The following is a 60,948-nucleotide window of genomic DNA, read 5'->3' on the forward strand; positions in this document are numbered from 1 at the left end:
TCTCTGAATGTCCTGGTGTGACAGCCTCCCCATGGGTTACTGCAGATAGTGTTGCCAGCACTGCCACTACCTGGGTGGGGGCACCCCACCGGAATCCCCACCGGCTAGGTACAAGGTCGTAAAGGTTCTCATTATCAGCTTTGAGAATTTCCTTGTATATTATGCTCTCCCATCAAGGGGCTTTGGCTTTGTAGTTCCAACTCTGCCAGACAGGCTCAGAATCTTGAGGGGGCGGTGTTGCTTTAGTAGGTCTCTGACCACATTCATCTTTCTGATTTGGCTGTGAATAGGGTACTTACAGCAGGCCCATAAAACAGATAAGAACTTTTCCTTAGTGTATGGGTTGCTCATTCCATCAGGATTGAAGAATAAATAAATAAACAATATTATAATTTATTTTCAAATGTATATCTCATATATGCACAAAATGGAAAGCTCTCTGGCACAACCTCTGCTCACAAACACACATGGGCTCTGGGATTTACAACCTTTATCCTTTTTCACTCAATTAACACTTTTCCAAACACGAAAATACACACCCCACCTTCCATCACAATACATCTGCACATACCCACATACTGTGCCTTCTATGTCCTCTGTTAGCTGTGTTTTATCTCTACCATGTTGATTGAGTACTTTTGTGTTCCAGTTTCTTATATTTAAAAATGCATTATTTCGCTGGTTATCCTTTCTTTTAATGCTGTCTTATCAATTTATGAACTACTATAAACAGAGTCTAATACTAATTATTTTCCAACATTCCCCCTATCTAGAATGGTGTAGCGTAGTTTATTATTAGCCATGGAGTAGTCTTTGTGTCTCGGAACATTTGGTTAACAATATACAGTTTATCGACTACGGGAGCTACATGATCTGAAGCGCTGTAAGGAGGAACTCCCTCACTACACCCTCAGGAGTTTCTCCTTCTTTCTCTTGGATACCAGTAAGTACCAGATTTTCTCTCATAGTTCTAGTCTGTATGTCAAGTAAGGCTTCTCCCTGAAAGATGTTCTCCTTTTTAATTTCATTAACGTCCATTTCAATCTTATTGACTGTCCCTTTTAGCTTGTTTCTTTCTTTCTCCATTGTCACAGCTTTTTCGTCACTCATCTCGAGGCTCGCCTTCAACTCATTTATATCATTACTGGGTAGTTCAATTATGCCCACTTTGTCATTTATCGATTTTAACCTGTTGAGGACCCCTTCGAGATAGGATGCCGTTAACGGGATTGATTTTGACAACAGCCAGTGAAAAATCAGAGCGCCAAATTCAAAGCAACAAAAATGTCATAATTCTAATTTCTCACACATACAAGTATTATACACCATTTTTAAGATAAGATTTTCCTTAATCTAACCATATTGTCCGATTTCAAAAAGACTTTTCGGCGAAAACAAAACATTAGATTATGTTAGGACACCACCTAAACAAGAAAAGCCACACAGCCATTTTCCCAGCAAGGAGAGACGTCACAAAAAACAGAAGTACAGCTAAAATTAAGCACTAACCTTTGATGATCTTCATCATATGGCACTCACAGGACTTCATGTTACAGAATACATGTATGTTTTGCTCGATAAAGTTAATATTTATATCCAAAACCTCAATTTTACATTGGTGCGTAATGTTCAGAAATGTTTTCCCTCTAACCCTCCCGGTGAATGGGCACAATGAGCACACATATTACAGAAATACTCATCATAAACTTTGATCAATATACAAATGTTATGCAGAGAATTATAGATAACCTTCTCCTAAATGCAACCGCTTTGTCAGATTTAAAAAAAGGTTCACAGTGAAAGCACAATTTGCAATAATCTGAGTACAGCCCAGAAGACACCAACAACAACCAAACAGAAACCCGCCATCTTGGAGTCAATAAAACTATGAAATTACATTATAAATATTCACTTACCTTTGATTATCTTCATCAGAATGCACTCACAGGAATCCCAGCGCCACAATAAATGTTCGATAAAGTTTATCTTTGTGTCCAAATACATCCATTTTGTTCGCGCGTTAGGTTCACTATCCAAATCCACAACGTGCGTGCTTACTTAGTCCAGATGAAAAGTCAAAAAGTTATACTACAGTTTGTAGAAACATATCAATCGATGTATAGAATCAATCTTTAGGTTGTTTTTAACATATATCTTCAATAAAATTCCAACCGGACCTATCCGTTCTCTTTAGGAATGAATATGAACTCAGCTCGCTCCCAAAGGCGACGCGCGTGAATGAACCCATGCCTTATAATGGGACACCTACTTCCTTGGGCTGTTATTCCCTTCAAATTCACCATAGAATCCTCAAAGAATGTTCTAAAGACTGTTGACATCTAGTGGAAGCTTTAGGAAGTGCAAAATGAACCCTAAGTTACTGTACACTGTAAAGGCAATCACTTCAAAAAACTACAACCTCATAGTTCCCACTTCCTAGTTGGATTCTTCTCAGGTTTTTGCCTGCCATATGAGTTCTGTTATACTCACAGACATCATTCAAACAGTTTTAGAAACTTCAGAGTGTTTTCTATCCAAATCTACTAATAATATGCATATCCTACCTCCTGGGCCCGAGTAGCAGGCAGTTTAATTTGATTCTGTTTTTCATCCGGCCGCAAAAATACTGCCCCCTATCCCTCAGTTTCCACCCTTACCATTCCCGGGGTGAAAAGCTTAAATTGTCTGTGTTCATCGAGGAGTGGCCTTTTCTTTTGATATTGGTTCTCCTTGTTTACCCTCCGTCATGTTTGGGTGTTGCTTTTTTTCCTAATATTTGTAGATACATTTTTCTAGCCTTGTGATTTGTTTTGTGTTGTTATCTAGATTGAAGGTTATTACCCACCAGTATGTGAAGGGCTAATATTGAGTCTAACTTACAGATACTGTATATTAAGTTTTTATCTTGAGGTGATTAGCAGTGCTGTGTTCAGTCCGCCATCTTGCCGCCTAGCAGTCATGTCTTTAGTAATATCCATCTTATATGTAATCTATTACATGCTGGTTTATTCATTGTAAGAAAGTCCCCCTCCTTGAATCCCCCATAGAGGTTACAGTAAAACCTGTCCACCCACTCAAATCTGGCCCAGTCCAGGCAGTGAAACTGAAACTAGACTGGTAGCTGTGGGAGTGAAACAGATTTGCATAGACTGGGCTTGGTGGTTATGCGTGTCCCAGAATAGAGCAGCACTGTCACCAGATGTTCGCCCTGTCCCCAGGGGCTTGGAGGTAGAGAAGACTATAACTCTACTCTCTATCTTGAAGTAGTGGCACTTGTAATATTAGTCATTTTTATAATGTATTTAGCTTCAAATCACAGACTATAACACACGTCCAAGATACCGGAAGACTTTGTGATAGTTCTTATTTTATTGCTGTAAAGTCTGTCAAGTTAAACAGGTCTGACACAGACTCAGTATCCTGATGAATACAGACAGTCATCAACTACTTCCATGGCAGAACCTCTTCTATTATATCATAGTATATTGTGATAGTTTTAAATACTGGTCAGTGATGATGTTCAGTGAGAATGAGGTTTAGGACTGAAAGTTTTCAAAGACACCATGAATCAGCCTTCTTGAATGCATTTATTATTCCAAATATATCTATGATCCAGTTAATTAATAGAAACAACACAAATATGCATTGCAAAAATACATCTTTATTTGAATCCATTATTACACAACTGAAGCGTCAAAGCAAACATGACAGTGAATAAAACAGATCACATCAAATCTAAAACTAACAAAATCTCAGTCTACAGAATGGATTGACACATGAACTCAAGTCAAGACCCCTGTTAGTCTATATGAGAGTGATCACTAAATCAGAGAACGAAGCAAGTCAAAGCAGAGGAACCAGCAATCTCTCTCCACGGGGGTGTGTGGCTGGTGGGTCCTACCCAGAACAGTCAGCCTTCCTTAGGGTCTTGGTGACTGGAGTCTGGGATTTCTGCTGGGCTTCACAGGTCACCTCTCCTGCCTTGGTCCACTCCTGGGCAGTGAGAGTCAGGGTGCTGCTCCAGCTGTACAGACCGTCCTTCTCCAGGACCCCGGGATTGGCCTCCTGCCCCTTTCTGGTCCCATCCACTTTCCAGCTCATAGTCCAGTCTGAGGGGAAGCCCTTGTTGGCCAGACATGTCAGTGTGGCTGTTGCTGTACTGGACAGCTCCTCACTAGAGGGGGGCAGGACGGTGAGGGTGGGGGCACTGTTACCTGGAACAAACAGAAGACATCAACTTATTAACTACATCAAGTACAACTACAGTAAGAGCTCATTTTCAGCAAAGTACATGTCAAAGTAAAGTGAATTGGAAATGCCTTCTAATTTTGAATGTAAAAGTTAGATTGTTTAGTGAGATTGTTTAGTAATATGATAAAGCAGATTTATGAACTGAACAAGTATTAAATAAGTAGAGTTACAAGTTATTCGACGTCAGTTATACATGTCATACAGATATTATTTAGGAATGGATCTGATGAGAATGGCCTAGTCATATTCATAGTATTTGCAGAATTTGAGCCTAAATTATTTTTAATCACATATCAACCATGTTAGTTCATGAAGTTGGTTACAAACATAACTGAGACCTTTTGTCTTCACACTAACAGTGAACGATACCATGAACTCAGTGCAACAATAATGACTACTATATCCAATACTATTGAAAATTGTCATACCAGAACTAAGAGTTATATTCTGCAATATACAAATCAGACATAAATAACCCTACAATTTAACATTTTGATTCAACAAAATGAAAGAAGGCCCAGTCAAAAGCAATGAAAACATTTTGAAAATCTAAAATCGCAATATTTTCATATAGACAGAGTGTAAGAGTAATATACTTAGTGTAAACAGAAAGAAATATCAAGAGATCTTGTTACTTACTTCCAACATCTAGTCTGGTGCTGCTACCAAAAGTGTACCACAGTGATACAATCCCTATTACTGCTTGTACAAAAACCTCCTGACCATTGGACAAGCTGAATTTCTTTAGACTGTGGTTCAAATCATTGACTCTAATATGGTATGAATACTTGCCAAAGATGATTTTATCTTGTTCATTTGAAATAAAGTGTTTTTTTGTTTTGTTTTCCTAAAGACGTTGCTGAAACTACTGTTTATTGAACATTTCCTACAAGGTGCAGTATGTTTATTCATACAACTAATCTAGAATGTAGGCTAATCACTTTCATAGTTTAAAGACAGGTCAAATTTGATTAGACGTAATAACATTCATATTCTAACTGGCTATATTATGTGTATTTTGTTTCCCAAAATCATGTTAAAAAAAGTTAGTTAAAAAATCCTCAATATTGAGGCAAAATTTATAGAAATATTGAAACACGACATCAAAAGGTGAATAAAACAGTTAATTTAGTTGTTTACTTACTTCCAACATCTAGTCTGGTGCCGCTACCAAAAGTCCACCACAGTGATACAATCCCTACTACTGTTGGTACAAAAACCTCTCTGTGTTATGATGCTGCAGCTGTTACAGTGAAGATCAGTCATACAGAATCATAATCAACACTAATACACCTGACCATCTTCCAGGTAGAACAAACTGTTTCTAGATAATACAAATTAATTTAATCTTAAATCCAGATATGACTATTTTTTCCTTCTTCTGTGTATCAGGTCCTCCTAGTTTGTAGGTACAGTCCAGCATTAGATCCAGTTGCTAGTATTCCTCCATACTGTCCATATGAAAGACAACAGCTGCAGTAGTGATAGTGATCCATGTTGTATATTCCTTTATTAAACATGTTGATCTCAGATTTAACAGTGGTGGTAAAGTCACAGAGGACAGACAACACTACCAGAGGAATCCCACCAGCTTTAGTTTAGAGAAGTGTTCACTAACTGATTAGAGGAACTTACATGAGAGACCAAGCATGAGTGAACAGACAGTTCATTATATCTGATCATCATCAGAATAAAAATATAATGGTGATGTGCCTAAAAAACATCATACATTAGTGATGTGATTAAAAAGTTGCTGTTTGATGTTATAAAAATTAGCACATGCAGGATAAAATACATTCTAAAGATGTGAGCCTTCCTGGAAACGGAAATACATTTGAAACCTCCATTTGCATAATGCATCTGCCCCGCTGCTCTAAGAGCATTTATATCCCTGTGAGTTTAACACTTCATGACTGAGAGCTGTCCTTCATGACAACAGAACCCACAATAACCATGACTTTTATCACCATCTTCCTCTGGACACTTGCTTGCTGCTTTCAAGGTGAACCTTTTCTGTGGATCTGGGAGTGACTTCACTCTGACCATCAGTGGAGTCCAGGCTGAAGATGCAGGAGATTACTACTGTCAGAGTTACCACAATCCCAATGTGTTTACACAGTGATAAAGAGCTGTACAAAAACCTCCCTCAGTCAGATTGCAGTGTCTGAGAGGGAAGAGACAGTGACATGGAACACTGGTCACCAGATGAGGTCAACTGTTACATGTTACAATATGGTTAGAAAGCAGTCATTCAGATCACATGACCATCATCATCATCATGGTTATGACTTATAGTATTTGTCATGGTCTTTAAGTGTATATATAAAAATCATTTGAAGTTTTGAAACACATTATCTGTCCATATATAAAGCAAGATCTACAGAAGTTAAACAAAAGGTGTTATGACCTCAACATTACTTCAAAGTTACAATCACTTTAGCCCCCCAAAACAAGTCCTCATATGGACCTCACAACCAAATGGCCGATTAAATTGATGCAATATTCTAGCATTATATTAACTATTTTCATGAGCAGATAACTGACCGTTAGATCTGTGAGTGAGACTGTGAATGATGCTGGACTCAAACATGAGACACATGTACTGTACACTACATACACTATCTACATATTAAACTATCTACACTGCATACACTATCTACACCTACACTACATACACTATCTACATACACTATCTACACTACATACAGTGGGGGAAAAAAGTATTTCATCCCCTGCTGATTTTGTACGTTTGCCCACTGACAAAGAAATGATCAGTCTATAATTTTAATAGTAGGTTAATTTGAACAGTGACAAACAATAACAAAAAAGTCCAGAAAAACGCATGTCAAAAATGTTATACAATTATTTGCATTTTAATGAGGGAAATAAGTATTTGACCCCTCTGCAAAACATGACTTAGTACTTGGTGGCAAAACCCTTGTTGGCAATCACAGAGGTCAGACGTTTCTTGTAGTTGGCCACCAGGTTTGCACACATCTCAGGAGGGATGTTGTCCCACTCCTCTTTGCAGATTTTCTCCAAGTCATTAAGGTTTCGAGGCTGACGTTTGGAAACTCGAACCTTCAGCTCCCTCCACAGATTTTCTATGGGATTAAGGTCTGGAGACTGGCTAGGCCACTCCAGGACCTTCATGTGCTTCTTCTTGAGCCACTCCTTTGTTGCCTTGGCAGTGTGTTTTGGGTCATTGTCATGCTGGAATACCCATCCACGACCCATTTTCAATGCCCTGGCTGAGGGAAGGAGGTTCTCACCCAACATTTGACGGTACATGGCCCCGTCCATCGTCCCTTTGATACGGTGAAGTTGTCCTGTCCCCTTAGCAGAAAAACACCCCCAAAGCATAATATTTCCACCTCCATGTTTGACGGTGGAGATGGTGTTCTTGGGGTCATAGGCAGCATTCCTCCTCCTCCAAACACGGCGAGTTGAGTTGATGTCAAAGAGCTCCATCTTGGTCTCATCTGACCACAACACTTTCACCAGTTGTCCTCTGAGTCGTTCAGATGTTCATTGGCAAACTTCAGACGGGCATGTATATGTATTCTTCAGCAGGGGGACCATGCGGGCGCTGCAGGATTCCAGTCCTTCAGGGCGTAATGTGTTACCAACTGTTTTCTTGGTGACTATGGTCCCAGCTGCCTTGAGATCATTGACAAGATCCTCCCGTGTAGTTCTGGACTGATTCCTCACCGTTCTCATGATCATTGCAACTCCACGAGGTGAGATCTTGCATGGAGCCCCAGGCCGAGGGATATTGACAGTTCTTTTGTGTTTCTTCCATTTGCAAATAATCGCACCAAATGTTGTCACCTTCTCACCAAGCTGCTTGGCAATGGTCTTGTAGCCCATTCCAGCCTTGTGTAGGTCTACAATCTTGTCCCTGACATCCTTGGAGAGCTCTTTGGTCTTGGCCATGGTGGAGAGTTTGGAATCTGATTGATTGATTGCTTCTGTGGACAGGTGTCTTTTTTACAGGTAACAAGCTGCGGTTAGGAGCACTCCCTTTAAGAGTGTGCTCCTAATCTCAGCTCGTTACCTGTATAAAAGACACCTGGGAGCCAGAAATCTTTCTGATTGAGAGGGGGTCAAATACTTATTTCCCTCATTAAAATGCAAATCAATTTATAACATTTCTGACATGCGTTTTTCGGGATACTTTTGTTGTTATTCTGTCTCTCACTGTTCAAATAAACCTACCATTAAAATTATAGACTAACCCTTTCTTTGTCAGTGGGCAAACGTACAAAATCCGCAGGGGATCAAATACTTCCCCCCCCACTGTACACTATCTACATACCCTATCTACACTACATACACTATCTACATACACTATCTACATACACTATCTACATAATTTACACTACATACACTATCTACACTACACTACCTACACTAAATACACTATCTACATACACTATCTACACTACATACACTATCAATGCTACACTACACAATCTACACTACACTATATACACAAAGTGTCTAGGTGTTCACACAGTGATATAGAGCCATACAAAAACCTCCCTCAGTCAGACTGCACAGTGACTGTACTGCTACAGCTGGGACCTACTGCAGGTGCTGAGGGAATCAAGTATAGTAACTGTATCTGACCACTAGAGGGGAGTTAAAAAGCAGCCATAACTTATGCTTGAAATCAGTTAGTCCTAACCCACTGGGTACACACTGGTAGAATCAAAGTTGTTTCCACGTCATTGCAATAAAATTTAATTGAACCAACGTGGAATAGATGTTGAATTGACGTCTGTGCCCAGTGAGAAGGCTTCATGATGCGTGTGATAGTGCAGCATGAGAGGAGATGGCAGATAATCCTGATTTCCTGCTGTCTGGGGATTGAGGATCAAACGGTTTTTGATTCATATGGATCCGTCTCTGTCAGTTAGCATGGAACTGGTATTTCCTTCAGCCTACGGCTCATTTCCTTTGTGGCGAGAACAAGCCCCTCTTATGGCCCTCACTGAGATCATCCAGAGCAGGGTAGCTTACTCTCTCTCTCACACACACACACACACACACACACACACACACACACACACACACACACACACACACACACACACACACACACACACACACACACACACACACACACACACACACACACACACACACACACACACACACACACAGCAGGCAGTTAAACTGTCATACTGTAGTCACACACACACTGATGATGTGACTCAAAGAGGGGGTGAGACAGCACACACTGTGGCCACACAGCAGCAATAGATCTTTAGGCCACAACAAAGTTCAGTCTCAGTAGAGAATGTCTCTGATATGTTGTCATGTCAAAATCTCTGATTAGACAGACATAGACAAGGTAGGAACCTGTGATACATGGTGTTGTATCAAAATATATGACAGTCCAAATGATATAGTTTTAGTAAGCGGTTGATTAATGTCTTATCACCGTTGTCCCTTGTTTAAGTGAGACCCCTATATCAGCCCATATATTTTAGAGATATCAGCTCCGATATGTCAAAGATACCAAATAAGAGATGTCAGCTCTGTTCTCTCAGGGATATCACCCAAGAAGAATCAGTGATACCAGTTCAGAGTGTCACCAGTTCAGAGTGACACCAGTTCAGAGTGTCACCAGTTCAGAGTGACACCAGTCCAGAGTGACACCAGTCCAGAGTGACACCAGTCCAGAGTGACACCAGTCCAGAGGGGGAGCTTTCTGCTCTCTATGCAGTTCTTGATGTTGGCTTCATTTGCTCCCTCAGTGGTGATCAGGCTTCACCCATTATTGGTGTCTCAGTTGTACTGGTGACTGGTGGAATAGGGATGGTTATGGTCCGTTCCACATTAGTGGACAGCCTTCTATGGCCTCTCTCAAGGTTACTCTCTGGGGAGCCTCCTCTTCTAGATTTAATCTGTGGAACAGAGTATCATGTTGAAGAATCCAAAACCATACACCAGTGCTCTTCAGTCTTAGTCCTGGAGAGCCAGTGTGCAGGCTTTTGTTCTAGCCATGTATCAAATCAAATCGTATTAGTCACATGCGCCAAATACAACAGGTGTAGACCTTACAGTGAAATGCTTACTTACGAGTCCATACCCAACAATGCAGTTAAAAAAATATGGATAAGAATAAGAAATAAAGTAACAAGTAATTAAAGAGCAGCAGTAAAATAACAATAGCGAGACTATATACAGGGGGGTACCGGTACAGAGTCAATGTGCGGGGGCACCGGTTAGTTGAGGTAATATGTACATGTAGGTAGAGTTATTAAAGTGATTATGCATAGATGATAACAACAGCGAGCAGCAGCGGTGTAAAATGGGGGGGGGGGAATGCAAATAGTCTGGGTTGGCATTTGATTAGGTGTTCAGAAGTCTTATGGCTTGGGGGTAGAAGCTGTTTAGAAGCCTCTTGGACCTAGACTTGGCGCTCCGGTACCGCTTGCCGTGCGGTAGCAGAGAGAACAGTCTGTGACTAGGGTGGCTGGAGTCTTTGACAAATTTTAGGGGCTTCCTCTGTCACCGCCTGATATAGAGGTCCTGGATGGCAGGAAGCTTGGCCCCAGTGATGTACTGGGCCGTACGCACTACTCTCTGTAGTGCCTTGCGGTCGGAGGCCGAGCAGTTGCCATACCAGGCACTGATGCAACCAGTCAGGATGCTCTTGATGGTGCAGCTGTAGAACCTTTTGAGCATCTGAGGACCCATGCTAAATCTTTTTAGTTTCCTGAGGGGGAATAGGTTTTGACGTGCCCTCTTCACGCCTGTCTTGGTGTGCTTGGACCATGTTAGTTTGTTGGTGAGTACTAACACATTTGATGATTAGTTGAAGTGTTGATTTAGGTGCGTAGTAGTAGTGCTGGGCTGGAACAAGAGTCTGCATACCCTGTAGGTCTTCTGGACCAGACACTGTCATACAGCCTGAGCAAGCCATCCACATTGTTAACTTACCACCCACACAATGAGGAACACGCAGGCTGTGACTGGGATCGGAAGCAGGGACAGCAGACTCCCCCTTGACCGAGTCTGTTCATGGTCCTGTGCTTCACTTCCTGAGAGCGACAACAACACGCTCTGTGAGGAAGAGACTTGTGAATGCTGTATGTGGGGGCTGAATGGATACTGTGTGTTGGGGCGTGTTTCTTACCTGGTGTAGTAGGGGCAGGGCAGGGTGGAGGCACACAGCGGAATCCTCCTTCTTGGTGAGTTGCAGAATTCAAAATGTCTCTGATATAGTCAAAATACAGCCCAGATGGCCATTTGACCGCCCTATAGTGGCATTTAAAGACTTGCATTGTTGCCTCCTGGAAGTGCAGACAAACAAAGTAAACATCAGGATGGTTGCACCCCTTAATACAGTCAATAAACTGGGTCTACTGTAACTGGGTCTACAGTAACTGGGTCTACAGTAACTGGGTTTACAGTAACTGGGTCTACAGTAACTGGGTCTACAGTAACTGGGTTTACAGTAACTGGGTCTACAGTAACTGGGTTTAAAGTATCTGGATCTACATTTGGGAGAACTGACAGGCATTACCAGCTCCTCATGATCAAATTGGAAACGTAGATTTTGCAGCATGGTGATGAAGATCATAATATTATCTTTGTTGGAAGAAATGGCACCAAACACCCGGGCCAGTTCCCTAAGGCTTTGTTCCAGTGGATAGATATTCAGTAGAACCCAGCACACACCACTCTGGAGAAAGAAAAAGGAAGAAAACCGACTAGGTTACATATAATTCCATTCCACAGATTCCAGATAAAACAAAAATGTTCATCAACAACAATGCTGCCAAAGTTTAAGACCACCCAGCACAACTTCTCTCCTTCTAATAGTTTCTGCATGATGTTTTGTTTTTGAGAAATTCTACTCACCCTCTCTTTGGGAAGATAATGTATAGAAATGTTATAACCCTTCGGAATATTGTGTTTCTGTAAAAATAAATTAGGATTATTTGGTCATTTATTTTTTGCCCAGTTTGACCCATTTTCTGTATCAAAAGAAGAGATTTAATGTAGTTTTAATGATTAAATAAACTCTAAATAATCACCAGACTAGTTTTGCATAGTACAGTTCAGGTTAGAGTATGTAGAAGTTCTTACCAATAACATCAGCCTGCTCACATCATCTGTTACAGGATTCCCAAATCCTCCGGAGCATACTCCAAGACTTGTGAATAGAAATAGGAGGACACACGTGGTCGTCCGAATCTGACAGAGGAAGCACATCAGAAAGGGAAGACTTTCCTTTCCCAACCCCTCCGTACATTGCTTTCTTTTCTGAATCTGTATATGGCTTCACTTTCTCATCAACCCTCAAGTTAATTCTAGAAACGTTCAAAAAAAAAAATCACAAAAGGAAAATCTGATAATATCATACATAAAAATATGGATTTTTACTCACTTTGCTCTTCATATGGAACTTGAGAAGTTAAGAAGGAAGACTTGAAATCCAATGTTTCTTCCTTCAGGCAGAGGACTTGTCATGATGACATGTAAATACTATAGACGAGAGTCCGGCGGACTAATGTCGCAAGGGCCGCCTGTGAGCACTACTGTCTGTCACTGCCATTCATACACTTACCCGCACGCACACATTTTAAAAACTCTTACTTGTTTGATATTTGTGTTCTATCTAAATGGGGACATAACTTTTTTTTTAAAGAGTTGTTGTCCCCTACCCATTCATAACCTGCCCTGAGCCTCTTCAAGCCCCATGCCGTCATCTCACAAAAACGTCTCTGTGCTGTTTCGTTAACATTTCCAGCTAAATATTTATCATAAATGTTATCAAATGGATTGTGAATCAATATCCAGTGTAGTATCCAAGAATATGAGGAGGATATTTGGCAGTGATGTGGATTAGAAGTGCGTCTGAGAGCCTGAGAGGAGAGACAGCTGTCTGTGATTCATATGCTTTGATTCATCTGACCTTTTGTGTACGGCACAAGGACAGTATTGTGTACCAGTCCACTGTCACCCAGTCACATAGTGTGTGTGTGTGCACGTGTGTCTGTGTGTGTGTGTGTGTGTGTGTGTGTGTGTGTGTGTGTGTGTGTGCAAGCGAGAGAGAGAGAGAGAGTGAGAGCGTGACAACAAAAGCTGCTCGATGAGAGTGGTTGGTAGCAAATACGAGTCAGACAACATGGAGGAGGATGAACGTACAACTCGTGACAAGTCACTCACTTGTTACTCTCTGTAAGGTTTTGATCAGGCACACACAAGGTGACTTAACAAAGTACATTTTGTCTGTGTAGGATGTTAGGAGCCAATAGGGGACAGATATATTTACAAGGGGAGGGAAATACTGTAACTCTAAAGTGAACAAAAATATATCTAGACAATGTTTTTATATTAGTGTCTGTCTTACAATATTGGACAGTATTGATATTGGTTTTTTTTATGAATAAATAAACCACACAAAAATTCTGATAATCTCACTGATGATTTGTCAAGAGCATTCATATCACAGGTGTCATGTATCATCAGACTGTTTGCTCATTTGCATATGAAGACAATTTGCATTGACAGCACATGCTTCAGTGGGCTTAAAGTGTTTATAGCCCTGTGAGTTAAACGTGTCCTTTATAGAAGCAACACAACATAAGACAAAAAATGGCTTTTATCTCCGTAACTATCATGGTCCTTGCATTTTACACAAATGGTAAGTTTGGAATTACTTCAGTAATTAACCTTAAAGCTATCGATTTTAATATCATTATCCTATTTTAAACAACAATTATTTATTCTAATATCCATATTTGAACTGAAAAAGGTTTAATCTAAATCAAAGACTGCAAATTCATATTGTTTTATCTCTTCCAGGCTATGCAGGTGACATTTTATTGACCCAGACTCCTGCAGTTGTCATGGCACAGTCTGGAGAGTCTGCCACGATCAGCTGTAAAGCTAGCGGTGCCATTGACAATGATTTAGCCTGGTACCATCAGAGACCTGGAGAAGCTCCTAAATTCATCATCAACTTTGACAGAGGTTTAACATCTGGTTGATATCATGGCACTGGATATGATATTGATTTCACTCTGACCATCAGTGGAGTTCAAGCTGAAGATGCAGGAGATTACTACTGTCAGCAGCATGAAGCTACTCCGTTCACACAGTGATACAGAGCTGTACACAAACCTCCCTCAGCTGTAGAGGAAGTGATCTAAATCTGCCTACTGGGGACTTTCACAAATGTGTTGAAATATAATATTAACATTTATCATGACAAGGATTATCATGACAAACACAGGTAAGGTCAAGGCCCAATTTGAATATAATATCAGTTAATGCGCCTGTTTGTTGGTGTGTTTATGCCTATTTAGGTATGGTTGGTCCAGACAGAACGCAGACAATTAGCACTGACAGTGTGCAAAGTGTACAAACCATCCAGACATTTGTGTAGGCCTAAAAAGTATATGTGTATTCAAGAGTAGGCCTACCCTGCGCTATAGGATTTTCAATGTTTTTTGTAGTCTACGCGTCAAATTCCTCCAGCATGCTAGGTGGCGGTAATGCTGCCAACTTCTATGCTGCCCGAAAAAAACTTCTGGTTGGATGTTTCGAATATTTTCTGATTCACGGCAGCAACACTACCTGGATCACTGAGGTTTAATAAGAACTGGGGACAACGTCCAAGATGTCCAACCGTTGTTTTCAAGGTAATCTACTCACGTTCACATACACCGCTTCATGGACTGTCTGTACGGGTTGCATCCAGTTTATATGGACCAACCACAGGAGTTTTGTGGCACCTTAATTGGGGAGGATGAACTCGTGGTAATGGCTCGAGCGGAATTAGTGAAATGGTTTCCATGTGTCTGATGTCATTCCAAAAACTCTGTTCTAGCCATTATTATGAGCCACCCCTCAGCAGAATCCACTGGGTCACCAACATCATATTCATGAGCAGCGACGACATCATCACGTCATCCAAAAATATAGCAAACATTGGATGAATATAAAATGTTAATGGTCTTGCTTGAGTGGTAAGGATTCTGAAGCAAGCGACTGCAGACGAAAGTCGAGGATGTGTTACGATTGTGTGGAGAGACGGACCAAGGCGCAGCATGCTCTGAGTTCCACATCTTTATTTTTGTGAAACTTACAAAACAAAAAAGGAAATAATGTCACAGGTGTCGTAGGGTAGAGACCAAGACGCAGCAGGAAAATGTACACTCATCTTTTTATTTGGTGAAGAAGGAAAACACATGAAACGTATACAAAACGAACTGGACAGTCTCGTCAGGCAAACAGCTAAACAAGAACAATCTCCCACAAAATCCCATGAAAAACAAACTCCTAATTATAGGACCCTCAATCAGAGGCAACAATAACCAGCTGCCTCCAATTGAAGGTCCAACCCCAATTAACTAAACATAGAACTACAAAAGACTAGATAGAACATAGAAATATACTAACATAGAACAATGACTAACAAACCCCGGACTAATAAATCAAATACCCCCTCTACCTAAACACATACACAAAACACACCCTGAACCACATAAAATAAACACCCCCTGCCACGTCCTGACCAAACTACGATAACAAATAACCCCTATACTGGTCAGGACGTGACAAATAAACAACGAACCGTAACATAAGAGGTGCAGCATGCACTAACTCAAAATAAGATCCCACCAGTGGGGAAATGGCTGCCTAAATATGATCCCCAATCAGAGACAACAATAAACAGCTGCCTCTAATTGGGAACCATACCAGGTCAACATAGACATAAAACAACCTAGATAACCCACCCTAGTCACACCCTGACCTAACCAACATAGAGAATAAAAAGGCTCTCTATGGTCAGGGCGTGACAGGATGGCGCCGGATTGCGATTGTATCATTGCGCCGGAGAAGATGGCTGAAGTTTTACATGCTCCTAAACAAATGTGTTTTTTTGTTCATTTTTTTGCGTTGTTTGTAACTTATTTTTTTACTTATTCTGTACATAATGTTGCTGGTACCATCTCTGATGACAGAAAATAACTTCTGGACATCAGAACAATAATTACTCACCACAAACTGGAAAAAGCTTTTTTTTCCTTTAACAAGTCCGACGAGCCCGACATGAAGGACATACTGATTTCCCGGGAACAGGCCCAAATCCCTGTCATTTGCGTGAAGAGAAGACGGAGAAAAAGAGGACAGAGGTCGGCTGCCTTCTGAGAATTCGTTGGCAATCGAACAAACCCCCACTGCCTCTGTTCAACTAGCTAACATGCAATCATTGGAAAATAAAATCGACAACCTACGAGGAAAATTAAACTACCAACGGGACATTAAAAATGGTAATATCATATGCTTCACGGAGTCGTGGCTGAACGACGACATTATCAACATACAGCTGGCTGGTTATACGCTGTATCGGCAGCATAGAACAGCGGCGTCTGGTAAGACAAGGGGGGAAGGACTATGTATATTTGTAAACAACAACTGGTGCATGATATCTAAGGAAGTCTCAATATTTTGCTCGCCTGAGGTAGAGTATCTCATGTTAAGCTGTAGACCACACTATCTACCTAGAGAGTTTTCATCTGTATTTTTTGTAGCTGTCTACGTTCTACCCCAGACCGATGCTGGCACTAAGACCACACAAAAAGAGCTGTATTCCACCATAAACAAACAGGAAAACGATCATCCGGAGGCGGCGTTCCTAGCGGCTGGAGACTTTAATGCAGGGAAAATTAAATCCTTTTTACCAAATTTCTATCAGCATGTTAAATTTGCAACCAGAGGGGAAAAAAACTCTAGACCACCTTTACTCCACACACAGAGACGCGTACAAAGCTATCCCTCACCCTCCATTTGGCAAATCTGACCATAATTATATCCTCCTGATTCCTGCTTACAAGCTAAAATTTAAGCAGAAAGCAAATCAAATCAAATCAAATCAAATGTATTTATATAGCTCTTCGTACATCAGCTGATATCTCAAAGTGCTGTACAGAAACCCAGCTTAAAACCCCAAACAGCAAGCAATGCATGTGAAAGAAGCACGGTGGCTAGGAAAAACTCCCTAGAAAGGCCAAAAACCTAGGAAGAAACCTAGAGAGGAACCAGGCTATGAGGGGTGGCCAGTCCTCTTCTGGCTGTGCCGGGTGGATATTATAACAGAACATGGTCAAGATGTTAAAATGTTCATAAATGACCAGCATGGTCAAATAATAATAATCATAGTAGTTGTCGAGGGTGCAACAAGCACGTCCGGTGAACAGGTTAGGGTTCCATAGCAGAACAGTTGAAACTGGAGCAGCAGCACGGCCAGGTAGACTGGGGACAGCAAGGAGTCATCATGCCAGGTAGTCCTGAGGCATGGTCCTAGGGCTCAGATCCTCCGAGAGAAAGAAAGAAAGAGAGAAAGAGAGAAAGCACCAGTGACTTGGTCAATAAAAAGTGGTCAGATGAAGCAGATGCTAAGCTACAGGACTCTTTTGCTAGCACAGACTGGAATATGTTCCGGGATTCGTCCGATGGCTTTGAGTACAAATCGATGACGTCGTCCCCACAGTGACCGTACGTACATACCCCAACCAGAAGCCATGGATTACAGGCAACATCCGCACTGAGCTGAAGGCTAGAGCTGCCGCTTTCAAGGAGTGGAACTCTAACCCGGAAGCTTATAAGAAATCCCGCTATTCTCTAAGACTAACCACCAAACAGACAAAGCGTCAATACAGGACTTAGATCGAGCACTTAGCACGCCCCCATTCTCATCGACGGGGCTGTAGTGGAGCAGGTTGAGAGCTTCAAGTTCCTTGGTGTCCACATCAACAACAAACTAGAATGGTCCAAACACACCAAGACAGGCGTGAAGAGCGCACGACAAAGCCTATTCCCCCTCAGGAAACTAAAAAGATTTGGCATGGGTCCTGAGATCCTCAAAAAGTTCTGCAGCTGCACCATCGAGAGCATCCTGACCGGTTGCATCACTGCCTGGTACGGAAATTGCTCGGCCTCCGACCGCAAGGCACTTCAGAGGGTAGTGCGTACGGCCCAGTACATCACTGGGGCAAAGCTGCCTGCCATCCAGGACCTCTTCACCAGGCGGTGTCAGAGGAAGGCCCTAAAAATGTTCGAAAACCCCAGCCACCCCAGTCATAGACTGTTCTCTCTACTACCACATGGCAAGCGGTACAGGAGTGCCAAGTCTAGGACAAAAAGGCTTCTCAACAGTTTTTACCCCCAAGACAAAAGACTCCTGAACAGGTTACTCGGACTATTTGCATTGTGTGCCCCCCCCCAACCCCTCTTTTACGCTGCTGCTACTCTCTGTTTATCATATATGCATAGTCACTTTTACTATACATTCACGTAAATACTACCTCAATTGGGCCGAGCAACCAGTGCTCCCACACATTGGCTAACCGGGCTATCTGCATTGTGTCCCACCACCCGCCAACCCCTCTTTTTACGCTACTGCTACTCTCTGTTCATCATATATGCATAGTCACTTTAACCATACCTACATGTACATACTACCTCAATAAGCCTGACTAACCGGTGTCTGTATATAGCCTTGCTACTGTTATTTTGAAAAGTATTTTTACTGTTGTTTTATTTCTTTACTTACCTACACACACACACACACACACACACACACACACACACACACACACACACACACACACACACACACACACACACACACACATATACCTTTTTTTCGCACTATTGGTTACAGCCTGTAAGTAAGCATTTCACTGTAAGGTCTACACCTGTTGTATTCAGCGCACGTGACAAATAAACGTTGATTTGATTTGATTAACCCACTCCTCACCTCCCTCATCAACTTATACTTGACCACTGGCTGCATCCCCTGTGACTTCAAAATGTTCCGAGTTGCTCCCCTCCTCAAGAAACCAACACTCGACACCTCTGACCTCAAAAACTACAGACCAGTATCCCTTCTTAATTTTCTTTCCAAAACACTTGAGCGTGCTGTCTCAGACCTACTCTCTCACTGTCTCTCTCAGAATGATCTTCTTGACCCTAACCAGTCAGGCTTCAAGACGGGTCACTCAACTGAGACTGCTCTTCTCTCTGTCACGGAGGCTCTCCGAACTGCCAAAGCTGACTCTCTCTCCTCTGTTCTCATCCTTCTAGACCTATCCTCTTCCTTTGAAAATATGAACCATTAGATCCTCCTCTTCACCCTCAGAGATCTTGGTGTCTCAGGCTCTGTACAGTCTTGGATTGCATCCTATCTGGCAGGCCGCTCCTACCAGGTGACATGGAGACAATCTTTGTCTGCACCACGTACTCTCACTACTGATGTCCACCAGGGCTTGGTTCTGGGCCCTCTTCTGTCTATACACCAAGTCACTCGGCTCCGTCATATCCTCACATGGTCTCTCCTATCATTGCTATGCGGAAGACACTCAACTACTTTTCTCGCCCCACCCTTCTGACATCCAGGTGGCGACACGCATCTCTGCATGCCTGGCAGATATCTCAGCTTGGATGTCGGCACACCACCTCAAACTCAACCTAGAGTTTGAGCACGCTCAAACTCAATCTAGACAAGATGGAGCTGCTATTCCACCTCTTTATCATGGCTGGAAGTGGTGACCCACATCATGTTGTGGGGGTGCTTTGCTGTAGGAGGGACTGGTGCACTTCACAAAATAGATGGCATGATGAGGAAAGAAAATTATGCGGATATATTGAAGCAACATCTCAAGACATCAGTCAGGAAGTTAAAGCTTGGTCGCAAACGTGATATTGTAAACACATCGTTCGTGCCCGGTGTGTGCTTGTTTGCCAACTTTTTTTGTACAGCTTTGACTACTGATAGTAGTGGTGGTGCTTGGTTTGCATGTGCAAATTCAGCACACACAACATTCTATAATATAATTGTGTTATTTAACATGTCAAATTGTGTTATATGACATATATGTTTTTTGACACACAAAGACACAATCTTTTTAACTAGGCAAGTCAGTTAAGAACAAATTCTTATTTCCAATGACGGCTTACACCGGCCATCATGTGATACAGTCTGGAATCGAACCAAGGTGTCTGTAGTGATGCCTCTAGCACTGAGATGCAGTGCCTTAGACCGCTGCGCCACTCGGGAGCCCAAATGGTGTTCAATGTGCCTCACCCTAATAATTTGGTCTATTTTCACCTCTTAATTTCGCCTACTATTCTAACATGGTGGTGCACATGTAGCCTATAACCTGTTTTAGAGGAATGTAATCATTGAATAAATCATTAAATCATTTAATTGTCTGTTTATATGCCCCCTTTATTTATCCTACGGTTCTGACATGTTGTACAGGGAGTACACTGTAAGAACCAGTCGCTGCACATTTCAAAAAGGCTGAACAAATAGTTATATTGACTACGTCTGTCGTCGCTCGCTCATTAATGTCTTAATCGAAATTACGGATTGCCTCTTATCCGCTTGTCCTCCCCTTATGCCATAGTGTGTACATCTCAATTGTCAGTAGAAATCACATTTGTTTAACCAAATCAGCCATATCAGCTATGTTTTTTTAAAAGGCAGTAAATGAGTATGAATGAACTGTTTCGCTGCCAGACAAGGCTCTGCTGAAAGCCAGGTGTAGCAGTGCTAAGGTGTCGGGACTGCTGTTGGGACAGCTTTGTGTAGGCCCTAACAGCTTGGGGGCACTGTTTGTCACCGTTATAGTGCAATTAATGTATTGTTTAGTGTTGTGTTGTGTAGTGGCTTTGCTGGCATGCATCCCCCAAAAAATGTGTTTGCCACACCAAGATTTACATGCTAAAATCGCCACTGAAATAGAGGCTAATTACTTTTTTACTATTACGTGGTTACTTTTATTTTGAAATTTCCAGACACAGTGACCCGGAAATACTTTTCTAGTGTTGCTGACGAGACACTAATTACTTTCTGAATGTACGGTTGTTGTTTCCATTTCCACATTTATTTTATTGCATGTTGATATACAGTTGTATGCTGTTAATTATCCATACATACATTTGATAACAACTTTTTCATCATGGACAAACGAGTCAAAGCGACTGCCAGTACGGGTAGGGGTTGTTTCTAAAAGCAACGTTACAGTCTATGCTATTAACCCTGGCTAACGTAAGCTAGAGTAGCTCAAATTTAACATAAAGGCAGCCCCAAGTGAACTGTAAAGTAACTTATTAATATAGCTAACAACATTCATTTCATGTCAATATCATGTTGGCTTTCTTTCTAAATGTAGCTAGCTATTGCTGCTAAATATAGTAAAACCAGAGATTATAACTCATCTGTGGTATAGTCTTATCATAATATTTTGTATATCCTTGATGTTGTAGATGAATATTAAAAAAATGTGTTATGCAACAACCAGTACAGCCTAAATATTTATTGGTTCCCTCTTCTTTCCATAGGTCCCCCACTTCCTCTCTCCTCTTTGCGACTATTGATTTCTCCCCTGCGGCTGATGTATTCGTTTGTATGGCATGTGGTGAATCAACGCAATGTGATGCACTATGGGAAGGTCGAGGAATTTGTAACTGTGGTGACTGAAGCTGTTCCAAAGTTGCTGAGTTACAAACAGAGGGCTCAACTCATCCTGGGCCTGAGAGCAAGGGTGAGTGGCATGATGTGTGGTCATGGGAGGGGTGGTTGATTATGCTTTGATTGACACATTTATATCAATGCCAGTAGAAACTATATGTGTGTAAGGAGGGCAGGGAAGTTGCAAGTTTACTCAATATCGCCATGATTCCCATTATTTAGATGATCTTGGAGATGTTCCGCAAGGATTGTCCACCTAACCCTCAGGCCATCCAACATCTCCTGGGAAAGATTAACATCAGTGCATCCGCAGGGGTAAGAATATTTTTCTCTCTCCTGCATACATTCAAAGGGTGTAACAGCTACTCATATTAATAGCTCAATTCAGATAACCAGAAAAGTTATACTTGTTCACATTATTCACATTCTGTGTTACAGCAGCAAGATATGGAAGTGGAGAAGTCGCAGGCTAACTTTGTGGCGCTGGTCCAAACCCTTCTGAAAAACCCTTATGAGAGAAAGCACTTCTTCCAGGTTTGAAATACTTTCTCTCTCTCCCTTTCATCTGACTTGCTTTTAGTGGCTCGTCATTCAGGTAGGTTCTCTCAGATACTGTCACTCTTTCCTTCCCTGTAGGAGGAGTTCCATACACAGTATGGCTCCAAGTATGACACAGCACTGCAGGCCCTTGTGGGAGGCTTGGTCCTCAGACTGGAACGACTGCTATCTGTGCCAGATCTCTCCCAGGTAATGAACTGGTACATGACAAGTCTATAACTAACAGTTCACTGATCATACCTAATTTTGTCATTATTAGATAACAGTTTATGTCAACACATGCCATATTATTGTCTTGTCCTCACATGCTAAGCCACCCCCCTTTTGCTGATCTCAGGTTCTTCCTCTCCTTCTCAGATAGCATCCATTATCAGTGCTGCCCCCTCTGACCTGGAGGAGTGTGGACAGTCTGTGTCTGACCCTGAGCACCTGAAGATCCTCCTCCAGCACCAGAACCTGCTAAATAAAACCCAGTTAAACAAAAATGGTAGGCTTGAAAACAGTCCATAGAAAGCTTTGGAGTCTCTACTTCAATCATTATCTGTTATCCTCTCTGTGTATGTACAGTAGATCTATAAACAGCTAAACAAAGAACATTACAAGTTTTATTTTTGACATCTATAATTAAAAGGACAATGTGGAGAAATCGCTCAGCCATTACCTGGTTGGTAAAATTCTGTAGTGTTCTCCTACTTTCAGTTAGTGACAAAACAAGCAATTTAAATAATGGATGTACAATATAAACCACTGTGAAATATATTTTCAATGATCACGAATATAATATTTTTAGCTGTATGAATTTAGTTTACAAATCCTTAAATTAAAAGGTTAAAAAGCTAAACTTAAGGATGGAAGGCATAGAAATAGCATGCATAACACTGATATAGCACTTTTCAGACTTGCTTACAATGAGAAAGACAGATCTATAACTCATATTTCCATGTACATTTGGTTGGGTCACACAAAAAACGAACATACGGGACCTTACAGTTCATTACGAACCATTGTATGATTTTTTTTAAACAGGAATGGAAATAAAAAGCTTAGTATTTTTTTAATTCGTAGAATATCCTTAACTGTGATGTACTTAAATATTTTTTATATTTTTTATCTTTTCTCAGTACCTCTCACTTCCTCTGTGGGTGACTGTGTGCTGTCTTCGCTGTCCTTCCGCCTCGCCTGTGGAATGCCATCAATGGAGCCAGATTTTGATGAGCCATCAGAATCATTAGAAGCCGCTCTAAGTGTCATGAACCCTGCCTCCTTCAGTGACTTGGAGGATCTGGGAATGATGTCAGATGACTCTGACCATGCTGGAGAAGATAATACTGTAGGGAGAGAAGAGGATGCCAGGGATAACGGAAGTGGGGTGAAAAATGCAGTACGTGACAATGCACTGCCAGGGAGCGTGTCTAGTCCTCAAGGTGTTAGCGGACTAGTAGGAGGGTCACCATCAAAAGGGTCGCCAACAGAGAGACACCAACAGCTTGTATCACTGATGAGTAGTTCCTTCACCAAATCGTCTCCTTTACAGATAGTCAAATTAGTCATCCCTGACACGGTCACCAATGGGAACCAACCGTGTATCCCACCGGTCAAAGTAGCGAGTATCCACCAGTGGGTCTCCCACATTGCAAGTAACTCGATCTCGCTCCCTTCCTTGCCACCCCTTCCACAAAACAATGATGTAGACAAGGAGATCCGGTCAGGTGACACATGTCTTGGAAGCAGTGTGGTAATTGGGGGTCAGGAAACAGAAGCCAATCTCTTTGAGAAGGCTGTTATCCGAAGGAGACGGGTGCCCAAGCCACAAAGAATAACGGTACCCTCGAAGAGGAAAATCCCTGAGGCAACCATCATTTGCCAGGAGTGTGGGAAGAGTTTTGTCTATCCGTCTCAGCTGGAAAATCACCTCCGTATTCACACAGGAGAGAAACCTTTCAAGTGCACTGAGTGTGGCAGGGCCTTCAGGTCCTTAGGAGGCATGACCACTCATATGAAAAATCACTCTGAAGCGCGGCCATTTAAGTGTGATGAGTGTGACAAGGGCTTTCGGAAAAAGGCTGACCTGAAGAAGCATCAGCTCATCCACACGGGTGCGAAACCACACAAATGCACCATCTGCGGAAAGGGCTTCAGCCAAGCATTCTATTGCAGAATACACATCCAGTCTCATGCAAGTGAAAATAACTTTCCCTGCACTCATTGTCAGAAGAGATTCCCAACCCAATACAAGCTGTCTGTCCACGAGCGCTGGCACACCATGGAGCGCCCGTTCATCTGTGAGCAGTGTGGGATGCGCTTCTTTCATCCCAGTGGGCTGAAGAGGCACATGGGCTATCACATTGGGAACCGCCCGTTCCTGTGTGCCCAGTGTGGAAAGACTTTTGTTTATGAGTTCGACCTGAAGAAACACCAAAGGGACCATGGCCCCAAGCCCAAGATCCCATGCCCTGTCTGCCAGAAGGTTTTTGGCAGCAACGGACTCATTAAGGCCCACATGTTTACGCACACCTCTGTAAAACCTTACAGATGTGACATATGTGACAAGACCTTTAAACAGAGCAGCAGCTTGAGCAGTCACAAACGTCTGCACACGGGCGAACGCCCTTACCACTGCGACATGTGTGGGAAGACATACAAGCTGAATCAGCACCTGAAGGAGCACATAATTATCCACCACACGGCGGAGGGGCACCCCTGTGACCAGTGTGGAAAGGTCTTCAAGTTACCACGTCTTCTGAAGGCGCATGAGCGGTTGCACTCAAGAGAGCGATCTGAGCAGACAAGGAAATACAGTCACACCAGCCGTCGCAGGAGAAATTCCTCCAAAATGAGTTGATTTACTGCACAGTGGCTGCCCTCCACACACACAATGACTGGAATGCTAGTTTTATTGTTCTGACACAAGTTTAACTTTGTCACAATGCCATGCCATTGGCTGTAATCATGTCCTTGTTTTTTTTTTTGTAAACTTGACAATTTTGGACCATAATCCAGGATTCCCTAGACTGAACATTGACAAATGGTAGAATGGCTGGCTTAATTCATGCAGAAACAAACATATGTCCTGTTAGATAACAACAATGAATGATTGTGTCATTAAAACATTTGTTTGTGATGATTTTTTTTGGATAGGTTGAAATTCCAATGACATAAGATGTAAATTGACAGCTACTCACATATCTCTTTTTGAGAGATTGCCAGAAGCCTTTACAATAAATATGCACAACATTTGGTGTTCGATAAAAGCAAATAAAGTCAACATTGTGTGCCACTACTCATTTGTTTTGCTGTTTAAGTTGAAAACATTCACAGCAAGGGAAACCAAATGTTTGTTAGAATGGTCCTGTGCGATTACTTTTTATAATACATTTAAAGATTGTATTAAGCCCCAAAAGTTCATTAATAAAGATTCATACTCATCCAGATATATAACGTTATACAGAGAAATGAAATTCATGTTTTTACCTAAACTGTAATTTAAAGAACAGAGCAGAAGGATTCACTTGCAGCTCTTATTCCAGCACGATAGGTGGCGGTAATGTTATGCTGCCAATCTTATTGTTAATAGTCTGGTCAAAACTCTGTTCTGGTTCCGTTTCCCTCTGTCCTGTCGTCAACATCTTCACACAAAAAATCGTCAGTGAGTTGATAGCTATCTGTCATGCTAGTTATCTTTACTGTTAGATTTCTGCTTATCGTACATATTTGTTAACATTCCGGCATGGACAAACGAGTCAAGAAGAGTACAGCCAGTACGGGTATGTTACATTATATGACACTTACTAGCCATGTATTAGCAATCTAACCAATTTTACAAATGTGAACCTGGCTAGACCCGAGTCACTGCAGTGCAGAGCGCTAGCTAGCTAGCCACTATCTTCAATGGGTAGCTAAGTATAAAACTAATGTCCGTTTCGGCTTGCCTTCTAAATTACGTTTGCTTGCTAGTTAGCCATGTTGCTGGAGGTATTTGTTACTAAAGAAAGAGGATGAAGCCACACAAGCTAACATTTTGTTCTATCGTCTTGCTATAGGTCCCCCACTTCCTCTCTCCTCTTTGCGACTATTGGTTTCTCCCCTGCGGCTGATGTATTCATTTGTATGGCATGTGGTGAATCAACGCAATGTGATGCACTATGGGAAGGTCGAGGAATTTGTAACTGTGGTGACTGAAGCTGTTCCAAAGTTGCTGAGTTACAAACAGAGGGCTCAACTCATCCTGGGCCTGAGAGCAAGGGTGAGTGGCATGATGTGTGGTCATGGGAGGGGTGGTTTTGAAATGGTATATTAGGAAAAAAAAGGCCCTGCACCCAAACAAGGGCACTGCGTTCATCCACCTCTGGCCTGCTGGCCCCCCTACCTCTGAGGAAGCACAGTTCCCGCTCAGCCCAGTCAAAACTGTTCGCTGCTCTGGCACCCCAATGGTGGAACAAGCTCCCTCACGACGCCAGGACAGCGGAGTCAATCACCACCTTCCGGAGACACCTGAAACCCCACCTCTTTAAGGAATACCTAGGATAGGATAAAGTAATCCTTCTAACCACCCCCCCCCCCTTAAAAGATTTAGATGCACTATTGTAAAGTGGTTGTTCCACTGGATATCATAAGGTGAATGCACCAATTTGTAAGTCGCTCTGGATAAGAGCGTCTGCTAAATGACTTAAATGTAAAAATCATATACAATTTTGTCCCATTATTTTAGATGATCTTGGAGTTGTTCCGCAAGGACCCACCCAACCTTCAGGACATCCAACGTCTCCTGGAAAAGATGAACATCTTGGGGGTAAGAATATTTATCTCCTGTGTGAAAGTGGAAATTCCGCCCCATACCAGTGAACAACTCACATGTAACGCAACATATTCAAGAATGACTGTTGATAGCATTAATCCAGAAAAACCAAGGCTGGAGCGACATCACTTAAAAGAGGGTAAAATATGCGCTGTACTCTGATTTGAAAATAGCCTTTAGTTCTGTAATGTACAAATCTGAGGGGACTGGATAAGTGTTAACGACATACAAGTGTTAACACCTTCCAGTGTGGTTGCGGGAGCTTTCTGCCATCTGTCTTGCTTTGCTGTCACTCATCTGATTCCTTAGATCTGCAAAGTGAAAACACGGATGGGGTAAGAGATAAGTTGTTTTCAGGCTAGACTTGAGACTTCTACACTCAATGCCCCTCTTTTTAGTAACATGTAATTCTGATGACGGAAGTGGCTGTACTTTGTATCAAATGATTCCTAATCTGTGTTACAGCAGCAAGATGCAGAAGTGGAGGAGTCGCAGGCTAACTTTGTGGCACTGGTCCAAACCCTGCTGAAAAACCCTTATGAGAGGAAGCACTTCTTCCAGGTTCGGCAGGCTTTCTCCCTTTCCTCTCACACTGTCCACTTTGTCATGTCATAGACACTGACTTTAACCTTTTCTTTCCTTCCCTGTAGGAGGAGTTCCACATACAGTATGGCTCCAAGTATGACACAGCACTGCAGGCCCTTGTGGGAGGCTTGGTCCTCAGACTGGAACGACTGCTATCTGTGCCAGATCTCTCCCAGGTAATGAACTGTTACACAACAAGTCTATAACTAACAATTCACCAGTCATATCTAATGTTGACGTTGTTAGACAACTATATACACTACCGTTCAAAAGTTTGGGGTCACTTAGTAATGTCCTTGTTTTCCATGAAAACATACATGAAATGAGTTGCAAAATTAATTGGAAATATAGTCTAGACGTTTACGAAGTTATAAATGATGATTTTTAATTGAAAAAATAATTGTGTCCTTTTAAACTTTGCTTTCGTCAAAGAATCCTCCATTTGCAGCAATTACAGCCTTGCAGACCTTTGGCATTCTAGTTTTCAATTTGTTGAGGTAATCTGAATAGATTTCACCCCATGCTTCCTGTAGCACCTCCCACAAGTTGGATTGGCTTGATGGGCACTTCTTATGGTCAAGCTGCTCCCACAATAGCTAAATAGGGTTGAGATGTGTAACCTTTATTTAACTAGGCAAGAGATCCAGTGACTGTGATGGCCACTCCATTATAGACAGAATACCAGCTGACTGCTTCTTCCCTAAATCGTTTTTGCATAGTTTGGAGCTATGCTTTTGGTCATTGTCCAGGTGGAAATTGGCTCCAATTAAGCACCGTCCACAGGGTATGGCATGGCGTTGCAAAATGGAGGGATAGCCTTCCTTCTTCAAGATCCCTTTTACCCTGTACACATCTCCCACTTTACCACCACCAAAGCAGCCCCAGACCATCACATTGCCTCCACCACGCTTGACAGATGGCGTCAAGCACTCTTCCAGCATCTTTTAATTTGTTCTGCGTCTCACGAATGTTCTTTGTGATCCAAACACCTCAAATGTAGATTTGTCTGTCCATAACACTTTTTTTCCAATCTTCCTCTGTCCAGTGTCTGTGTTCTTTTGCCCATCTTAATCTTTTATTTTTATTGGCCAGTCTTAGATTTGGCTTTTTCTTTGTGACTCTGCCTAGAAGGCCAGCATCCCGGAGTCGCCTCTTCACTGTTGACATTGAGACTGGTGTTTTGCGGGTACTATTTAATGAAGCTGCCAGTTGAGGACTTGTGAGGCGTCTGGTTCTCAAACTAGACACTAATGTACTTGTCCTCTTGCTCAGTTGTGGACCGGGGCCTCCCACTCCTCTTTCTATTCTGGTTAGAGACAGTTTGTTCTGTTCTGTGAAGGGAGTAGTACACAGCATTGTACGGGATCTTCAGTTTCTTGGCAATTTCTCGCATGGAATAGCCTTCATTTCTCAGAACAAGAATAGACTGATGAGTTTCAGAAGAAAGTTATTTGTTTCTTGCCATTTTGAGCCTGTAATTGAACCCACAAATGCTGATGCTCCAGATACTCAACTAGTGTAAAGAAGGCCAGTTTTATTGCTTCTTTAATCAGCTCCACAGTTTTCAGCTGTGCTAACATAATTGCAAAAGGGTTTTCTAATGATCAGTTAGCCTTTTAAAATGATCAACTTGGATTAGCTAACACAACGTGCCATTGGAACACAAGAGGTTGCTGTTAATGTACCTCTGTACGCCTATGTAGATATTCCTTTAAAAATCCTCCGTTTCCAGCTACAATAGTCATTTACAACATTAACTATGTCTACACTGTATTTCTGATCAATTTTATGTTCTTTTAATGGACAAAAAAAATCAGCTTTTCTTTCAAAACAAGGACATTTCTAAGTGACCCTAAACTTTTTAACATTAGTATACGTGCCAACACATGCCATAATATTTTTCGTACTGCGCACTCTAAGAAACCCCCTGGTTGCTGATCTTAGCTTCTAACTTTTCTTCTCAGATAGCGTCCATTATCAGTGCTGCCCCCTCTGACCTGGAGGAGTGTGGACAGTCTGTGTCTGACCCTGAGCACCTGAAGATTCTCCTCCAGCACCAGAACCTGCTGAATAAGATTCAGTTGGGTAGGGTTACTTTAATTAGTATATCTTCTCCATGTTAATGTTCAGTGGAATTATCAACAGCTGAACAGAGAACAATGTAGTTTTCCCTTTTTGTCAAACTGCCATGGTTCAATCTATTGATAACTTTGAACCAGCTGTATTTACAGGAATATTAATTATTTTGAAATGGTATTAATCTAAACATGCCCAATACTTTCAAATTCAAACAATCAGAATGTGGTATAATATAAAATATTCATAAATTTCTGTATTTGTCCCTTTTTCTCAGTACCTGTCATGTCCTCTGTAGGGGACTGTGTGCTGTCCTCGCTGTCTTTCCGCTTAACCTGTGGAATGCAGTCCATGCAGACAGATTTTGACGAACCAGCGGAATCATTAGAAGCCGCTCTAAGCATCATGAGCCCAGCCTCCTTCAGTGACTTGGAGGATCTGGGAATGATGTCAGTTGAATCGGACCACGCTGGAGCAGTAACTACTGTGGAGAGAGAAGAGCAGAATGCCAGGGATAACGGATGTCGGGTGAAAAATTCTGTACTCGACAGTAAAGAAGACAATACACTGCCAAAGAACGACGTAGTCTCATCTACTCCTCAAAGTGTAAGCAGGCCAGTGGTAGGGGCACCAACAGTAGAGAGCATGCTGCCAACAGAGAGACACAAAGAGCTTGCAACACTGATGAGTACTTTCATCACCGAAGCCTCTCCTTCACATATTGTCACCCCTGCCACGGTCACTAATGGGAACCAGCCAGATAACCAGCCGGTCGAGCTAGCGAGTGTCCACCAGTGGGTCTCCCATATTGCAAGTAACTCGATCTCACTCCCTTCCTTGCCACCCCTTCCACAAAACAATGATGTAGACAAGGAGATCCGGTCAGGTGACACATGTCTTGGAAGCAGTGTGGAAATTGGGGGTCAGGAAACAGAAGCCAATCTCTTTGAGAGGGCTGTTATCCGAAGGAGACTGCCCAAGCCACAAAGAATAACGGTACCCTCGAAGAGGAAAATCCCTGAGGCAACCATCATTTGCCAGGAGTGTGGGAAGAGTTTTGTCTATCCGTCTCAGCTGGAAAATCACCTCCGTATTCACACAGGAGAGAAACCTTTCAAGTGCACTGAGTGTGGCAGGGCCTTCAGGTCCTTAGGAGGCATGACCACTCATATGAAAAATCACTCTGAAGCGCGGCCATTTAAGTGTGATGAGTGTGACAAGGGCTTTCGGAAAAAGGCTGACCTGAAGAAGCATCAGCTCATCCACACGGGTGCGAAACCACACAAATGCACCATCTGCGGAAAGGGCTTCACCCAAGCATTCTATTGCAGAATACACATCCAGTCTCATGCAAGTGAAAATAACTTTCCCTGCACTCATTGTCAGAAGAGATTCCCAACCCAATACAAGCTGTCTGTCCACGAGCGCTGGCACACCATGGAGCGCCCGTTCATCTGTGAGCAGTGTGGGATGCGCTTCTTTCATCCCAGTGGGCTGAAGAGGCACATGGGCTATCACATTGGGAACCGCCCGTTCCTGTGTGCCCAGTGTGGAAAGACTTTTGTTTATGAGTTCGACCTGAAGAAACACCAAAGGGACCATGGCCCCAAGCCCAAGATCCCATGCCCTGTCTGCCAGAAGGTTTTTGGCAGCAACGGACTCATTAAGGCCCACATGTTTACGCACACCTCTGTAAAACCTTACAGATGTGACATATGTGACAAGACCTTTAAACAGAGCAGCAGCTTGAGCAGTCACAAACGTCTGCACACGGGCGAACGCCCTTACCACTGCGACATGTGTGGGAAGACATACAAGCTGAATCAGCACCTGAAGGAGCACATAATTATCCACCACACGGCGGAGGGGCACCCCTGTGACCAGTGTGGAAAGGTCTTCAAGTTACCACGTCTTCTGAAGGCGCATGAGCGGTTGCACTCAGGAGAGCGATCTGAGCAGACAAGGAAATACAGTCACACCAGCCGTCGCAGGAGAAATTCCTCCAAAATGAGTTGATTTACTGCACAGTGGCTGCCTTCCACACCCACCGACTGGGATGCTATTTTTAATGTCCTGACAAATTGCCATTAGCTGTAATAATATTTCACATTTTTTGTTGTAGACTTTAGATTTTGGACCAGAATTCAGGATTCCCTTAATAGACTGAACATTAAAAAGTTGTATAATGTCTGGCTTAATTAATGCAGCAACAAACATTTCTGCTGTTAGATAACAATGAATGATTGTGTCATTAAAACATATTTGTTTGTTTTGCTTTTCTTTTTTTGGATAGGTTATTGAAATTCCAATGACAAGATGTAAATTGATAGCTACTCACTTATTCCTCTTTTTGAGAGTAGTCAATGATTGCAGGGAGCCTTTACAAAAAATATGCACAACATTTGGTGTTGGATAAAGGCAAATAAAGTCAACATTGTGTGCCACTACTTTCTTGTTTTGATATTTTATTCACAGCAAGGGAAACCAAATGTATGCTAGAATGGTACTGTGTGATAACTTTTTTATAATACATTTAAAGTGTTCACAAAAGTTAATTAAGCCACAAAAAGAGATTCATACTCATCCAAATATATATATATATGTACAGAAAATGATGAAATTCGTGTTTTTACCTAAAATGTAATTTCAAGAAAAGAGCAAAGGTTTCAATTGCGGCTCTTATTCCAGCACGATAGGTGGCGATAATGATGTTAAGCTGCCAATCTTACTGTTAAATAGTCCGGTCAAAACTGTGTTCTGGTTTTGGTTCCTTTCCCATCTGTTGTTGTCGCCATTTTCATAATTTTTCGTCAGTGAGTTGATGATAGCTTTCTGTCATGCTAGTTATCTTTACTGTTAGATTTCTGCTTATCGTACATATTTGTTAACATTCCGGCATGGACAAACGAGTCAAGAAGAGTACAGCCAGTACGGGTATGTTACATTATATGACACTTACTAGCCATGTATTAGCAATCTAACCAATTTTACAAATGTGAACCTGGCTAGACCCGAGTCACTGCAGTGCAGAGCGCTAGCTAGCTAGCCACTATCTTCAATGGGTAGCTAAGTATAAAACTAATGTCCGTTTCGGCTTGCCTTCTAAATTACGTTTGCTTGCTAGTTAGCCATGTTGCTGGAGGTATTTGTTACTAAAGAAAGAGGATGAAGCCACACAAGCTAACATTTTGTTCTATCGTCTTGCTATAGGTCCCCCACTTCCTCTCTCCTCTTTGCGACTATTGGTTTCTCCCCTGCGGCTGATGTATTCATTTGTATGGCATGTGGTGAATCAACGCAATGTGATGCACTATGGGAAGGTCGAGGAATTTGTAACTGTGGTGACTGAAGCTGTTCCAAAGTTGCTGAGTTACAAACAGAGGGCTCAACTCATCCTGGGCCTGAGAGCAAGGGTGAGTGGCATGATGTGTGGTCATGGGAGAGGTGGTTTTGAAACGGTATATTAGAAAAATCATATACAATTTTGTCCCATTATTTTAGATGATCTTGGAGTTGTTCCGCAAGGACCCACCCAACCTTCAGGACATCCAACGTCTCCTGGAAAAGATGAACATCTTGGGGGTAAGAATATTTATCTCCTGTGTGAAAGTGGAAATTCCGCCCCATACCAGTGAACAACTCACATGTAACGCAACATATTCAAGAATGACTGTTGATAGCATTAATCCAGAAAAACCAAGGCTGGAGCGACATCACTTAAAAGAGGGTAAAATATGCGCTGTACTCTGATTTGAAAATAGCCTTTAGTTCTGTAATGTACAAATCTGAGGGGACTGGATAAGTGTTAACGACATACAAGTGTTAACACCTTCCAGTGTGGTTGCGGGAGCTTTCTGCCATCTGTCTTGCTTTGCTGTCACTCATCTGATTCCTTAGATCTGCAAAGTGAAAACACGGATGGGGTAAGAGATAAGTTGTTTTCAGGCTAGACTTGAGACTTCTACACTCAATGCCCCTCTTTTTAGTAACATGTAATTCTGATGACGGAAGTGGCTGTACTTTGTATCAAATGATTCCTAATCTGTGTTACAGCAGCAAGATGCAGAAGTGGAGGAGTCGCAGGCTAACTTTGTGGCACTGGTCCAAACCCTGCTGAAAAACCCTTATGAGAGGAAGCACTTCTTCCAGGTTCGGCAGGCTTTCTCCCTTTCCTCTCACACTGTCCACTTTGTCATGTCATAGACACTGACTTTAACCTTTTCTTTCCTTCCCTGTAGGAGGAGTTCCACATACAGTATGGCTCCAAGTATGACACAGCACTGCAGGCCCTTGTGGGAGGCTTGGTCCTCAGACTGGAACGACTGCTATCTGTGCCAGATCTCTCCCAGGTAATGAACTGGTACACAACAAGTCTATAACTAACAATTCACCAATTATATCTAATGTTGACATTGTTAGACAACTGTATACGTGCCAACACATGCCGTAATGTTGTTTATCCTGCGCATTCTAAGAAACCCCCTGGTTGCTGATCTTAGCTTCTAACTCTTCTTCTCAGATAGCGTCCATTATCAGTGCTGCCCCCTCTGACCTGGAGGAGTGTGGACAGTCTGTGTCTGACCCTGAGCACCTGAAGATCCTCCTCCAGCACCAGAACCTGCTGAATAAGATTCAGTTTGGTAGGCTTACTTTAATTATATATTCTCTTTCCTGTTAATGTTAAGTAGAATTATCAAGAGATAAACAAAGAACAATGTAGTTTTCCCCAAACTGTCATGGATCGCTTTGAACTAGCTGTATTTTCAGGATTGTGAAATAGCTTTTCAATGGTATTAATGTAAACATGCTCATTCCTAGGCTTTCAAATTTAACCAATCAGAATGTCATTTTTCTATATTTGTCCCTTTTCCTCAGTACCTGTCACGTCTTCTGTTGGTGACTGTGTGCTGTCCTCGCTATCCTTCCGCCTCGCTTGTGGAAGGCCGTCAATGGAGGCAGATCTTGACAAGCCATCAGAATCATTAGATGCAGCTCTAAGCCTCATGAACCCTGCCTCCTTCAGTGACTTGGAGGATCTGGGAATGATGTCAGATGACTCTGACCATGCTGGAGAAGATATTACTGTAGGGAGAGAAGAGGATGCAGTGCGTGGCGGTGAGGAAGAGAATGCACTGCCAGAGAGCGCCGTGGTCTTCTCTTGTCCTCAAGGTGTTAGCGGACTGGTGGGAGGGGCACCATCAAAAGGGGCACCAACAGTAAGGAGTATGCTGCAAACGATGAGACAGCAACAGCTTGTATCACTGATGAATACCTCCATCACTGAAACCTCTCCTTCACAGATAGTCATCCCTGCCACGGATAACCAGCCGGTCGAGCTAACGAGTGTCGACCAGTGGGTCTCCCATATTGCAAGTTACACTTTATCGCTCCATTCCTTGCCACCCCTTCCACAAAACGATAATTTGGACAAGGAGATGGAGTCGGCCGACACAGGTCTCGGAAGCAGTGTGGTGATCGGGGATCAGGAAACAGAGGTCGATCTCTTTGAGAGTTCCGTTATCCAAAGGAAGAGGGTGCAAAAGCCACTACGAGTAGCGTGCTCGAAAAAGAGAAACCCTGCAACCAACTCCTGCCAAGAGTGTGGGAAGCGTTTTCTGTCTCGGGGACGGCTAGAGGATCACCTCCGCATACACACCGGAGAGAAACCTTTCAAGTGCACCGATTGTAGCAGGTTCTTCAGGACGTTGGCACTCCTGACCAACCATATGAAAATTCACTCTGACGTACGGCCCTTTAGCTGCGACGAGTGCGGCAAGTGCTTTCGGAGAAAGGTTGGCCTTCAGAATCACCATCGCGTCCACACGGATGCTAGACCATACAAATGCACCATCTGTGGAAAGGGTTTCACCCAAGTACAGTACTGCAAAAGACACATGGATTGTCATACAAGTGAGAATACCTATTTCTGCACTCATTGTCCGAAGAGTTTCCCAACCCAATTCCAGCTGTCCGCCCACCAGCGCTGGCACACCATGGACCGCCCGTACGCCTGTGAGCAGTGTGGGTTGCGCTTCTTTATGCCAAGCTTGTTAAAGAGACACATGGGCTATCACATCGGGAACCGCCAGTTCCTGTGTGCCCAGTGCGGAAGGACCTTTGTCTATGAGTTTGACCTAAAGAGACACCAAAAAGACCATGACCCCAGTCCCAAACTCCCCTGCCCCGTCTGTCAGAAGATGTTTGGCAACAACAGCCTACTCCAGGCCCACATACGCAGGCACTCTTCAGAGAAACCTTACAGATGCGACATATGCGACAAGACCTTTAAAGACAGCGGGGGCCTCCGCATACACAAGCGGGGGCTGCACTCGAACGAACGCCCTTACAGCTGCGACGAGTGTGGGAAGACTTACAAACTACACACGCACCTGAGGGAGCACAAGTTTAAACACACGGGGGAGGGCCACACCTGTGGCCAGTGTGGAAAAGCCTTCAGGTACCTGCGTCTCCTGAAGGCGCACGAGCGGTCGCACTCCGAGCCATCTGAGCTCACACGGCGAAACAGTCACACCAGCCGTCACAGGAGACATTCCTCCAAAAGGAGTTGATTTTCTCACATCTGCACACCCTTTACTGTGGCTACAGTAATATACAACCGTATTCAACTTTGTCAATTCCATGTCATTAGCTGTAGGGTTGTTATGTAGGGCAGCCCAGGGTTCCTCTGTGTTGTCTTAGGAATGCTGCATTATCCCACCATTCCCCCATTCTGTGACATCTCTGTGGTGCAGAGGGGCGACATGATGGGGGATGGTGAGATAATTGACTTGAATGGAGAAGAGGGTCTCTGCTGTTCAGGACTGCTGCTCACTGAGTTTAGCTCCCTCCCTCTATGATCCTCCCTCCTCTGATCAGACATACTGGGACTATACATGGCCTTATTACATGATACACAGCATATCAAGTACAGGTTCTAAAGTCATTTCAAATCATGGGATGTCATACATAGTCTATTTTGGGAGGTACCAGCATTGCTGTCCTAACACCCATGTATACAAAACCGGTTGTGCGTCTGAAGGCTCCCAGAAAATCTGTGGACCTGCAATTCATATTGGGAATCTGTGGAACTATGTTCAGTGAGGTGTGTTTGGTAAACCAGTGAAACAACCACTGTCAGGTGCAGTAAGCTCTCAAGAGAATGTGGTTTTAATATGTTGACTTGGATCAGGATTGGGGGTCAATTACATTTTATTCAGGATCTTGCTAATAGAAAATAATTTAAGTTACTACCTGAATTGACTGAATTAATGTCATTGAATCCAACCCTGGTTTGGATACAGTCTCATGGCTTCTCTCGCAGTATAATCATCAGTGTTTGATAGTCACATGTAAAGGGTTGCAGGTGTAATTGTGGGGTACAGTGACAATCTTAGGGTCTGAACTCCAACAGAATGTAGTTCTTCAATTTGTGCTTCTTGTTCTATTGCAATGTTCTTGTTTAATTCAAAAGCTTATAGGCTACATTCATTTGTGGTGTTTATTTTGGACACAAAACGGTCTCCTAACAAGTGTGTGCCACACATTTCCTGTTCTGCAACATTTATTTACTGTAGCTGCCATTTAAACCTCCAGAGAGAGATTTTTTTCTTCTTCCAAATGCAGCATTACCCTTCTTGTGGGCACATCAGAAATTGTGTGAACATACGTGTTATGGCTATGCTGGAGTTGTCATTTCTATATTTTTTTATGAATCATGAGATTTAACCGGTGGATGTCAGTTTGCCTCAGTCTTTTGACATCAACAATATTTTGTGGTAAGCAATACACAAAGTTAATATTGTTTTAATAGTTATAGCTAACAAGATTGCAACAGATGTCTGTCATTTTTCTGTGTGAAATGTTGGTTCACTCCAAAATATCAATTACTGACATATCTCTATCTTTTAATGTATTTCACACATTTCTCTGGCAAACAATAGTCCACAAAACTACACTTGCAGTCAACAAAATTAAGAAAACCTGTGCACAAATGCGTTATTCTGGAAACTGTAAGCATCTACCTGTGAGGGAAATCTAATAGGCTAGGTCATACATTATTTATTTGTGCATGGGGAAAAAGAGCTACGGTACCCTACTGTACTGCAATGCAGGTCCGACAGAATTCCAGCCGTCTTTGAAAATATTTTTGTTTGTTATACAGGAATACGTTATTTTTCAGAATTGAACAGATTACATTTTGATCTTGTTGAATGTTGTTCTCCCAATCCCACATCTTTTTGTTTAATCTCATGTCATTCCTCATGCCTTGTGGTCCTAAGAGGAAGAGCAGTGAGTCTGATAGTAATTTATTTTGAGAAGTATGAATTCCTAATAAATAACACTATTACACATTACTTAAATAACAACTATGAATGCAATCACATGCATTCCTCATACGAACAAAAGGTCAGGATTCAATTGAATCAACAGTAGGCTTAAGCCTTGTTCGCCAACAAAGCACAGCCTTTCTTTGCTTTTGTTTAGGCTGTGTCAGAGGTGGAAGAGCTTATCAAATAACTGATTAGCTGCTCTTGCGGTCATTGTCATGAAACCACACCCGCGCTTATCCCACCCATGTTTACGCTCTGAACAAGAAAGTGAAGGCTATATAAAAATGACACTCAAATTTATGATAGGGATTTATATCAACCTAATTGCGGTGTAGGGGCTCCCGAGTGGCGCCGCGGTCTACGGCACTGCATCTCAGTGTTGGTCTGATTTGTTATTGTTAGCCATCTAACGATCACTGCCCTTCTTTATGAGGCTTTCAAAAAGCTCCCAAGTCTTTGCAATTGAATTTGTGCTTGAAATTCAACGCTTGACTTAGGGACCTTACGGATATTGTATGCATGTGGACAGAGGAAGGGTAAGTAAAAAAACAACAACTGTCAATTCAATTTTTTCCCACACAGTGATTCCATGAAATGTATTTATGTGATTTGTTAAGCCAAATTTTACTCCTGAACTAATTTAGGCTTGTCTGAACAAAGGGGCTTCATACTTACCGTATGCAACGACTATTTTAGTTATCAAATTTGTATTGATCTTAAAAAATTATCAAAATGTGGCATTAGAGTATTTTGAGTATATTGTTGACAAAAAATGACATTTTAATCCCACTTTGTAACAATAAAATGTGAAGAAATCCAAGGGGTATGAATACTTTTGCAAGGTACTGTAGATGTTTGACTGATTAAATTCTTGATTGCTGTTTCTCATGAGTAGCTCTTGTTACAGATGGCTTCAAAAGTTGATGGAAAGTACATACACTCATCAATAAATACAAATGGCAAAATATTCAACATTGATGATTCCCTTTGTTATTTGGGGGATTTTAGTTACATTCATTATAGTCAAATATTGTGGTAAGAATTTAAAATACGTTTTTAACTCAATCAATACTTCTATAATGTTTTTTTCTTGAGTCTATTTTGAGCAAGCATGACTATTTCAAAAAAAATTATGTAAATCACCAGAGGTTTGAGCTCACTCAAACAAATCAGAGCAAAGCAATCATAGCTAAAATAAATCATAGCTTAAATCAAAATGCTTTATTGTGGAGTTATGTTACCATGAAAATAACTATACCGTACCTATCTAAAAGTGATAACCACTGACTTCCATCTGCCTTTTCTTACAGACCAGAAAAAGCCCAAACCTGCAGTTGAGAATCCCAAAGTAAAAGGCTGGTTTCTTCAAGTCATTCAAGCAATGCATCCTGTTTTGAGGGTCGTTCTTGGAACCATGGCATTTGGCACAGACTTTCCAGAGGCCTACAGAAACATCCATGAGGAGTGGGTGGAGATGCAGACGGACATTGGATGATGAGTATTACATGGAGTACTATGTCCCATCTGGGAAATATACAAAGTTACAGGTTGTAGTGTAGATAACACATACTATTGAGCCATCATTTTTACTAACATGGTTTAAAGGCATTATTCAAGATGTTGGCAACTAAACCCTTTTAAAAGTTGAAGATGGCATGCTACGTGCTCCCTGTAGACTTTCAGTAATTGTGCTAACGCTAGTTAGCAATGGCTCCAGAAACAAATTGACCTTTAACTTCCTTCAAACTGCACACAGACGTAAGAATTGTATTCATGAGTTGATCTGACGCTGGGTAAATAGAAAATAGGGCTTAATGGCAAAAATCTCTAACTATACCCTATTAAAGTCATGCAAGTCTTTGAGTTACAATATCGACAGGATCAGTTGCTCATGCCAGAAGCAACAGGTGGACTGTCCTGATATTTGTTTCGTTTCCATTGGGGTCCTTAATTCTCTGGTGTTTGTACTGAAGTATGTCACTTCCCATAAGGGAAAGGGGGATACCTAGTCAGTTGTACAACTGAATGCATTCAACTGAAATGTGTCATCTGCATAACCTCTGAATCAGAGCGGTGCGGGGTCTGCCTTAAATAAACATCCCCATCTTCGGAGCCCGGGCAACAGTGGGTTAACTGCCTTGCTCAGGGGCAGAACAACAGATTTTTACCTTGTCAGCTCGGGGATTCAATCCCGCAACCTTTCGGTTACTGGCCCAACGCTCTAACCAGTAGGCTACCATAAGGCAGTGTCACTTAGTAAACATAGAAAACGACACTGTTGTTCAGAGAACATACCTAAAGTTGCACATGAGTGTTATATGTAGCATATACAGTTGAAGTCGGGAGTTTACGTACACCTTAGCCAAATACATTTAAACTAAATGTTTCAACATTCCTGACATTTAATCCTAGTAAATATTCCCTGTCTTTGGTCAGTTAGGATCACCACTTTATTTTAAGAATGTGACATGTCAGAATAATAGTAGGGAGAATGGTTTACTATATTTCTTTCATCACATTCCCAGTGGGTCAGAAGTTTACATACACTCAATTAGTATTTGGTAGCATTGTCTTTAAATTGTTTAACTTGAGTCAAACGTTTTGGGTAGCCTTCCACAAGCTTCCCACAATAAATCGGGTGAATTTTGGCCCATTCCTCCTGACAGAGCTGGAACTGAGTCATATTGTAGGCCTCCTTGCTTGCACATGCTTTTTCAGTTCTGCCCACAAATTTTCTATAGGATTGAGGTCGGGGCTTTGTGATGGCCACTCCAATACCTTGACTTTGTTGTCCTTAAGCCATTTTGCAACAACTTTGAAAGTATGCTTGGGGTCATTGTCCATTTGCGACCAAGCTTTAACTTCCTGACTGATATCTTGACATGTTGCTTCAATATATCCACATAATTTTCCAGCCTCATGATGCCATCTATTTTGTGAAGTGCACCAGTCCCTCCTGCAGCAAAGCACCCCCACAACATGCTGCCACCGTGCTTCACGGTTGGGATGGTGTTCTTTGGCTTGCAAGCCTCCCCCTTTTTCCTCCAAACACAACGATGGTCATTATGGCCAAAGAGTTCTATTTTTGTTTCATCAGACCAAAAAAAGTATGATCTTTGTCCCCATGTGCAGTTGCAAACCGTAGTCTGGCTTTTTTATGGCGGTTTTGGAGCAGTGGCTTCTTCCTTGCTGAGCGGCCTTTCAGGTTATGTCGATATAGGACTCGTTTTACTGTGGATATAGATACTTTTGTACCTGTTTCCTCCAGCATCTTCACAAGGCCCCTTGCTGTTGTTCTGGGATTGATTTGCACTTTTCGCACCAAAGTACGTTCACCTCTAGCGGTATGATGGCTGCGTGGTCCCATGGTGTTTATACTTGCGTACTATTGTTTGTACAGATGAATGTGGTACCTTCAGGCGTTTGTAAATTGCTCCCAAGGATGAACCAGACTTGTGGAGGTCTAAAAAAAAAAAATGGAGGTATTAGCTGATTTCTTTTGATTTTCCCATGATGTCAAGCAAAGAGGCACTGAGTTTGAAGGTAGGTCTTGAAATACATCCACGGGTACACCTCCAATTGACTCACCTGATGACATGATGTCAATTAGCCTATCAGAAGCTTCTAAACCATTACATAATTTTCTGGAATTGTCCAAGCTGTTTAAAAGGCACAGTCAACTTAGTGTATATAAACTTCTGACCCACTGGAATTCTGATGCAGTGAATTATAAATGAAATAATCTGTCTGTAAACAATTATTGGAAAAATTACTTGTGTCATGCACAAAGTAGATGTCCTAACTGACTTGCCAAAACTATAGTTTGTTAACAAGAAATTTGTGGAGTGGTTGAAAAACGAGTTTTATTGACTCCATCCTAAGTGTATGTAAACTTCCGACTGTATACTGGACAAAATATAAATGAAACATGCAACAATTTCTAAGATTTGACTAAGTTACAGTTAATATAAGAATCTGTCAATTGAAATAAATTAATTAGGCCATAATCTACGAGTTTCACATGACTGGGAATACAGATACCTTAAAAAAAGGTAGGGTCGCGGATCAGAAAACCAGTCAGTATCTGGTGTGACCACCATTTGCCTCGCACAACACATCTCCTTCGCATAGAGTTGATCAGGTTATTGATTGTGGCCTGTGGAATGTTGTCCCACTCCTCTTCAATAGCTGTGCGAAGATGCTGGATATTGGCGGGAACATGCTGTTGTACACGTCGTTCCTGAGCATCCCAAACATGCTCAATGGGTGACATGTCTGGTGAGTATGCAGGCCATGGAAGAACTGGGACATTTTCAGCTTCCAGGAATTGTGTACAGATCCTTGTGACACGGGGCTCTGTATTATCATGCTGAAACATGAGGTGATGGCGGCGGATAAATGGCATGACAATGTCCCTCAGGATCTCATCACGGTATGTCTGTGCATTCAGAATGCCATCTTTAAAATGCAATTGTGTTCATTGTCCGTAGCTTATGCCTGCCCATACCATAACCCCACGCCACCATGTGCACTCTGTTCACAACGTAGACATCAGCAAACTGCTCGCCCACCTGATGCCATGCATGTGGTCTGCAGTTGTGAGACGTACTGCCAAATTCTCTAAATCGCTGTTGGGGGCAGCTTATGGTAGAGAAATTAACATTACATTTTGGTGAACATTCTTGCAGTCAGGGATGTAAACAAAAATTTAGAGAAATAAGCCTTTTTTGGGTATGGAAAAGTTTTTCTTTTAGCTCATGAAACATGCCACCAACACGTGTTTATTTTTGTTCAGTGTTCCTCAACATTTGTGATTATGGATGGCTAGACACTTCTCTTTTTCTCACCGGCTTTATTTCATTGGTTACCAATATTGTTGAAATGTACACAACACATGTCTTACAGTAGGCCTACCTCAAAGTCTTCACAGCTGATTTGTGCATAACCTTTGTTACAGTATATTACTTAGATGCGTTACTACAGGGATCATCAACTACATTCAGCCATGTGCCGATTTTTTTTCTTGAGCAGATGGTCGGGGGGCCGGAATATATATAACAGTAATTTGTAGACTGCAAATGAATCGCAAGAAGCCCAAACAGATATAATATTGGATTAAAACGTAATAATTTCAAACTTTGCTTACATTTTTTTATGATCATTATTAGTGGAAATACATGGGAACAGATTTCCCTAATTAAAATCACTTGAAGCTGATTTCCTGATGTTTTTACAGTTTTTATATCCAACAATGAAAATGTAACAAAAATAAATAAGATATATGCTCAGGAAACTTGGGGGGCCTAATAAAACCACCCGCGGGCCAAATTCGCGGGCCGCCACTTGGGGAACCCTGCATTAATATGTATTAATAGAACTACTTAATAACTATATGAGAATTTATCTAACACTCTGTTCATTTTCAGTATGTGTTATAGTAAGTATCATTTACCTTATGCAGACTTTTAAGTAACAGTGCAAACAGATGGATATCTTTTTATGATTCAACCTTTTCTATCATGCTATGCTATTTTTAGCCTTGAATTAAGTTGTGGGGGAATGATAACCATGTGGCTGGGGATCATGTTACAACAACTTGAACCAGGTCATACACTACTGTCCCTCCCCAGAAGGAATGCTCTTCCTGGTGAATGTCACAAGTCTGACAAAGTGACACTAAACATCATAAAAAACTATGAATGTACAGTACAGTGCCCTTGGAAAGTATTCAGACCCCTTTACTTTTTCTACATTTTGTTACGTTACAGCCTTATTCTAAAATGGATTACATATTTTTTCCAGTAATCTACACACAATACCCCATAATGACAAAGGGTGAACAGGTTTTTAGAAATGTTTGCAAATGTATTATAATTTTTTTTTTTTAAATGAAATACCTTATTTACATAACTATTCAGACCCTTTGCTATGATTCGAAATTTAACTTGGGTCCATCCTGTTTCCATTGATCATCCTTGAGATGTTTCTACGACTTGAGTCCACCTGTGGTAAATTCAATTGATTGGACATGATTTGGAAAGACCCACACCTTTCTAGATAAGGTTCCACAGTTGACAGTGCATGTCAGAGCAAAAACCAAGCCATGAGGTCAAAGGAATTGTCCGTAGAGCTCCGAGAAAGGACTGTGTCGAGGCACAGATCTGGGGAAGGGTACCAAAACATTTCTGCAGTATTGAAGGTCCCCAAGAACACAGTGGCCTCCATCATTCTTAAATGGAAGAAGTTTGGAACCACCAAGACTATTCCTAGAACTGTCCGCCCGGCCAAACTGAGCAATCGGGGGATAAGGGCCTTGGTCAGGGAGGTGGCCAAGAACCGGATGGTCACTCTGACAGAGCTCCAGAGTTCCTCTGTGGAGATGGGAGAACCTTCCAGAAGGACAATCATCTCTGTAGCACTCCACCAATCAGGCCTTTATGGTGGAGTGGCCAGACAGAAGCCCCTCCTCAGTAAAAGGCACATGGCAGCACGCTTAGAGTTTGCCAAAAGGCACCTAAAGACTCTCAGACCATGAGAAACAAGATTCTCTGGTCTGATGAAACCAAGATTGAACTCTTTGGCCTGAATGCTAAGCGTCACGTCTGGAGGAAACCTGGCACCATCTTTACGGTGAAGCATGGTGGTCGCACAATCATACTGTGGGGATGTTTTCAGTGGCAGGGACTGGGAGACTTTGAAGAACCCCTGTTGGTTCCAGGTAAAACCCTTTTTGTTCCCAGGTAAAATTATTTTTGGTTCCAGGTAGAACCATTTTGGGTTCCATGTAGAACCCTCTGTGGAAAGGTTTTACCTGGAACCAACAAGGGCTTCTCCTATGGGGACAGCCGAAGAACCCTTTTTTTTCTAAGAGTGTAGGTATAGGTAAAGAGCTATGCGGTGGCAAGTCACAAATAAATGGCACTCCAGAGGACTCATCTGTTATAAGTTTTATTTTTTAAACTTGATGTTATCAAGTCAATCCAGCCTACAAGGACCTATACCAAAATGTGTGCCAATTAGCTTAAACGTAGAAATAACACACAGCACTTTTCTTTACATCAATGATTCCATTTAGTGTTTAGCATAAGTGTGAAACACTTGGATCTTTCACACTGTCTCCATAATGCTGTCAGTAGAGTTCATTCACATTTAAACCATAAGGTGCAAGGGATACCATTTCATCAATGGATACAAATATAAAAAACTTGAACATTATTCTTTCTCATCTCATGCTATAGAGTATAGAACAGTGGCTGTTGATGGGTGACTCAGGCTAATTGAAACAAACACAGCCATTTCCTGACAATGATTGGATGATCCACCTACTTCTGGAGACAGAGGTCTCCATTGCAAACCCATTATACGCAATACACTGAGTCATTGGGCAAATGTATAGCTCATGCCAACAGAGACGTCATAAGACCTCAGTCTCCAATCAGTAATTACAGTAAAAAACCCATAGCGTGTTCTGCAACTGTGCAGCATTCATCCCATCCCCTTAAAACATCAAGATGTGGACCATTAACATTCACTCCTCTGCGGTCCTGAGGGGCAACGGTTGAAGAGTGGTCGTTGTTGCCTTGGCTGCAGTTTGCCATAGGTCATCTCAAAGTCCTTCTTGGTGCCGACAACGTCCAGGCTGCCACGTCATAGCCGTAGGAGGCTAGTTTCTGGATGCGGTAGAGCACAATCTGAGTGGTGAGCTCCAGCACGTTGGGCGTCTCCCTCACTTGGTCCATGCTCACCCCCACGTCCAGCAGCCCCTTGAACCGGCCTACCAGGGTGGGCACTGAGTAGTACAGTACAGCAGGGCAGCGGAGGACTCATCTGAGCACACGAGCACCTCCTGGGTGTAGTCCAGAGCCTGTTGCATGGCCTCAAGCTGCAGCTCTGCGATGGAGGCCCTGAGGCTGGAGCCCAGGACCAGGAGCTCCTCTGTGGTGAAGCCCTTCTCCCTCAAGAAGCCCAGACTGTCCCTCCACGCCTCAGCCGGCCGCATCAGGATGTAAGGGTTCTGGCTGAGCAGCTTTTGGAACCATAAGCGCAGGTTTCCCTCGTCCCCTCCCAGGTCCAGGTAAGTCTCTCGCAGCGTGTGGATGACCTCCTGGTTGCTCTCCACAGGCTGGCTGAAGCTCTGGGGGGGGCGCTGGCCATCAGCTTCCCGATGATGCGCTTGCTGAGGCGCAGGCTCTGGAGATAGTGTATGTTGTCACGCTGGTTGGTGTGGTGCGTGAGCGTGAAGAAGGAGGCAGGGAACTTCTCAATGATGCCCACCAGCTCATGCCGGTTGGGGCATACGGAGGACCAGAGGTCCCGCTGAGTTGCCACGTCCTCGGGCCGACTCAGGATATCCTCGGGGTGGGTCTCCAGCACACGGGCAATGGAAGCAGTGTCGGCGCCCATGTCCCGCAGGAGATCCGCCGTGTCGTACATGTACACAGAGTTCTCTGACAGCACCCATCCCTTGAACTTACGCACTTTACGGATGTCCACCGATGGGTCATAAAGGGAGTCGACAGTTTGCTGGTTCTCTGGCCGCTTGTTGGCGAGGGTAGAGGCGGAGAAGCCCATATGAGGGGTTAAGACGCTCCTCTTCTGGCAATAGGCGCACAGGAAGGCAGTGGTGGCACGGAGCATTGTTAAGGCACTAAAGTACAGACGACCTGTATAAGACTAAAACACACACTGAGCAGAGTTACATCGCACAAGACCACTACGTCCTTTGTCAGTATTGTGTACCAGTTAGTCCTATACTACTGTTCTATGCTTTCAGTACATAGACTGTTTTCTACTGCTCTAAATTAGACTGTTTACTTAACGGTAAGATACATTTTATTTAGGATGATCACATAACAAACATTGCTTTCCTCACTGCAAAGCCTGTCAAAATCAAACAATGTTGAACTGATCTATTGAGGGCAACATCAGTAAATTTAAGTATATTTGGCCAGTAGATATCAGAGTAGTGTTGGTGTGGGAACACTATGTACTAAACGTGTTACTGGGTGGTGGAGAATGTGTACTTAAACTCATAACCAATGCGCCCTCTATATTACCGACGGTAGCAAGTCAGTATAGGTCTATAATTATCTAGTTTGTAAAAGGTCTATGCTGCTGTAACAACTGTCTTTCAGCACATGGGACAGAGACCACCTGAATCAACTATAGTATTTGAAATACAGGCTATACATTCTATATTGTAAACATCTGAATCAACTATAGTAATAAAAATACAGGCTATACGTTCTATATTGTAAACATCTGAATCAACTATAGTAATTCAAATACAGGCTATACATTCTATATTGTAAACATCTGAATCAACTATAGTAATACAAATACAGGCTAATCATTCTATATTGTAAATAAAACCAGATGTTTACCAGTTTATTGTCCAGAGGAATACACAAGTTGACGCTGGAAGTTGTTCAGGGCAGGCATTTGTACCACTATGAAAGATTCTAAACGCCCTCTGCTCACATGTTTCATAACGCGTGTGATTGGCTTTGTTCCCGTCCGCCTATATTGCTGTTGTGCTGCGCAGATTATTAAATTGTGGGAACTCCAATATGAATTCCCAATGTAATTAACAATAATATGGTGGGTGCTTATATTTGTCCTATTTCACACATGTAGGCTACAAGTGTGTATTATACGCATGTATAATACGCACGCATATCCCAACTCTCCCAGACACCCTCAGAGAGTGGGGTCACGGTGGGGCCGGCGTTATGGGCGGGATTTGGGGGGCCTGTTCCGCCCTACCTTACCTCGTTGCCCGTCCAAATACAATTTTGAAATATGCATAATTTATTTGACGGAGATGCGCGCCAACAGAAAGACTCATCAATCTCAGTTGAAGCATCCGAACAAGCGAAACAGCGCCCCTCTGTCTCAGTATGTAGACCGTGTATTTAATACTGTCTGGACCAAAAGAGTATGGCATGTCATACTATTTCTGTCCAGACAGCACCAGATATAGCGCCCCTATGTAGCCCATGTATCTCTCCTCGCTCGGATACTTTCTTCGGTGATATAGTTTCAGCAGAGAGGAAGAGGCGAGGGCTCACTCTCAATTCTGGCCAGTATAAACCAAATGCGTTTCTATGGGAATAATATGCAGACCTAAACTTGTCGCCTGCCTTTGGGACAAAAACTCATTGTTAGGGCGGAGACATGAGCATCTCGTCATTATATGCAGATATCTGGTGTCAGCCTCTTCGGAATTGGAAAGGAAAGTTGGCGGGTGTACAGTGCACTGTTAAGATGCTGGATTGCCCTAAAGTAAATTGATGTTCCGCCAAAATTATATAATTATCCTGTCTAAATAAAATCATTCAAAATACTTCACCAGTGAGCATTACTTAGCCACATAGGATAATTAGCTTAATCAAAAAAGGTTTGCTGTGGTTGTTTTAAATCACCGGTGTGTTTGAGAAGCCCGCGATTTGGGTAGTGGGCGTGGCTATAGGTCTAGCTGATTGAGTTGCGGCTGTCAGTGAACATAAGAATGAGAGGGTTGTGGCGAAGATATGGCGCTGTCAGTGAACATAAGAATGAGAGGGTTGTGGCGAAGATATGGCGCTGTCAGTGAACATAAGAATGAGAGGGTTGTGGCGAAGATATGGCGCTGTCAGTGAACATAAGAATGAGAGGGTTGTGGCGAAGATATGGCGCTGTCAGTGAACATAAGAATGAGAGGGTTGTGGCGAAGATATGGCGCTGTCAGTGAACATAAGAATGAGAGGGTTGTGGCGAAGATATGGCGCTGTCAGTGAACATAAGAATGAGAGGGTTGTGGCGAAGATATGGCGCTGTCAGTGAACATAAGAATGAGAGGGTTGTGGCGAAGATATGGCGCTGTCAGTGAACATAAGAATGAGAGGGTTGTGGCGAAGATATGGCGCTGTCAGTGAACATAAGAATGAGAGGGTTGTGGCGAAGATATGGCGCTGTCAGTGAACATAAGAATGAGAGGGTTGTGGCGAAGATATGGCGCTGTCAGTGAACATAAGAATGAGAGGGTTGTGGCGAAGATATGGCGCTGTCAGTGAACATAAGAATGAGAGGGTTGTGGCGAAGATATGGCGCTGTCAGTGAACATAAGAATGAGAGGGTTGTGGCGAAGATATGGCGCTGTCAGTGAACATAAGAATGAGAGGGTTGTGGCGAAGATATGGCGCTGTCAGTGAACATAAGAATGAGAGGGTTGTGGCGAAGATATGGCGCTGTCAGTGAACATAAGAATGAGAGGGTTGTGGCGAAGATATGGCGCTGTCAGTGAACATAAGAATGAGAGGGTTGTGGCGAAGATATGGCGCTGTCAGTGAACATAAGAATGAGAGGGTTGTGGCGAAGATATGGCGCTGTCAGTGAACATAAGAATGAGAGGGTTGTGGCGAAGATATGGCGCTGTCAGTGAACATAAGAATGAGAGGGTTGTGGCGAAGATATGGCGCTGTCAGTGAACATAAGAATGAGAGGGTTGTGGCGAAGATATGGCGCTGTCAGTGAACATAAGAATGAGAGGGTTGTGGCGAAGATATGGCGCTGTCAGTGAACATAAGAATGAGAGGGTTGTGGCGAAGATATGGCGCTGTCAGTGAACATAAGAATGAGAGGGTTGTGGCGAAGATATGGCGCTGTCAGTGAACATAAGAATGAGAGGGTTGTGGCGAAGATATGGCGCTGTCAGTGAACATAAGAATGAGAGGGTTGTGGTGAAGATAAGGCGCGTTCCTCCCTAGAATGCATGCATATGTAGGAACGTGTCCATTTGGCAATTTCTGATTTACAGCATAATTTTTTTCTTCACCTGACACGTCAGCGAAGTCTGTTTTTGAAACATCCATTGCGAATGATAGTTCCTCAGTATTCGAAAAATCTTTCCAACACTCGATAATCACCAAGCCGTGTGAAAACGCAAAATATAATGATCTGATGATCCCATATATCCAGTGTAAACGTCATTAAAAACAGCTTTCTATCCCGAGCTCACTGGCGCAGGAAACTCTAGGGCCCGGAATAGCTAGCTAGTACAATGTTTCATACTTTTTTTTCGCTAGAGACATCTTCGGTCCGGACCAAGTGATGATTTGACGTTGTACTTCACTAGCAATAGCTCAAGTCAAGACAGATAGAAAAGAGGCAGACAGGCGGATTAGGTAGATTCATGTTATTGAAAGAACCGGGATTTTCATCAGGATATTTTCTACTGTTTTTATTTGTCGGTTTTAGGCCTATGTATTTTACTTAGTTGAGGCCTACTGCTGCATCTCTGAGTTATACTGTCATTTCTTTAACTTTTCAATGGATCACCGTATCAATGTGTCCATATGGCAGAGGCTAGTGCTCTCGCATAGTTGAATTTAAATGTTTAGATTTGTATAATTTTACTTCCGATTTTTATGATTAACCACGTGACAATGATTTTGATAAAACAAAACGTTATTATTGAAATTAAACCGTTCCAAGAAAATGTGCATATAAAAATAATCATAACGGTAGAAATGGTATGGTAACTAACTTCCCCAAACCTGAAACTCACGAGTTGCCTATTACAGACGTTAAGTCCCGTGAAAAAACACGCCCTCTATGGAAATCAAAGGCTCGTCGAACTGATTTGTTCGCCGCCAGGTCTGGGTCACAGTTAGGGTCTGACATTATCAACTGCAACCATGGCGCAATTAAGGCTAAGTGCCTTGCACTAGGGCACATTGGCAGATTTTCCCACACCTAGTTGGCTCTGGGATTTGAACATATCGCCCATATCGGTGGCCATTTTAGGGTTAGGGTCATACCTGTATGTCAGGTTAGCTCAAGCACCAACGTCTTAGTTTTTGAGCAGGGGCGGAGCCAGAGGGGTGTCGGGGTGGCATTGGACACCCCTGTCATTTGAAATCCATTAACTCAGTTCGATTTTTGTACTTGAACTCAAAACGAACAATCGTTATTATCAATCTGTTAACGTTACTCAAAAGTTGACCAGAATTTGCAGATAGCCTGTTTGCTATCGTAAATGTGTAAGAAATTATAGCTAGCTAAGTTACTTACTGCAGAGTAGGGCTAACCTTGGCATGATCTATCTAGTAACTTAGGCTGGTAGTTGGTTTTAAGGTACAGTTATGATAATGGGGATTTGTAATTGAGATTGGACTAAAATGTGGATTGGATGCTTAGATGTATCCATAGACGGTCTTATTTTTGCATAGGGTCAATTAAACATGAAAAGAAAGGGAGAGATATCAAACTTCTTTTTAAAGAAGCACAAACAGGCAGATCAGGTGCAAACAGACCCCAGCCCTTGCATCACCACTGGACCCCAGAGCAGCTCCCTACCTGAAGCTAGTCAGAGTCAGTGTGGTCAGACTTCACAAGGACCCAGTCTACCACCACCAGGTCAGAGCATCTACCACGCAGTCAGTCACATGCCCAGTTCAGAGTTTAAATTTAGCTTCAGCTTGTAACAGATGATTTTGTCAGATTAAGCCTCACTTTAAAATGTTGGTTGTTGATTCTTGTGTGTTCTTGTTTTGATGGCTGTGTCATTTGTATTGTGATTATACACTAATGGTTCTTGTGTTATTTTAATGTAATAGATGTATCAAGGGATGACAGAGACATCTGGCTCTGAGCAACGCAGTGAGCCAGAGCTGCCAGGAGATGTCATCGAGCCCCTCCCAACTGCATCAAGCACCAGATATGCTGTTCCAAAAGGACCCAGTGGTAGGCCAGGCCTACTACACATTTTATTTAGCAGCTGTTAGTATCTAATCTTGTGAATCTCTTAATTCTACATTTCCATAGAGATATGACACATTATTTAACGTGTATTTCAGACGTTTCAAGATCCAGAGAAGAGGGTCCTGTACAGCCGTGTTTGAAAACATTTCCCAGAACTCAGCATGGTACTAGGAAAAGGGCTTTCAACAGCTCCTGGTATAAGGACAATTCATGACTGGAATATTCTGTATGTCAAGATAACGACTTATTGTTGGCGCTGTTTAAAGATTCTGGATTTAAGCTCCATTCGAAGGCAGAGCATCATATCAATGCTATGTATGCTTGGAATCAGCATAAAAGGGCTAGTGCCAGCAACTCATCAATGTTAGATGTCATAAATGAGGACTGGAAAAAGAAAGGAGGAAAACTGTACTTACATTAAAACAATTGCAGATGTGCTCCTATTAACTGCCACTCAAAATATAGCGCAGTCATCGAGAGTCTGATGACTCTCACAACAAGGGTAATTTTGACCCTCTCATAGAGAAAAGAATGAATGCATGTGGCAATGCTAAGTACACAAGCCACCAAATCCAGAACGAAGTTCTTGAGGGCTTAGCTGAGATGGTAAAAGTGAAATAATGTATTTAGTACTATTAAAATGGGGCCATCCACGAAAGATTTTTACACTTTCAGTCAGCTGAAAGCTTAGATGCAGCAGGCCTCACAAAAATGATCATTGATTGCCTTGAAAAACATGGTCTGGACTACAGAAATAATCTTGTGGGGCAAGGCTGTGACACTGCATCCGTCATGAGCGGAAAGCATTCTGGTGTGTCTGCACGGATTAAAAACAGTGCAAGATTTTCATTTCATGTGCACTGTAATGCACATTGTTTGAATTTGGTTCTTGTCGATGCTGTAAAATCAGTGCCTGAGGCAGTTCACTTTTTTGCTCTCCTGCAGAAGCTTTATCACTTTGTATCTGGCTCGTACGTTCATCTCAAGTGACTTACCGTTCAGAAAGAGCTGTATCCACAGCAGCAGCCCAGGGAACTACAGAGACTTACGGATGTAAGGTGGGCATGCAGATACATGGCATGCCATAATCTGAGGGACAGGCTTCCAGCAGTTCTGAGAGTGCTACAGGATATCACACTTGAAAATAGTGGTGATGTCACACCCTGATCAGTTTCACCTGTCCTTGTTATTTTCTCCACCCCCTCCAGGTGTTGCTTGTTATCCCTGGTATATATATCCCTGTTTCCCCTGTCTCGCTGTGCCAGTTCGTCTTGTATGTTCCAAGTCAACCAGCGTGTTTTTCCTGTGCTCCTGCCTTTTCTATTCTCTTTTACTAGTCCTCCTGGTTTTGACCCTTGCCTGTTTTCTGGACTCTGTACCTGCCTGCCTGACCATTCTGCTTGCCCTGACCTCGAGCCTACCTGCCTCACTATACCTCCTGGACTCTGAACTGGTTTTGACCTTTTGCCTGTCCATGACAATTCTCTTGCCTACCCCTTTTGGATACAATAAATATCAAAGACTCAAACCATCTGCCTCCCGTGTCTGCATCTGGGCCTCGCCTTGTGCCCTTATAGGTGATAGATCAGTGGAGGCAAGGGGCCTTCTTTCTCAGATAGATTTACATTACATAGGGCTTTTGGTTACCTTTTGTTAAGTGCTTGGTGATGCCAAATGTCTTTCTGACATGCTCCAATCAAGCTCTCTTGACCTAGCAAGGGCTGTGGATCTAGTCGGTGCCCTTACAGACAGTGAGGGTTACTTTGGAGAACTATTGAGAGAGATTGCAGAGCACTGCAAAATAAGTTTACAAACAGTGTGTAAAAGACAGCCTAAAACAAGCTTAAAATTTCACGACTCATTGATGATGAGCACTGTGAAAAATAGTGACCAAAGTGATGGTTTCTGTTACACCTGTGCTTTTTGCGAGAAGCTTCTCAGCTTTAAATCGGATTAAAACCCACCTTAGGACAACAATGGTTGATGACAGGTTAAGTCACCTTGGAATTCTCAGTGTTGAGTCAAGGTGAGCACGCTCCCTCAGTATGGATGAGTTTGTGAAACATTTAGCCAGTTCTCACCAGAACAGCAGAATTATTCTGTTTTAAATCTACCTAGGAGTAAGAAATTGAGCTGCAGTTCCGAGGTAGAGACACTGACTATTCATAGTATGTTAAAGGATTCTAGTGAAGTAACCCTTTTGGACCACACTATCTGCCACATTGAAGAACTCCGGGTTAAGTGAATTATCACTTCTACCTCTAATCAGCAATCATAGGATTCATTAATGCTCCTTAGATGCCAGGTTAGGGTTACACAGTAATTTTGTTGTCATGGTCTATGGACCCACTGAAGTAGCCTTGGCCACCCCATGTAGAAAACTCTAGTTCTGCCACTGCCTCTGAATATCACAGAAACACAACACTTTGAATGAATAACAGACAAATGTTCATAACAATTGTCTATGGATGAAATTGATCAAATTATCTGTTCAAAACATACAAAAACGTTTATTTAGAATTATTAGATTTCACTATAAATGTGACATTTTTTAAATATATACTTATTTTGGGGGATTTAAACCATTTACTTGTGTTACAAAAGGTTAATAAAAGAAAAAGTGTTACTGCTTGGCAGACAGTGTCTCTCAAAAATGACCCCATTGGTGCTTTTAAGCAAAAAATATGTTGCTGCGTTTAGGGTTCATCTCATTTGCCTTTCTCTTTCTCACAAAAATGTCCTCTAAATGTCTCTCTTCTATGGGATGCATTCAATTTTCCAATAAAAAAAAAAAAAACATTCTGACAATTTCTGATTTGTCTGTGTGCATGTTGAGCATCATTTATTTGTATTGCTCCAGTTACAGGAGTGCATGCAATGATTGTGGCAATTGAGTTTGCAATTTGGATTAAGGATAGTGGTCATCATAGACAGAAAGTGTGTCTATTACTGGAATGTACTGCTGCGGTCGTCTATATACGTACACGTCAAGTTTCAACATTGTGCAGACATTGTAGTAGCCTACTGTAATGTTTATTTTTTCAGTGTGTCTGTCCTTAGTTCCCCGTAACCCATTTGATGACAAAGCAAAGAGAGCAGTCCAATTCATTGTGGGAGAAATGAGGTCAGAACTCCACAGAGACCAGGGGAAATTAGCTGCTTCCAAAACTGAGTTGATGAAAGGCAGTCGTGCGTCCCAGACAGAGGCGTGTAAAGGGAGTCCTTATTATCCAATGTCCTGCATCAACGCTTCGTTGAGATACATTATTCTACATCTCCCTTTGCCTAGCCACTAGATTGTGTCTTTAACACTTTTTAAATTCATTTTTTTCATAGAATTAGGAGGTAGCTCTTTACCAACTAGGTAGCCCCCCCACACACACACACACACACACACACACACACACACACACGCACACATACATATAAACACACACTGCTGCCTAGTAGCAGTGAGAAAAGCTCAGAAAGAAAACCTGAAGGAGTAATGTTGCATAAGGAAATGACTCTTAGTCATTGAACAGAGATGTCAATGTGTGTAATGAAAAACAGCCACAACATCTATTTATTTGGGATGTTGACGCACATACCTTGTTGATCTGATACAGGGCATCCTGTACAGTCTGAGCAATCCAGATGAGGCACACTAAACTTTGACGCACGAGTCAAAATAAACAAAGATAAAGACGAAACGGGTTGCCTAGTTGCAATATTCCATGTGTAGCAGTACCTTGCTTGGGTTATAGAACAGTGTAAATCTTTTGGAACCCTGGTCGTATCAGTGTCTATCTTTCAAATGCACTGATAACGTTAAGTCTCTCAATCACTAAAATGGTTAATCTCATCCACGGCTATAAAGCTCTGCTCAACAGCATCCTCAGGCTAGAATATAAAGGTGAAAACACAATTGAGCAGCGACGTCAACGTTCAGACTGACAATTGACAAAGATGAAAACGATCAACCAATTAGCACATTCAACCTTTGACATTCTAAAATGTCACTTTTATAATGAGAGAAAAACACCTCTAAATTGCAAACTCAGTACAGTTACATAAAGTGATGTGTTCCCACCATATTTGTTGCAAGCAGTTGAATGTCCATCAGATTTGGCCTTTAGGTCAGTGCTGACCACAGAGAGCCACATGACTCAGTGGTGTCGAGAAGCTTTGGGCCTGGGGATGATGGGAATGGGCCTGCTGTTCACGTGGGATAGAGGAAGTGGGGAGCCTCTTTGACATCAAGCATCCGACCGTCCGACCTGCAGTGTATTGGTTGAGTCTGTGGTTGTTTGCTTTCCCATGATTTATCGTGGCATTGCAGTTGACAGAGCAGCATGTCAACAGAAATAAACAGTCAGAGTGGTTTTATAGAATTTGTTAATCTGTGTTTTCTGCTACTGACACCAGAAGCATTTATTGTGTGAAGACTCACAGGCTGCGTTTACACAGGCAGCCCAATAAATAAATGCAAATGCCCACTAATTGGTCTTTTGACCAATCACATCAGCTCTGAAAAAAATATCTGATATGATTGGTCAAACGACCAATTAGTGGAAAAAGATATCAGAAACGGGCTGCCTGTGTAAACGCAGTGACTTTGGGCCTGGGCACTTTGTTACCACACTGTTGTATGGAACAGAGCACATGACAAGGCAGAATGGAAGGTTACATTACACAGAGCAGTGGAACAGCCTATATGAATGACAACTCTGTCTGTCTGGAACCAGAGAGAAGAGAGGAAAGTAGAGTCTGCGTCTTGTCATACTCTTACCCTTAAAGGAGGGAAACGGTCAGGCCATACCCGGGGCAGGGGAGGGCTGAAGATAAATAGCGTCTTGGGAATCTGTATACAGTGGCATGAGTCATGCGAGTGCTGTGCAGCGCCTACCTATGCCTGACATTTACAGCAGGGAGAGTGGTGTTTACAATGCCGGACGCGGGTGAACAGGCACCTGGCTTCTTTTATTGTCAGGGAGAATTCCCACTTCCCCGCTCCAATGACCCAGTGCAGTGTGGATGTGTAGTGATGGTAATGATGGTCTCGGATGTTCCCCTCACTTCTCCTAGACTGACCTCCACTTAGGGTCCTCTTCAACTTGGCTCTGGTTACCCTACTGAAAATTTTACACAAGATGAATAAATTACATTTGCCATTCCAATGTGTTAATATATTTTAAATATATGTGGTGAAAAACATGCAAACTAAAAATGCATTTCAAACCATATTTTTGCGTTTGCTTACAATAAATATTTTTTCAACACATTTCGATTGTACATTTCCTGTAGAGTTGGCATAGCTGTGCCAGTCATGCCAGCTTTAAGTCAGCCAATGTCCTCACCAGTCTCCAGTCTATTCATAGCACCATCACCGCTCTCCCATTTAGGCACACAGGCGGCAAAGGGGGACCATATGCAGACATTTTTAAATTGCGTTTTTTTTCCCTCCTCTGAGTTGGGATACGTCCACTTTTAATCCAGGGGCCTGCTATTCTCATGCAGTGTGTTGGAGTTGGATGAGAGGAATGAAAAGAGGCCCTCTGTGTTTTAGAGTGACAGTTAAAGTGAATGAGGACGTACAGTATGTGTTTGACTTCTGGGTTATAATGTGATGGACTCAGTTTCACAGTCAACACTGTATGTGGTGTGTGAGATGTCTTAAGGGGGTAGGTATGATTCCAAACCCCGTTCACTGTGGCTCACTGTGCTCTTTCCATCAGGGCTGCAGCCATGGTTCATGCGTGACAAACCCATAGAGTAATCAGCCTACAGATAACTCGGAGGGATGTTCCTCTACCATGTAAGCGTGCCAATGTCTACACCCCAGTGTCAGACAGAGGAAACGCTGTGCGAGGAGAGGACCCAGGCTGGACATCAAGCAGGACAGATAGACCTGTGTGGTCGTGTTGAGGGTTGCTGGGGCCCCCCTCGCCGTCTGCATAGGAAACACGTTAGGGCCACAGAATCGTCCTCGATTTCCTGCTTCGCTCAGCGGCCCGCTAAAGCACACAATCCCTTTGTGTTCACAACTGTCAAGTTCTCCTTACATTGTCCAGGCCACTCCGCGATCTCAAGTTAAACGCTCTCAGATTACTGCCTTGGGTATGGTATTTCAAGCACAGCATTTGTAGGGTACCGGGGGCCTGCAGAATCACCTCAGCACTACTTCATAACAGGTTAAAGAATGGCATTTTTCATACGTAAATGTGTTGGAGTTGGTTAACTAAAACCTGCATTGCTAGACGAGTTAGCTGAGTCTCCACTGTACTGTGTCAGAACAGAAGTGCAGGACTCTGGGAGTGAAGAGTCTGTAGCCAGTCATGCAGTAAAGCCAGGGAACAGGCATTAAATAAAGACAATACCATATATGTGCATTTCCTCTCCACAGCCTTATGGAAACACATCACCTGGAGGTGTAACCCCGTAACCTTATCTTGTCACAGCACCCCGAGCATGAGACAATGGCTCGCAGATTTACAGCAAAGGAGCGGGCTTTTCGGGTCGAAGTTATATTATACTCTCATTTGACCATAATAGGTTGAGGCGAGGTAGAAAAGGCGAGGTAGAAAAAGTGTTGCTGGTAATTGAAGTTTCCCTGAGCAGAGGGAGAGAGAGGGCTGCCAAGCCCTGGGTGCTGGTGGTGAGGGGGCGAGAGGGGTTCTTTGGAGTTTTGTGAGGAATACAGTAGTACGGTTGCCATGGAGACAGGGAAGCATTCTTCAGGGCTTGCTTATGAAGAAGAAAAGCGACGGTCGCAGCGAGGGCAGTGAATACAGCGCCTGCCTGCCTGCCTGTCTGCCTGTCTGCCAAGGGAAATAACGATTAGAGCCACAGGTCTTACCTTTCATATCTCTGTCTGTGGGTCCATGAATAGGCCCTGTCATTCCCACTCTTCACCCTACATCCTCCTCTTTAAAGAAGTCACATGCATCAACTTTCCCAGTTTCATCATAATGACTTGTTCCACTGCGTAAAAGGCAGGCCATCCAAGATTAGGTTGTGATTAGTCAGACAAAAGAGGAAAATGACAGTTGATGTAACAGCGACATGACCAGGCCACCCTCCTCTAGCTGTGTGCATGTGACTTGTTTAGTTGACGCACACAGCTATCCAAACCATATATTTTCCCATAATGCCTAGCCTTAAAACTTTACTCCAATGCAATTAACCCCTTTAGGTCTAAGCCCTTAGAGCGCAATATCTACTAAGCAAATATATGGAATTGTTTTAAGGACCCCTGCAGGTATAAAAAAAATATACCTATATTTGATAAAACATTGAATTTGGCCTTTACTGCTATAGCCCATAGAAACGCATTGAATAACACATTTGTACATGGCAAACAGACGGTGTCTGTCCTATTTCTGAGAAATATAAGAACTTTGTGAGAGTCTCCCTTTTCTATATTGGTGACATATTATTTTGTAGCTCCAATGGTTCGGTCTGGACAACTTGTTCTGTGAGAAGATCTCTTCGAAATGAGGATGTCCGCGACAGAAAGTTCAGACAACTGACGTAAAGCTTGTGGATGTCGTAGAGTGGAACAACCGTTGTGTTCGTGAGTCTCATTTTTCGATGGTGGTGACACTAGTTTGTAGCTCAATCCTTTCGGGTTTTACACATGATTTCGTGATGATTTTCTTGTCTGGATCCTGTCATGCAGAGAAAAAGACCGCTTTCACAAACCCACGTTATGGAATAGGCTCAAACTCTATATCGGTGGAAAGAAGGGATTGAGCTGCAGCCACAACAAGAAACAGTAAGTCTTTAGCATAAACACACGGGGAGCTATTCAATATTCAAAATGACATCACTGTGTGACGCACAGGTCTGTCAATGTGACATAATAGTAGTCTACTTATAGGCTACTTACTGTATGCATCCACAATTTTTAAGTGGAATCATATTGCTAAATAATCTAAACACTTTTCTTGCTTGTCCATAGAAACATTGTATGAGCTTCTCAGTGTCAGTTGTGTACATGCTGATAGGCTATCACGTTACACAACATCCCAGGGACTAACACATCTCTGAGTGACAGTTATTTACAGTATGTTTGGCCCCCTCCAACCTCTTTCTTAGAAGCACCAACCCCAGGGGTGCATAGCGGTGGGCCACTGAAGGGGGGATTTCCTCACCCTTTACCACAGTATAAAGTTACCCTGGAGGGCAACCAAAATGGCCGTCACTCCATCTCCACCTCTTACCGTTGTGCCATGGCAGCGGTAAATATTGATGTCTGCTGCTGTGTGTGACAGCTCAGGCCGGTAAAATGTGTCCTGGTATTAAACCCTCGTTTGGACTTGAGCCTCTTCCATTAATTTGGCTATTTTAGCAGGCATCGGCTGCATAGTGGCGGGCCTTGCAGACAGCTGTCCTCTGGCCCACTGGGGTGGGAGGCATTGTCCCCTGGCCTGTACACAGGACCAGATGCTCATCATTAGACAGAGCATTAGGTTCCAGGAAGAGACAGAGACTCACACACACTGATTTCACACACTGCTTTTTCAGCAGAGAGAGAAAGAAAGAGAGAGAGAGAGAGAGAGAGAGAGAGAGAGAGAGTGTGTGTGTGTGTATGTGTGGTTAATGTCACCACTGTCGTTCACTGCCTGTGAATCGGATTGGCTTTTTAGCTTTATAATGTAGGGAAAATTGTGTCCAAGACCAAAATCTTAAAGAGGATGTTATGGTTAATTAACAGGGTAATGTTTAACTGCCATTTGTAAACATCTAGATGTTTGAGAAGAGGCACGTAGGGGAGAGTGGGGTAAGTTGAGCCAAAGAGGTAAGTTGAGACACACTTGTTTCTAGTAAACCATACACAAAATGAATAATTTGACCAAATATTTAGGAAGTCATCATGCTATTGAGTCTGTGAAGGAAGTAACCACATGGAAAAAGTGGTAAGTTCGGTCCCCAAAAATTATTTTCACAAAGTCAAATAAATGTATTGTTTTAGAGGTTTCATGATGCTTGTATCTGAACAAAAGTAGATACTTTGAAGATTGTTTTATACATCAGTTGGGGTCTCGATAAGCTTCAAAATGAGGTCCTAAACCTAGCATGAAAGTGCATCCTTGTAGCTCTGTGGGCTAATATAGTCA

The 60,948-nt window shown here is 42.6% G+C and overlaps 3 protein-coding genes, 1 pseudogene and 1 gene segment (V, D, J or C); 3 read left to right on the forward strand and 2 right to left on the reverse strand.

Annotated features, from left to right (window-relative positions):
* Window positions 1–3,641: 3,641 nt before the first annotated feature.
* On the reverse strand, window positions 3,642–5,480 carry LOC106576340 (Ig kappa-b4 chain C region-like; the record flags this gene model as incomplete). The annotated part of the segment is given in 2 exon segments: window positions 3,642–4,214; window positions 5,396–5,480. Coding segments are annotated over 2 exon segments (402 nt in total), but the record flags the coding sequence as incomplete, so codon positions are not given.
* Window positions 5,481–13,819: 8,339 nt separating this feature from the next.
* LOC106576307 (zinc finger protein 419) lies at window positions 13,820–25,598 on the forward strand. 3 transcript variants are annotated; one of them, XM_014153405.2, is made up of 8 exons: window positions 13,820–13,918; window positions 14,080–14,509; window positions 21,631–21,833; window positions 21,983–22,075; window positions 22,199–22,294; window positions 22,397–22,507; window positions 22,676–22,805; window positions 23,440–25,598. In XM_014153405.2, the coding sequence occupies exons 2-8, from the start codon at window positions 14,482–14,484 to the stop codon at window positions 25,158–25,160; spliced, it is 2,382 nt and encodes a 793-aa protein (XP_014008880.2). In that variant the 5' UTR covers window positions 13,820–13,918; window positions 14,080–14,481; the 3' UTR covers window positions 25,161–25,598. The 3 variants fall into 3 exon arrangements, with proteins under 3 accessions (XP_014008880.2, XP_014008879.2, XP_014008881.2); XM_014153404.2 differs by lacking the exons at window positions 13,820–13,918; window positions 14,080–14,509 and adding an exon at window positions 21,096–21,282; XM_014153406.2 differs by lacking the exons at window positions 13,820–13,918; window positions 14,080–14,509 and adding an exon at window positions 21,127–21,145.
* A 302-nt stretch (window positions 25,599–25,900) lies between these two features.
* On the forward strand, window positions 25,901–32,221 carry LOC106576305 (zinc finger protein 135). Of its 2 annotated transcripts, none has more exons than XM_014153402.2 (7): window positions 25,901–26,082; window positions 26,359–26,561; window positions 27,027–27,107; window positions 27,579–27,674; window positions 27,764–27,874; window positions 29,663–29,783; window positions 30,052–32,221. In XM_014153402.2, the coding sequence occupies exons 1-7, from the start codon at window positions 26,046–26,048 to the stop codon at window positions 31,788–31,790; spliced, it is 2,388 nt and encodes a 795-aa protein (XP_014008877.1). In that variant the 5' UTR covers window positions 25,901–26,045; the 3' UTR covers window positions 31,791–32,221. The 2 variants fall into 2 exon arrangements, with proteins under 2 accessions (XP_014008877.1, XP_014008878.1); XM_014153403.2 differs by having other exon boundaries at window positions 27,582–27,674.
* Window positions 32,222–32,449: 228 nt separating this feature from the next.
* Window positions 32,450–39,071, forward strand: LOC106576308 (zinc finger protein 34). 2 transcript variants are annotated; one of them, XM_014153409.2, is made up of 7 exons: window positions 32,450–32,708; window positions 32,985–33,187; window positions 33,276–33,356; window positions 33,831–33,923; window positions 34,013–34,123; window positions 34,294–34,414; window positions 34,650–39,071. In XM_014153409.2, the coding sequence occupies exons 1-7, from the start codon at window positions 32,672–32,674 to the stop codon at window positions 36,341–36,343; spliced, it is 2,340 nt and encodes a 779-aa protein (XP_014008884.1). In that variant the 5' UTR covers window positions 32,450–32,671; the 3' UTR covers window positions 36,344–39,071. The 2 variants fall into 2 exon arrangements, with proteins under 2 accessions (XP_014008884.1, XP_014008882.1); XM_014153407.2 differs by having other exon boundaries at window positions 32,482–32,708; window positions 33,828–33,923.
* Window positions 39,072–45,036: 5,965 nt separating this feature from the next.
* LOC106576310 (transcription termination factor 2, mitochondrial-like) lies at window positions 45,037–47,811 on the reverse strand (annotated as a pseudogene).
* Window positions 47,812–60,948: the final 13,137 nt, after the last annotated feature.

Source organism: Salmo salar, chromosome ssa17 (genome assembly GCF_905237065.1).
Source record: "Salmo salar chromosome ssa17, Ssal_v3.1, whole genome shotgun sequence".
Lineage (NCBI taxonomy): Eukaryota > Metazoa > Chordata > Actinopteri > Salmoniformes > Salmonidae > Salmo > Salmo salar.

What these genes read in the sequence shown, in the direction of transcription:
- LOC106576307 (XM_014153404.2), top strand. Translation starts at nt 21,249, where the DNA reads ATGGACAAACGAGTCAAAGCGACTGCCAGTACGG. An exon ending in ACATCAGTGCATCCGCAGGG is followed by an intron (nt 22,076 to 22,198) that starts GTAAGAATATTT and finishes TCTGTGTTACAG; the next exon opens with CAGCAAGATATGGAAGTGGA. An exon ending in AGAGAAAGCACTTCTTCCAG is followed by an intron (nt 22,295 to 22,396) that starts GTTTGAAATACT and finishes CCTTCCCTGTAG; the next exon opens with GAGGAGTTCCATACACAGTA.
- LOC106576305 (XM_014153402.2), top strand. Translation starts at nt 26,046, where the DNA reads ATGGACAAACGAGTCAAGAAGAGTACAGCCAGTACGG. An exon ending in GAAGAGTACAGCCAGTACGG is followed by an intron (nt 26,083 to 26,358) that starts GTATGTTACATT and finishes GTCTTGCTATAG; the next exon opens with GTCCCCCACTTCCTCTCTCC. An exon ending in TCCTGGGCCTGAGAGCAAGG is followed by an intron (nt 26,562 to 27,026) that starts GTGAGTGGCATG and finishes CCATTATTTTAG; the next exon opens with ATGATCTTGGAGTTGTTCCG.
- LOC106576308 (XM_014153407.2), top strand. Translation starts at nt 32,672, where the DNA reads ATGGACAAACGAGTCAAGAAGAGTACAGCCAGTACGG. An exon ending in AAAAGATGAACATCTTGGGG is followed by an intron (nt 33,357 to 33,827) that starts GTAAGAATATTT and finishes TCTGTGTTACAG; the next exon opens with CAGCAAGATGCAGAAGTGGA. An exon ending in AGAGGAAGCACTTCTTCCAG is followed by an intron (nt 33,924 to 34,012) that starts GTTCGGCAGGCT and finishes CCTTCCCTGTAG; the next exon opens with GAGGAGTTCCACATACAGTA.